Raw genomic sequence first — 72,089 nt, 5'->3', positions numbered from 1 at the left:
AGAACGTTACAGTGACGATCGTGTTCAGGTGTAACGTCGGCCAAGAGAACGTTACAGTGACGGTCGTGTTCAGGTGAAACGTCGGCCAAGAGAACGTTACAGTGACGGTCGTGTTCAGGTGTAACGTCGGCCGCGACAACGGTACAGTGACGGTCGAGTTAGGATGTAACGTAGGCCGAGTGAACGTTACAGTGACGGTCGTGTTCAGGTGTAGAACGTTACAGTGATTGTCTTGTTCGGTTGTAACGTCGGCCAAGAGAACGTTACAGTGATTGTCTTGTTCGGTTGTAACGTCGGCCGCAACAACGTTACAGTGACGGTCGTGTTCAGATGTAACGTTTGTTAGGAGAACGTAACAGTGACGGTCGTGTTCAGGTGTAACGTCGGCCGTAACAACGTTACAGTGACGGTCGTGTTCAGGTGTAACGTCGGCCATGAGAACGTTACAGTGACGGTCGTGTTCAGGTGGAACGTTTGTTAGGAGAACGTAACAGTGATGGTCGTGTTCAGGTGGAACGTCGGCCAAGAGAACGTTACAGTGACGGTCGTGTGTAGGTGGAACGTTTGTTAGGAGAACGTTACAGTGACGGTCGTGTTCAGGTGGAACGTCGGCCAAGAGAACGTTACAGTGGCGGCCGTGTTCGGGTGTAACGTCGGCCAAGAGTTAAGTGACGTTACAGTGACGTTACAGTGACGTGTTCAGGTGTAACGTCGGCCAAGAGAACGTTACAGTGACGGTCGTGTTCCGGTGTAACTTCGGCGTTGAGAACGTTACAGTGACGGTCGTGTTCAGGTGTAACGTTTGTTAAGAGAACGTTACAGTGACGGTCGTGTTCAGGTGTAACGTCGGCCAAGAGAACGTTACAGTGACGGTCGTGTTCAGGTGTAACGTCGGCCCTGAGAAAGTTACAGTGACGGTCGTGTTCAGGTGTAACGTCGTGACGGTCGTGTTCAGGTGTAACGTCGGCCGTAACAACGTTACAGTGACGGTCGTGTTCAGGTGAAACGGCGGCCGGGAGAACGTTACAGTGACGGTCGTGTTCAGGTGTAACGTTGGCCAAGAGAACGTTACAGTGACGGTCGTGTTCAGGTGTAACTTCGGCCTTGAGAACGTTACAGTGACGGTCGTGTTCAGGTGTAACGTCGGCCGTGAGAACGTTACAGTGACGGTCGTGTTCAGGTGTAACGTTGGCCGCAAGAACGTTACAGTGACGGTCGTGTTCAGGTGTAACGTCGGCCGCAACAACGTTACAGTGACGGTCGTGTTCAGATGTAACGTTGGCCAAGAGAACGTTACAGTGATTGTCTTGTTCAGGTGAAATGTCGGCCGTGAGAACGTTACAGTGACGGTCGTGTTCAGGTGTAACGTTGGCCAAGAGAACGTTACAGTGACGGTCGTGTTCTGGTGATACGTCGGCCAAGAGAACGTTACAGTGATTGTCTTGTTCAGGTGTAACGTCGGCCAAGAGAACGTTACAGTGACGGTCGTGTTCGGGTGTAACGTCGGCCAAGAGAACGTTACAGTGACAGCCGTGTGTGGGTGTAACGTCGGCCAAGAGAACGTTACAGTGACGGTCGTGTTCAGGTGGAACGTTTGTTAGGAGAACGTTACAGTGGCGGTCGTGTTCAGGTGTAACGTCGGCCGCAACAACGTTACAGTGACGGTCGTGTTCAGGTGTAACTTCGGCCTTGAGAACGTTACAGTGACGGTCGTGTTCAGGTGTAACGTCGGCCGTGAGAACGTTACAGTGACGGTCGTGTTCAGTTGTAACGTCGGCCAAGAGAACGTTACAGTGATTGTCTTGTTCAGGTGAAATGTCGGCCGTGAGAACGTTACAGTGACGGTCGTGTTCAGGTGTAACGTTGGCCAAGAGAACGTTACAGTGACGGTCTTGTTCAGGTGTAACGCCGGCCGTGAGAACGTTACAGTGACGGTCGTGTTTAGGTGAAATGTCGGCCAAGAGAACGTTACAGTGATTGTCTTGTTCGGTTGTAACGTCGGCCAAGAGAACGTTACAGTGACGGTCGTGTTCAGGTGGAACGTTTGTTAGGAGAACGTTACAGTGACGGTCGTGTTCAGGTGTAACGTCGGCCCAGAGAACGTTACAGTGACGGTCGTGTTCAGGTGTAACGTCGGCCAAGAGAACGTTACAGTGACGGTCGTGTTCAGGTGTAACTTCGGCCTTGAGAACGTTACAGTGACGGTCGTGTTCAGGTGTAATGTCGGCCGTGAGAACGTTACAGTGACGGTCGTGTTCAGGTGTAATGTCGGCCGTGAGAACGTTACAGTGGCGGTCGTGTTCAGGTGTAACGTCGGCCAAGAGAACGTTACAGTGGCGGCCGTGTTCGGGTGTAACGTCGACCAAGAGAACATTACAGTGACGGTCGTGTTCAGGTGTAACGTCGGCCGTAACAACGTTACAGTGACGGTCGTGTTCAGGTGAACGTCGGCCAAGAGAACGTTACAGTGACGGTCGGTTCAGGTGTGTTCAGTGACGGTGTGTTCACGTGTAACGGCCGTGAGAACGTTACAGTGACGGTCGTGTTCAGGTGTAACGTGACGGCCAAGGTGAGAGAACGTTACAGTGACGGTCGTGTTCAGGTGGAACGTTTGTTAGGAGAACGTTACAGTGACGGTCGTGTTCAGGTGGAACGTTTGTTAGGAGAACGTTACAGTGGCGGTCGTGTTCAGGTGTAACGTCGGCCGCAACAACGTTACAGTGACGGTCGTGTTCAGATGTAACGTTGGCCAAGAGAACGTTACAGTGACGGTCATGTTCTGGTTCAGGTGTAACGTTCGGTGAAACGGCTGCCGTGAGAACGTTACAGTGACGGTCGTGTTCAGGTGTAACGTTGGCCAAGAGAACGTTACAGTGACGGTCGTGTTCTGGTGATACGTCGGCCAAGAGAACGTTACAGTGATTGTCTTGTTCAGGTGTAACGTTGGCCAAGAGAACGTTACAGTGGCGGTCGTGTTTAGGTGAAATGTCGGCCAAGAGAACGTTACAGTGACGATCGTGTTCAGGTGTAACGTCGGCCAAGAGAACGTTACAGTGACGGTCATGTTCAGGTGAAATGTCGGCCAAGAGAACGTTACAGTCACAGTCGTGTTCGGGTGTAACGTCGGCCATGAGAACGTTACAGTGACGGTTGTGTTCGGGTGTAACGTCAGCCAAGAGAACGTTACAGTGACAGCCGTGTGTGGGTGTAACGTCGGCCAAGAGAACGTTACAGTGACGGTCGTGTTCAGGTGGAACGTCGGCCAAGAGAACGTTACAGTGGCGGCCGTGTTCGGGTGTAACGTCGACCAAGAGAACGTTACAGTGACGGTCGTGTTCGGGTGTAACGCCGGCCAAGAGAACGTTACAGTGACGGTCGTGTTCAGGTGTAACGTCGGCCGTAACAACGTTACAGTGACGGTCGTGTTCAGGTGAAACGGCGGCCGGGAGAACGTTACAGTGACGGTCGTGTTCAGGTGGAACGTTTGTTAGGAGAACGTTACAGTGACGGTCGTGTTCAGGTGGAACGTTTGTTAGGAGAACGTAACAGTGATGGTCGTGTTCAGGTGAAATGTCGGCCGTGAGAACGTTACAGTGACGGTCGTGTTCAGATGTAACGTTGGCCAAGAGAACGTTACAGTGATTGTCTTGTTCAGGTGAAACGGCGGCCCGGAGAACGTTACTTTGACGGTCGTGTTCGGGTGTAACGTCGGCCAAGAGAACGTTACAGTGACGGTCGTGTTCAGGTGGAACGTTTGTTAGGAGAACGTTACAGTGACGGTCGTGTTCAGGTGGAACGTTTGTTAGGAGAACGTTACAGTGACGGTCGTGTTCAGGTGGAACGTTTGTTAGGAGAACGTTACAGTGATGGTCGTGTTCAGGTGTAACGTCGGCCGTGACAATGTTACAGTGACCGTCATGTTCAGGTGTAATGTCGGCCGTGAGAACGTTACAGTGACGGTCGTGTTCAGGTGTAACGTCGGCCAAGAGAACGTTACAGTGACGGTCGTGTTCTGGTGTAACGTCGGCCGTGACAATGTTACAGTGACGGTCATGTTCAGGTGTAATGTCGGCCGTAAGAACGTTACAGTGACGGTCGTGTTCTGGTGATACGTCGGCCAAGAGAACGTTACAGTGACGGTCTTGTTCAGGTGTAATGTCGACCAAGAGAACGTGACAGTGACGGTCGTGTTCAGATGTAACTTTGGCCAAGAGAACGTTACAGTGACGGTCATGTTCTGGTGATACGTCGGCCAAGAGAACGTTACAGTGACGGTCGTGTTCAGGTGTAACGTCGGCCAAGAGAACGTTACAGTGACGGTCGTGTTCAGATGTAACGTTGGCCAAGAGAACGTAACAGTGATTGTCTTGTTCAGGTGAAACGGCGGCCGGGAGAACGTTACAGTGACGGTCGTGTTCGGGTGTAACGTCGGCCAAGAGAACGTTACAGTGACGGTCGTGTTGAGGTGGAACGTTTGTTAGGAGAACGTTACAGTGACGGTCGTGTTCAGGTGTAACGTCGGCCAAGAGAACGTTACAGTGACGGTCGTGTTCTGGTGATACGTCGGCCAAGAGAACGTTACAGTGACGGTCGTGTTCGGGTGTAACGTCGGCCAAGAGAACGTTACAGTGACGGTCGTGTTCGGGTGTCATATCGACCATGAGAATGTTACAGTCACGGCCGTGTTCGATGTAACGTTGGCCGGGAGAACGTTACAGTGACTGTCGTGTTCAGGTGAAACGTCGGCCAAGAGAACGTGTGACGGTCGTGTTCGATGTAACGTTGGCCGGGAGAACTTTGCAGTGATAATTTTGTTTGGGTAATTTAATCAGTTCAATGCGTCGTAGATGTATGATTTTCATCAAGGCGAATAGCAGACAAACACAGTATTGTATTTGTGACACTGGATTTGCACTCCTGTTTCTGTTGCTATAAATTTCGATCCCGATTAACCAATCATTTTATTCAATGAGCGATTATAAAGACAATGCAGTACAAAGCATGCTTTTGAGAAAAAAATATCGCTCTTCCATCAGCTTGTTGCGATGGTTTAATGGTTAGGCAGTTTCAGAATTTCTTAGCATGGGATTTGCTGCCGTAGACGTAGATCGTGAGTTCGAGGCCCGGACAGGGCACGGATAAAAATGTGCTGTTTCTTGTTTCGTCAATTGTGTTATGTCCAATGTTTTTGTGATATATAGTTATATATAATAAAATTGAAATTCTAATAAAATGAAAATAATGTCTCATTTAATACAGCGTAAGCACTTTCTAACACACCACACACACTCACACATACACACCCACACACCACACATACACGCTCACCCTCATACGTCACACACACCACACACCACACACACACACACACACAAATACACACACACACACACACACACACCCTCACGCACACACACCACACACACACCACACAACACACACTCACCCTCAAACATCACACACACCCTCACACACCACACCACACCCACACCCTCAAACATCACACACACACACACACACACACACACACACACACACACACACACACACACACACACACACACACACACACACACACACACACACACACACACACACACACACACACACACACACACACACACACACACACACACACACACACACACACACACACTCACACACACATATGTAGATAAGTAATCTTCTTTTTATCGATCTGATCGTAAATGGTTAAAGGGCTGGTCTCTGCTGAAATGGTTGTGCCCTTGGGCAAGTCAGTTTGCCGGAATTGCTCTGGACGGCATGCGGAGAGCCTCCCGCATGATATTCAGTGAGTCAACCACTAGCTACGGAAAGATATTCCGCCTCCAAACGACAAGGCTGTCCACAGGACGATAAACCCAGCAAACGATTATGAATTTCTCTGTTACCACTTGTGGCAGGACTCTAAGGATTGTCGTAACGAAGAAAATGTATTCAGAAGACAAATAATCCATATCAAACTTTTACTTCGTTTGGACTCTTGGTGCGATCTTTGTGAAGAAAAATAGCAAACAACTAAAAAGTATTGATATATAATTATTATGCTTTAATGAGGAAAATTGCCATCCATATGACAAGACAAGATTACACTATGATTAACCAGTTGGTATTTGATAAATGGTTTTAATACAGTAAAAAAAAAATTATATTTCAACACAGAAGACATGTCACAATCAATATTTGTTCCTAGGAGATCCGCGATATTTCCGCGTTGGTATATGTCTGTCCATAGATTCCCGGCGCCTACGACCAACAACAGGGACCTGACCTCCAAAAGACGTCGTGGTTGCTGTCATTCCATACAAATCTTAAAGATATAAAAAAAAAATCATTAAAAGCATTGTTAGTATTGGCCAAAGCATCACTCTCAAATTTCCATGTACAGTCAGAATGTTTCAAAATGTTTTCAAATTTTCTCATATAATTGGATGGTGCCTTAAATTTGCCTTTTATCTTAAACTTTCAATTAACTTCCCGTTTACGTATATTCCTAACGTTTATTTACTGTTACTAATTTGTGTTAACTCGATTAGACAGCTGCTAAATCTGTTTCAAATTACATAAGGAAATGTGTAGGGAAAAAGACATCTCGAGGTCTTTTTATATGGCGTGGTATACTAACAGATAATAAGTGTCTGGATATTTCTTATAATAGATAATACAAGTTAGGATATTTCTTTTAATAAAGAAAAGGAGTCCGGATTTTCAATAGATAATGATTGTCTGGATATTTCTTTTGTTGTGAGCCTCATATCTAAGGGTTTGACTTTTGGCGGACATATTGCTTTTTTTAGCACATTTCCCTTCAGTATCTATACACACTTGCCAGCGATATCCAAGTGCCTTAATGTTACTATTAAAGAAGTCCTTTTCTTGACCGTCCAAAAAGTCCTCCACTGCTTGTATGACGTCATCATGTTACCGAAAGTGGGTACTGGAATTTTTTTTAAATGGTTGTTTACGTTATAAACTAGAATTGAACGTGTAGTAAAACCTTCAAAATAGTAAAATAGGGGGAAAAAATCAACTTTAGTCGACTTAACTATACTTACTGGTAATGGTCTGCTGGGGGGTAGCAGATGTCATAGATTTACTGGCATAGAGATTCTCTCGGTAAGATGTTGGCGGGAAGTTGTGACAAACCGGAAACCCTGCCGGAGGGGACGGATGTAAAGGATACGAGCTATTTATCAACATTCTCATACCCAGTGTTGCATGGTATTGAATATGACAGTGCATGATCCAAACCCCGGGATTATCGGCCTTGATCCTTATTACAGCATAGCCTCCACTTGGGATGATGAGTGTATCCTTCCGAGGGGGATTTTTCAGTTCCATGCCTGGCACGTTGTTTCCGCGCCAGTTCGGATCACGCCAAGTAGCGTTATTACAGTAGCTGATATCATCTCCACCACCTCTACAGTCGATATCGGTGTTTGGAGAAATGTATTTGGCGGTCGTTGCGTTGTAGGTAGCGTATCCCATTTTAAGTACGTAGAAGGAGTAACCATGCAGATGAACAGGATGAGCGTCACCCGTTCCTATTCCCATATTCAACAAGACAAGTTGCACGACGTCGTTGTGTTTAGTTGTTAATGAATGAGTACACTTGCATGTCTTGTCCTCGCCGCAGTCTTCTTTGTCGCAAGATGTCTCGATTTCGAAGGGCTGTGTCAGAGCAGAAACACTGGGATCCTCGAACTCGATTCCATTGATTGACGATATTTCAGTTGGTAGAGCGTAATTAAGAAAATGCTCTTTAAATGTATCAGCAGATGTTGGTTCAGGCGCAGGATCATCGTTCACTGCTGACCTGAGATGATCAAACCTCAGACAGTCAGTGTAATCACCAAATGGATAATTTGTAAAAGGACAGTTGACAACAAGACATCTGTTTGTCGGCGTACAATGTCTCCTGGTAGTGCTAGGTTCTACTAGTGGTGCCCCCTGGTATCGAAGAATAGCTTCTACTCGATGCAATTTAGTTTCAAGTGTTTCTGCCCGTATCCAGTAGTTTGAAACGCTTTGATTGGCTGTAAGGATAAAGTCGTATCTTTCTCCGGGATTTATTATAAACGATTCCGCCTCGACAGGTTTGACATCATAACCATCTGATGCAACAAGTGTTAAAGGATGATCGTCCACTGATACTCTAATGGGATATATGGCTCCTACATTGATAACCCGAAACCTCAACGCCTCTCCTTGAATCACAGAAAATACCGACAAGGGAGCTCCGTTGTTCTCGCCTGTCGTCGTGTTTTTGTAGTACCGCCCTCTACCGTTTATAAGAACAGAGGTAGCATAGAAAGGATCAAAGAAACCGCCATCAACTGACTGTCTTACATCCTCAGGAACTCGGTTCCAGAAATCACCGTACTGAAGCTTAAGGTGATCCATGTCGGCGCCCCAGAAGTGGTTCCAATCTTGAACTGTCATAATGTGCTCTTTCATCGTCTGATCCCGCTCTCTTATAACCAAAGCTCCATTGATACCCTTGGTCCGCTGATTACCTACATGAGAATGATACCAGTAAGTCCCGGATTGGTCAAGTGTGAAGTCATACGTGAACTTCTGTCCGGCGAGGATTGGACACTGTGTAACAAATGGTACACCATCCATCCACGGTGTTCCTCTTTGGTGAAGACCATGCCAGTGGATGGTAACGGTATCTGAGTAAAGCTTATTGAGGACGTGGATGATCAAGCGCTGTCCCTTGTACACAATGATCGGAGGACCAGAAAGAGTTCCATTTGCAACGACCACCAGTCTGTTTTCCTCCCAGCCATCAGCCGTCATAACCTCATCTGTGGGAATGGGTGTGGCTTTAGAAGGATCGACTACGTCATATTTGTAAATTTTGCCGTTATAAGGATACACTTGCTCTTCGACGTCATGCATCATTGTCAATTTCTTTTCAATCACCAAGCTTGTTTCACACACAGAAGCTGTTTTATCACACTCGAAACCGAGGCTCGAGGTGATTGACATGCCAAGGATAGCGATAATTATGAAGAGAACCTGTAAGATAACAATTGCATAAAATAACTAGTCCTTAACGTTTCAAAGATTCAAATTTGGTACTAATCTATTGACTGTGAAAAATGGATACCCGAACCTAGCTATAAACCCTCTCAAAGTAAGAAAACCATTTATACTTTTGATACTTCAAGAAACGACAAAATCAATCAGATTTTTTAAAAACAAACTGTTTTACTTTAAATTAATCAAACAAAGAAAGACACTTATCTACTTACCGTTTATTTGGTTAATTGACTCACATAGGCAGTCTGTTATTAATATATGTTTATTTTCTTCTTTTTCACAATTTTTAATCTAGAATATTTACATATATCTTTATCTATTTGCGTTATTTTCATAGATAATTTACTACCGCATTCTTAGGAAGGTTTTAGACAAATCAAGTCGATAAGTAAATCAGGATTTTTTTCTCTTTCCAAAAGTCACAATAAAAAATCCATGAGATCAACAACAAGATATATCATGTGAACAAAAGCATAATCAGAATTTAAACAAAATTAAAAGGAAACTGTTGCAATATGAACAGAAGAAAGATTTGGAAAAAGGATGATAAGACCAGGTGTTTCGGAAGAGTAAGCGTTTTCTTAGACGACACACACCTTGTAAACCTTAGTCAATCCACGTAAGTAATGTCATGTTCTCAAATGAGAACAAGGTACACAACAACGGAACCAACAGGCAAAGTAACCAATATCAAACACGTCCAGCGTCATGTCGCACAAAAATATAATATTTCTCAATGAGATTATTATGACAACCATAAAACCTGCTCATAATTGTCATCAACCTGCATCGTTTGATCCCTGTGACAAATTTTAAATGGAATCATTACACCGGGACAAATTGTGAAATCAAACAGAATGCAATGACGTATTATCTTGATTAACGTCTTATTCAGCACATTTACAAATCAAAGCAGGTTATGGATAGTATGTGTAAATATATCTGGATCTACTGTAGATAGCCATGTTTGTTTCTGGGTGCTTCAGGCCAACCCAAATACCATAAAAATTCTTTCGTTGCCAGGATACTGTAATCATTTACGTAAAAGTTGTTGAACTCGTTAACCTCAACCCGATGAACTTTTGTCATATGTCTACAATATCATACAGCGAATATGAGGATAGTATTTTAAAACATTCTATTCCAGCAGCCGCAACCCTAATTTTAGACTATAGAACAAACTTCATTTTTTGTCTCATATCGGATTACACCCTTAATCTACCTGCAACGAGAATTTGTGAATGAAGTCGGTTCTAAATTTAGGAATACAGTGTTTATCATTTCGTAAATTAAGGTCTAGAGTAATATGGTGGGTTTCTTCGTTGCCGAACCAGAAGATGTACTGGAGAATATGGTGTACTTCTTATACTTTCCAAAGGATTAACGATGTCATAGGCTGTGAATAAGAACTTTTGTTCATATCCTGTTATTAATTTGTTTTCCAGTTTGACAAATATGCGGTTTTCGGTTATACTTTCTAAATGCGTTGTAGTAAGTTTTGTAAACAATAGTTGTTGCCCACGGACATGTTTTTTATGAGGATTACAGCAAAGAAATAAATCAAACTATGGCGTTATTTCATTTTTACACACTATTGTTACGTCACGAAGGAAATAAAAATCAGCAAGAGGATTTTTTTTTTTTTTTAGAAAATATTTGCAATTTGCAATGAAAGCATCGAGAAACAGTCATTGAAAATTTCATGCTTTTACAAACTTTTCGTGAATTTTAAATAAAGTGAGTTCAGTTTAGCTGTTCCGAAACCGCAATAAACGCCAATTTAGTGACTTGATAACGCAATAAAAAAACTAAACACAAAAACTACTATGTTATCTACGAGAAGATTTGCGAAAATGAGTTCCATAAATCCAGTATCAAATCAAAACGAAGAGACCTTTCTCTCTAAACCTTGAGCTTCCCGTAGAGTTCTAAGTGCTTAATTTCTAACCAAGCTACTGATATTTTCCTAATCATCAGAACATGATATCCCTGGCTTTGTCAGTCATAACTGATCATTTCTACACAGCGTATTGTTGTATTGTGTTTTGATGAAGTAAGCGTTAATGACATCAGAACGTATTTAACAAATCGCAGACATGAACGTTTAAAAGAATTCCTTGAAGATCAAATAAATCACGGACTAGTATTTCGCCTTTATAAATATCTGGTCTTTAATAATAATGACTTAGTCGTAACTAATATCTTTTAGATTTAATGTACTTGAAGTATGGTTATCTTAAACAGAAATAAACTATAACTTACCATCTTTGCTGAAGGTGTCCTCAATTTGAGTGTCCTTTTTGTCCCGCTATGGTGAAATAAAACGCTGTCTTATGCCAGATTTGATCAACTTAGCTACTTATATAGAGCTATCTGTACCGGGTCAACTTAAAGGAAGGTAGGCGTCCTGATGAATATTGACAATGCGTCACTATTGGTACGTTAAATAACACGTGTTTACGCAACATGTGAACTCTTCACACCAGTTGATAACATCTGTAGACTACGAGCAAATTTGAAAATACACAGACTATGTTTAATAAAATGCCACTTTATTATATATTGTCATATATTTGATCATTATATGCATAAATGAAATTGTAAATATCTCCCAGTATCAATAATAAGACATAAGGATGGAAAACATAAGGATGTCAATGATGACAACATTAAAAATGTTACAAATAAATATACATCATGCCTTTCATGTCTAAAGCCAATAACTTTGTCAAGACACTTTTGATTTCCGTCGCTGTTAACAAACACGTTCTTTTTATTGTAACCAGTATCAATTGATTACAAATATTATTTGATTATTTTTACCTATTTCGAAATTGTATTGAAAGATACTATTCACTTCTGTGTCCTCTGTACAATCATCACCGCCACTACTTTCACAAACAAATATTCATATTTCAAAATATACCAATTGTCTGTTATATTTTCTGTAAACTTAATTTATTTAACAACAATTGAGAAACAGGCTATCAATATAAACGATCACTCTTGTTGGTCTGCATGGAAACGCGTTTAGAGTCTTACTGCTGGAAGAAACCGGAGCACCCGGGGAGAAAACCCACGTGGTTGGGCAGGTGAGCACATATCTTTTCACGTCCGTTCCGGGAATCGAACCCCGGGCTACTAGGTGAAAGGCGAGTGCAGTACCACTGTGACATCAGACCATCCAATGGTGATAATACTGATGAGATAGCTAGCTGTATGCTTATGGAGTATTACATTTCCTGCTTAGCGAAGTTACGTTAGGTGACATCGCAACGTCCAATATATTGTACAGTGTATATTTCCCAACATTTTCTTTCTTGACATTTGAGGTCAATGTTCATAAAAGACAATCTGGAGTCTGTTTCTACGAATAGATGACTATCAATGTGTTCTGGTATTAATGTCTGTGTTTAAGCATTTAGAGGAAGATCTGTTGTAGACTTTTATAGTTTAGAGGGAATTTCCTACTTTTCAGTGTCAATGGTAATTAAACGGGCGTGCGATAATGAAATGTAATCCTTAAATCCAATGTTGTGCAATATCCAAGACAGCTGTACTTGCAAGAAGATAGCATGAGATCACAGATTTCAAGAGTTGGCTAAAACTTTCTTGCGTCTTCGAATATTGTTCTTACAGAATGGCGTCATTTTAACCCAGTTTTGTCTCTTAAACGAGATTTTTAGGATATTAAACAAAAAATGAATAAATAAATTATCATTAAAAATAGTAATTATCTGAAATATATGTATGAAAGTAAATACATATATATATATATCAACACTGATATAAGATGTTACGTCTCCACATCTATTGATTGGTGAGTGGTGGGTCATCATAATAAAATCTCGTTTGATATTATCTTTTCTCAAATCTCTGTCATAGTTATACATAAGCTCATTTACATTTCACTCCCTTAGCAAAAAACTACATGCAAACCTTTTAAGAGACGGTCCCTTCGTAGTCTTAAAGTGAATTTGAACTTTGATTATGATTTTGATAGTTTTCGTAATTATTAAATTTTGAGCAATATTGAATTATTACCAAGCTACAACAACGTGCATTGTATAACAATACAAAACAAGTACTAATTGTAATGGGGACCATTACAAATGTCCCCCAAACGACCCCATCAGCAGTAAATTATCACAATAATCAGACCTGAAGTCTTGCCAAACATGGACTACGCCATTTTGCTCCTATAGCGCCACTTAATACATATATACAAATTTTCACGAAAATCGGACAATATCTAAAATTTGGCCAAATTTTTACCACAGATGACCGATTGGAAAAAATTCAAGTGGCCTGCACGAGATATTTCATTCAAGCATAAAATATTAAGCTAAAATATGACTACACGTATGCATATTTATCTCCCCAATGTATTGCATAATTCCGAAAAATATCCCTAATATAAAGCCAACATGTATAGCAGTCATGTTTACATACCAGCATTTCTATTGAAAGGAGGAATGTGCTTAGATTAAAAGTAAACCAAGTACAAAGTTTGATGTCAGCTGTAGAAAGCATCGCTCTTTTCTTTATCATAAATATAGCTTTGACATATATATACATATACAGTCATTATTTAGAACATTAATAGACAATAGGCAAAAGGAGAAGAAAAACTAAAAGGGAAAAAAATGTTGTGAGAATAACAAAGTAATCACATCCGACTCCTTGTGAAAATGCAGATATCTGATGTCTAGATTTCTGTATAAGGCTTAGTTTAAATGGAAAATTCTATGAGAAAACGGTAATGATTTTGGCAAAAGATGACCATTTTATTAAGGAATCGAATCCAAAGATAAAGGCGGAGCATTTAATTTTAAGTAGGAATGATCAAAATTAAAGAAATGCTACCTGATGACTTTTTATGAAGCCATAGCTGATTACAGCCAGCGGTTTAATTAAGAGACATAAGAAAATTGTTTGAGGAAGAAATTGAATTATTTAGTTTTGTACTTACCACGAGCTGTTATTATGGTAACCTAGAACACATATAAGCAAAATAATTACTCATTCAAGTAGAGAACAACACTAGATTCTGTTGATTTGTAATATAGTAGACCTGTTGTCGGTGGTACCAACAGTAATACGCAATGTCACAATCAATTTCTCGTTATAATTCAAAATCTCTTTGTAATTCTATTAAAAAAGAAAAAAAATAACTTTATTTAACTGTTTACCGAGAAATATCGTTTGTAATTCCAAATTACTTAATCGTAACTTTGTATGAAACGGTTCTCAATCACCTAGGCTTGATAGCTAATAAGCATTGGTTCTAAGTATTAATTCCAAGGGTTATGGAAATTATTCTTGAAAGGAATGCTCTCTATTTTCAATATGTAAACTATGACCAAAAGAGAGATACGGCCACGAGAACCAAATCGCACCAATATATGCAACATAAGATGTTATGACATCTAGGGAAACAACTGAATGATGTGTAACTGAAAAAGCTATTCCTTGAAATAACTTCTTTTTTGAAGATTGCTTTACACGTTGTGCCCTTGAAATGTTTTTTTTTATATTTGAACTTTACAATGATCTAAATACGTTACATCCTTCAATCTTGTAAACTTCAATAGCTAGTGTTTGTTTGCTAACCATCTAAGATATGTTAGTCAAATAACAGATGATACACATTCACAGATTAAAATAAGATACCAACAGACTTGCACACTTAATTTTGCTCTAACTATCCCAAACATAGCAAGGTTAACGTTTAATCTGGTATCCAGCATAGTAGTCCACTATTCAAAGTTTCCGTGATTGTAATTGTCTTAGTTGATATTACGAGATAAAGCAAACTTGATACCTATAATTATATAAATATATAACTGCTTTAATCATACCAGACGGATCACGTTAAATAGGAGTTGATCAATTTTGAATTATTGAATAAAGCTGAACAGAAGTTATCAGAAAAGTTTTACCTTTATCTATATATATATAGATATTTCCTCATTTATTTTATTTTCTTGGTATTATCTTAGAAGAAAGTTGTGACGAATGGACCCAGTAAAGGGAGAGAAATCTCACATATAATTTCGAAACGCATACATTAATGTATTCCTTTTTTGGGGGCTTTGAGATTTTCTGTAATTTTAGGAGAGTTTTTCAAATATTCTTAAAAGCTACATAAACTTAAATAAGGCTATAGGATTCAAGTAAGCAATCCCTCTTGTTACCTATTTGCACATGACGTTCTTGATGAATTATCAGACCTTAGAAAATCACAAAATTTATTTATCTTTGGGGTTATCTACATTGAAGTGTGCTTTTCACCTATAAGGGTTTTGTATAAACCTTCCAATATGTAGTTTTAAACAATAACTGTAAGAAACAAATAACTGAAGTATTTTCGACCTGTTAAGGTTATCATTATTGTAGATTGCAAGAAGTCGTCAACTGACTGACAAACTCGTAACATAAGGGTTCAAAAGATACAGGTTGATGAACATTGTGAGGAAGTTTTATGGTCGCCATAGTAACCTCATTGAGAAATATTCTTTTTCTTTGTGCGACATGAAGCTGGACGTATTTGATGCTCGTAAGTTTGCCTGTTGGTTCTACTGTTGTATACCTTGTTCTAATTTGAAAATGTGACATTACTTAATTGGTTTGACCAAGGTTTACATGGCGGGTGTCGTCGATGAAGCAGAAGACGCTTACTCTTCCGGAACACCTGGTCTTATTCTCCTTGGTTTTTTTTCATGAGTCTCCGTGTAAATTATTCTTTTGTTCATAGTTATATGGAATTTGAGTTTGAATTATGATTATGTTGCCGTGTTGATATTTTCTTGAATTTTTTCTATAATGGCTTGTTGTCGATTACAAGTACAACGTAACAATAAATAAAGTGAAATACAAGAATGAAGTTAGCAATATCAAAAAAGGATCTGTCCTTCCTTGGCTCGTAGGCTGTGGAAGCCGCGACTGATGGAACTCAAGTACTTAATATTGTGCTTACACCATAACATAATAAGTTGCATAAATTTTTAATATCAAATGTATGTATTCTGCAACCAGGCATACAAGGAAAACTGCAACCTTTGTGACATCTCAGATCCGTCTACCTACTACACTGCTTGCTGACAGTTGGTCCAGTTTACCATGATCGAGATAAAACGTGAATAACACGATTCAAATATGACCAAGTGACGAAATTATTTATAGGAATCAAAATTAATACAAACAAATAATGTTTTGTTCTGTAGCTGTCACGTTTACCATATGATAATTATCAGTAATAATTACTTAAGTTAACTTTTTTGACCCATCAAACAACTTGTGACTTTCTGCAGGTTACATGTATTCCAGACTGGCACGTCAAACCGCCATTCATCCAATTGTCCATTTCACCATTTCCTTTTTGTACCGATTGGATTTTTTTTTCTTACTTTACGAAGTTGTTCTACATTGTATCGATGATAATGTGTCATAATTCAGCCTGATTTTTTACTTTTTTTTTATAAAGAAAAAATCCAACGGATTGACCACTTGTATACTGCTCATTAATCATATGGGCAGTTTTGTAAACATTTGGCGGTGACCGTTATTAGGTGTAATGGACTGAAGAGGACACAAACCTTACCTATCCAGATGACATGAGTGGCATAGGCACGTTCTGGTTATATGAAAGCTGTCATTATTTAGCTGTAAATAGGTAGATGCTCTGTATTTTTTATAGCGTTTTCATGAATTTGAACACATTAGGCAGCGTTTTTTTTCACCGGATTTGTATTCAATAAAAAATCGTGAAAGTTTTTGTATTTCTAGGTACATGCATTTCAGCTTTAAAGATTTCATCGTTGTACATTCATTTCATTATTTTTTATATGTATGTAATCTATACTAATGAAAGAAGGAATCGGTGTTTTATGTTACCTTTTGTACCAAATGTTTTCTCTGCCATGTTTTATATTACCAATGCTTTAAATCTATAGCTCAGAGGAAGAAGCACATCCAGTTTCACATGTTTCCTACTGTGTATTTCCGCCATTCGAAGCGTGGATAACATCTACGACACATAGTACTGAAGAAATTACTTGAAAGAAAATGCTTGAAGATTGTTATATCGCATACTTGACGAGGTAATGAGTTCTACGTCGCAGGAGAGTTTGGTTTCTGACGCAGATGTCGCTCATTTTCATCCCCGATTTTCCTGATTGGAGACCAATCTAGAGACACAGCAGGAAAAGGTAGAACGGTGACGTTCCGCCGCTGAAGATATGCCCCAAAAACAATAGGGTGGCCATGCGTTGCTCTACTGAAAAAAATGTTACGCTGACTACTACGTATAAATGATGCCATTTAATTTCGTCACGGTAGCACATACCGGCCAACTTGCCTTTCAAAGGGGTCCCTTCCATGCGTTGTAGTACCACTACAGACCATAATACTCCCTCCGCCGAACTGACGACGCTGCATTACACAAATGTCACTTAAACGCTCTCCCGTCTGACGGTGCAATACACCTGAACACGAGCAGCATTGCCATCAAGGTAAAATCTGGACTCATCAGTGAATAGCACTTCAGACCAGTCCATATTGGTTAACTGCATATGTGTCCTGCACCTTGCTAAGCTAAGGATTTTGGTCTTTCACAATATGTTTATTACGGTCCTAAAAAGCAATTTCCAGCTTCTAGTATGTCAATAGTAAAGGAAAAGTGCATACTTTTTCACTCATATATGGCATGTTCCAGACAAAATTATCTACTACTCATTGGTAAGAACATTTGGTATTAACAGATCCAGTGTGTAAAAACACTACAAATTGCTGTAACTTATCAAACTTGTTCTATATTTAATCATTTGTAATATTTTGTTTCGATTTCATTTTTGCATATTTCAATTTTTCAATGCTCTGACAACCGAAATGTTAAGAAAGACTAACTTCTAAAACGTTTTTTTCAATCAATTGTATAAATGACAGACAGGTGAATAGCACATTTCCATACAAAGTTAGCATCGGATACAGTAAAATAATACATTCAGCTGCAACATTCAACTGTTTCGTCCATCTAGGACTCGTCATTGATGCTTTGAAAAATCAACAACACATTTTTGGTTGAGGAAAAGAAAATTGATCGAATGATATGTCAATATTGAATTTTCAGATACACGTATAGAATAATTCCAAATAACGTGCGGTATATTGTACACATGTTTAAATTAAAACGTGGCAGGCAAGTTTTTGGAAAAACTTAGTTATCAATAGTCCACCAGCAGATATACACCTCATTATGAACAGCGCTGATTATTAGTGAATGTTTGGAAAACGTAACTTTTGTTTTTATGTGTAACATCCTGTTGGTTAAACTCGATATCCAGGTATGTTAAATGGGTTGTAATGCATATGAAGAGGTCTGGAGAGATGGAGAGACAGATCACTAGTATGTAGGTAAGTGATGCCTTAGGGGTCAGATATCGTAACAAACACGATATTCGCACATGAATATGTATAGATATATTTATGGATGTGGTCATTTAAGTGGAAATTGATAACAACGTAAGGAAAAAAAGATAAAATTAAATAAATCATATTGTATACTACGGAAAAAGGTAAGATTAGTTATTTATTTAATGAGTTTGTCGACTCGACCATATACCCTTCATATACATTCTTAAAGTGGACGGATTTGAGCTTACGTTCCCTCCAGCCAATTATTGTACAACAGGTGACCAACCTTGCGGTTAACGTACAGCGCATGTGTATTGGTGTTCAGCTCAACACCCCTTTCATAACATCTACTTGGTGCAAGGCAGAAGGATTTGGGATCAAGTGATTAAAGAAAAAGGTAGGTCTCGTTTATATAAGCTAACCATCAGTATTTGACCCATAATTTTTTATTATCTATTACTTCTGTCACGGACTTAAATACACATCGAAGTCCGTGCTTCTGTTAACATGCTCCTTATTAAGATGCTGCCGGTTCGGCAGTGTATATCATAATAGACAGCATGCTTACAGCAATCATTTCGCTATCATTGTGAGGACGAGTAGATCAGTAGATTCAGTATATGATGTGACCATACAAGTGTACCAGAGAGAGAGAGAGAGAGAGAGAGAGAGAGAGAGAGAGAGAGAGAGAGAGAGAGAGAGAGAGAGAGAGAGAGAGAGAGAGAGAGAGAGAGAGAGAGAGAGAGAGAGAGAGAGAGAGAGAGAGAGAGAGAGAGAGAGAGAGAGAGAGAGAGAGAGAGAGAGAGAGAGAGAGAGAGAGAGAGAGAGAGAGAGAGAGAGAGAGAGAGAGAGAGAGAGAGAGAGAGAGAGAGAGAGAGAGAGAGAGAGAGAGAGAGAGAGAGAGAGAGAGAGAGAGAGAGAGAGAGAGAGAGAGAGAGAGAGAGAGAGAGAGAGAGAGAGAGAGAGAGAGAGAGAGAGAGAGAGAGAGAGAGAGAGAGAGAGAGAGAGAGAGAGAGAGAGAGAGAGAGAGAGAGAGAGAGAGAGAGAGAGAGAGAGAGAGAGAGAGAGAGAGAGAGAGAGAGAGAGAGAGAGAGAGAGAGAGAGAGAGAGAGAGAGAGAGAGAGAGAGAGAGAGAGAGAGAGAGAGAGAGAGAGAGAGAGAGAGAGAGAGAGAGAGAGAGAGAGAGAGAGAGAGAGAGAGAGAGAGAGAGAGAGAGAGAGAGAGAGAGAGAGAGAGAGAGAGAGAGAGAGAGAGAGAGAGAGAGAGAGAGAGAGAGAGAGAGAGAGAGAGAGAGAGAGAGAGAGAGAGAGAGAGAGAGAGAGAGAGAGAGAGAGAGAGAGAGAGAGAGAGAGAGAGAGAGAGAGAGAGAGAGAGAGAGAGAGAGAGAGAGAGAGAGAGAGAGAGAGAGAGAGAGAGAGAGAGAGAGAGAGAGAGAGAGAGATCATTCGTTTTAAAAAGCAGTGTAATAAATTGTTCATTTAATGTTTGAGGAAACTTTTTAAACATCTTTTCATACGATAAGATTTATTAACTAAAAGTGAATTTTTAAGTTGTGATAACAAAAAAATCAGCAGATGGTTGCAAAAAAAAAACGTTGCTTGTCCGTCAGTGTCATGAATCAGATTCTAGCCTACAGATTCTAATGATGTGTTCTTGACCTGATAAAATGAAATGTCAACTCTTCTACACAATTATTCATATCGTATATATCGTTTAGAATACGACGGTGATTATTTCTTTATATATTCAAGTTTCAATTCGATATAAGATATGCTTATCAGATACCCAAATAAACAGATGTAAGTTGTTTACAAACATGACGAGAAAACCTTTGCCAGTCCATGTCTTTGTTTTTCACACTTGAATGGAGCAATGAGTGTTCCCAATGATCAAGATGGATGTGATGTTGATCATCTATTTTCCAGTTGTTAATTTTCATCATCAGGAAAATACGTTCGCAATATATTTGTATATAGACGTACAGAAATATATGTATAAAATCGCGTATGTTTTTAAAATAGGTTGGTTACCCTTCAAGAAACCCATACTGGTGAAATATAAAAATGCCTGTTTATGTCACTGTAATGATTTGAAGTACACGTATAGGTTGCATTTTACCTTTTACCTTTTACCTTTTTTTGGTGTATGATTTGGCAGACGAAATATAGTTTTTGTCTTGAGAGTTACATCATTCACTTGTAGAAACATTTTCATCGATAAAGTTTAGCTGAAATGTTATCACGAACGTGACAATGCTTTGTTTGGATTGACCAATATTTACATGGCGGGTGACGACGGTAAAGTAGAAGACGCATGTTCTTCTGGACCGACTGGTACTTGTTTTGGAGTCACTGTGTTAATCTTTCTTTTGCTCATATTTTGCCCTAGTTTTTACTGAATTTGAGTTTGGTTTATGTTTGTGTTTACATATGGATATTTTCTTGTCGTTTTCCTTGTTAATTTCACTCCATTACTCATTCTTCCCTGGTGTTCTGGCCAGTGTCAAACCAGACATTAATTATTGTATATCAAGTGTTACGGTATATAACATATCTGATAAGAAAAGGCTATGGGATCTGTCATACGATACCTCGAATGTTTTAAATTTTTTGGAAAGGAAATGTAAAGGTCAGGAAAAGGGTCTTGATTTATGATAAAGATCTGTGACTTTAAACAGCATTGTGTTTTTGTCATTCTGTTCATACTTGAATATAACACCCACTTTTATCTCTGTTGAATTTTCTTTTTGCAATTACATTGTTGTGTTTTCTTGTATTTGTCTTTCATATATTGTATCGTTGTATTTGTCACTGTATGCATAACAATTTTGTTGTAAACAACCAAGTTCTTTTGTGTTAAAGTAAGAATAGTTAAATTGCATTCTATTTTAAGCACTGGTGTTGCCTATGTATGCTTTCGTGAATCAAAACAAGCTATAATTTTATGAACAGGAAGTAGTTAAGCCGCCATCTTGATGAACAAGAAATAATCATATAAAAATCATAACGAAGGAAAACTTCGGCAGGAGAAATATTATTTTGAATTAAGACATCGTGATTTTATATTAAGCTGAGCTGATTTTAAAATTTAAATATTCATACCAAGACTTATCCTTGCTTGGCTTTCTTTCCGATTTCTAAACTAGAGATAAACGAATTTATGTATAGTGTAGCGGTACATGGAAAATCTGACAAGAAAAAGCTATTAAGCTTGTCATAGGATATCCCGAATCAGGCCCTGTTCTGGAGGATATTTAACAAAATGTCCAGTGCATAAATAAAGAAAAGATTGATATATTTTAAAGATCTGTGACTTTGAACTTTATATTTTATATAGTTCTTGCTTTTTATCACTAGTGTATTTTACCTTTGTTTTTATCACTGTGTGTAGTTGGTTCTTGAGTTTACCACTGATGTGTTTTCTCCTTGCATAAAGTACTGCTCTTTTTTGTCCTTTTTCATTGGTAGATTTTCTTGTATTTTTCAATGGTATGTTGGCGTCTCGTAAATGTTTTGATTTTTGCCCGTTCACATATTTGAGGGTTACTCGACTATATGGTATTGCAGTTTATCCGTACATGTAAATACTTTCCACTGCAATTATGAATCAAAAGTGGTTTTACTGGTTCGGAAGATAGGGAACAATAATTGTAAGTCTGATAACAACAAAGTGATGAATAATATTTCAGTCTGCATGACACACATATTGACTGACTGTAATCGTTACACGCATCCTTTTGACGTCCGTAGATGGCCTAACTTTATTATCGGGTGCGTTTTACTATTGGACATGAAGGTTATGATAGTTTATAACCCAGTCTTCGATTAAGTAACACTATGAAAATATCACTGAAAATACCAGTTTTCAATGCAAATGTCGGGGGGAAAATTATGTTTGAAAAGGCGTTTTATACACAACAGGTTATATACACTAGACTAGATTTTTCCTTTTGTAAATATAAACCTTGTCATAATCCGGTGTCTCCTTTTGAGTTTGGTGACGTATGTCACTAAGCGATACACCCAACCTAACGGTGACCCGGATTTGAACTGGGGATATCCCGTACTCTAACAAAAACGCGTTTGCTTTGCCTGAAGCATTGATTGCCCATATATTACTAGTAAACCATACACGTTCTCATTACTGTATTTAAAAATGGCATGTTAAAATTGTCAAATGCTGAAAGATGGCAAGCTTCTGGAATGTTTCGAGGTGGTGTGATATAAGGTCTTTTCGAAGATTCCATTGGTTTGATGAAAGCCATTTGCTTGAATTAATCTGTTTCTAATAACACTCTTTGTAACTACCTGAGTGTAATAAAAGTATAAAATATTTAAATTAAACAAATTAATAATTTTAACTTGTTACTAACTCCTACTCAACTGACGAAGAAAATCATTTCTATTTAAAAATGTAATAAATATATATATATCATATGATAGAAACGACTTTGCTGGTCTGTCATTGTTTGTAACTGTTGCCTGTAATAGTGTTTACTTTTCTTTTACAGATGAAGATATTTGCCTGTTCCACACTTGCTCTGTTAATGACATTGGTCACTTCTAGCCTGGAATACGAGTGTGATAAGTCAGCCACATTATGCGAGACGACACTGGTGATTAGGCACAGACTGACCATGATGCACCCGACTGAACAGCAAGTATATCCAGCCAATGGTAAACTCTACAAGTATGACGACTCGACGCAATCTATCGAGATCCCAGTGGATGAGGTTATGACTGCGGATGGTTGGGAGGACAACAGACTAGTTGTTGTGGCTAACGAAAGCCTCCCTGGTCCACCAATTATAGTTTACGAGGGGCAGAGACTTAAAGTTCACGTCATCAACAAAATGGCTTCTGATACTGTGACAATACACTGGCATGGTATCCCACAAAAGCGGAGTCCGTGGATGGACGGCGTCCCATTCGTGACACAATGCCCAATTCTTTCTGGGCAGACGTTCACTTATGATTTTATTGCAGAACCCAAAGGAACCTATTGGTATCATTCTCATGTTGGTGATCAGCGAGCCAAAGGAATGAACGGTGCGTTCATCATCAGAGAACATACATCAACGATCAGGGAACAGATCATGACGGTGCAAGACTGGAATCACAACTGGGGAGCCGACATGGATCATCAGAAGTTGTTGCTTGGAACATTCGTGAATCGTGTCCCTGAACCATTGAGGAATTCTGTAGACGGGGGTCTTTTCGACCCATTTTATGTCACTTCCGTTCTCATCAATGGCAGAAGCCGTTATTACGACCAGAATGGTCAACATAACGGGGCTCCTTTATCTGTGTTTTCTGTGGAAAAGGACATGATCTACAGATTTAGAGTTATCCATGTTGGAGCGCTATATCCCATAAGAATATCTATCGACAATCATCCATTGACCCTTGTCGCTTCTGACGGATACGATTTCCAACCGGTCGTGGCGGAATCTTTCATTATTAATCCGGGTGAAAGATATGACTTCAATATCAATACCGATCAAGTTACTGGAAACTACTGGGTACGGGCTGAAACCTTAGAGGTAAACGCACACAAATCAGAGGCTGTGTTGCGCTACAATGGCGCGGATGCGACTCGATATCCTTCTACGGTGAGAAAAACATGTACCCCAGTTGACCGGTGTTTAGTTGTCAATTGTCCTTTTACAACCTACCCTGAAGACTTTAACACGGATTGTTTACGATTTGATCATCTGAGGTCGGCAGTTAACGACGATCCTGCTCCCGAACCGACGTCAATTGATGTGTTTAAAGAACATTTTTTGAACTTTGGTCTTCCTGAGGAAGTAGCATCAGTAAACGGAAGAGAATTTAAGGTTCCAACAGTGTCTGCTCTAACACAGCCATTAGAGATAACGACGACATGTGATAACGAGGATTGTGGTGAGGAGAAAACATGTTCATGTACATATTCACTAAGTACCAACCACAACGATGTAGTACAACTTGTGCTGATGAATATGGGAACAGGAACAGGTGATGCACATCCGGTTCATCTCCATGGTCACTCTTTCTACGTACTAAAAATGGGTTATGCAACATACAATATGACTACATCAGAGTACATCTCTCAAAACACAGACATTGATTGTCGTGGAAGTGGAGATATGACAACAAGTTTCTGTAACGACGCTACTTGGAGAAATCCAAGCTGGCTTGGAAATAACGTTCCTGGATTAACTTTGATCAATCCTCCGCGTAAAGATACACTAATAATACCCAGCGGTGGATATGCTGTTATAAGAATCAAGGCCGATAACCCAGGTGTATGGATGTTTCATTGTCACATCCAAGTGCATGGAGTTTGGGGGATGAGAATGCTTCTGAACAGTTCTTACAACATGCATCCTGCGCCACCAAACGCATTTCCGGTATGTCATGACTATCCTTCCTCTTTCCGTGAACGGTATCAGGACCAACATAGGTTTACACCGACCCGCTTTGATAAAGAAGGTATGTAGAACACTTCGTTGTATTGGTACAATATACTTATCGAAGATCTTAATAGCAAACCTTCTGTAAGCACTCGTTAAGACAGCATATATATTTGCGACATAATAATTGTATGCATTGCATATCCTAAAATACTTGTATACTAGTAACTATATTCTAAAATAAACATCAAGCAACTGTATATACTATAAAGTCTATACCTTATGTTTATTCCTTTGTTTGATAAGGTACATTCCGTCCGGTCACGAGAATTCTGAATTTCTGAAAAATTTATTATTCACAACCGATGCATTAAATTAAATCATATTGAATTTTTTTTACTAACCACTTTTTAACTTTACCAAAGCGTTAAGCAACTAAGGCCTGAAACACATTTTGTTTTAATTATTGACCAAACGTAGACCAGATTTAAGATTCAACTGAAAACTAAATGATGTTATTTTTACAGTACATTCAACTGCAGATCATACAGTATGGGGTGAACATTTAACTCTCAATCTCAGTATTGTAATATCAATTTCAAATTCAATCTTCAATTAATTTTTCCTGACAATAATTTATTTCCTCTACATTTCTGTTTCCAGGCGGTGGGTACGGGATGAAGACATTCTGGGTTACGTTCTCAGTAATGGCCGTCATTATTCTACTGTTGATTGCCTATAACCTTCACGTGCGAAAACAAGCCAAACACTACAAACAAAAGTTGGAAGCTTCTACACAACCAACGAAAAACGGAAAGGAAAATCAAGTCTTTTCAAAAATATAAAATGTGTCAACAGAATTCATTGGTATATATATTCCTGGATGTAAATAAAAGTTCACAAGGATACTTAATATATACACAACGCCATGTACTTTCATTCTATGTAATGCAAATTGCGCGAGCATTATCAAAATGCAAGAAAAAGTCACTTTTACTATTTGCAATTCAATATTATGTGAAACATCCGGTATGTTTAAAGATTGGAGATTGATTTGCTTGAGATTATTTTACTCCATAGTATATTTTGGTATGAGATTTTTTTTCGGATGTGTCAGTGTTTCGTAAGAAGCAACAATACAAACGTTGCCCGCTGGAGGCACACATAAGATAAGCGAGTCCTTCCTGGAAATCTTTTACAAATTATTACCCTTTGTAGCAATTATGTGGGATGAAAAACAAATGGTATGTCAGAGCCTTACAGTATTGTCTTAAGGAGGGTTCGCGAACACGTGTTGACATAGAAAGCAATATTCTCGAAAATATGATATTCTCATCCAGATCGTGGAAACTTTATTCTTGACTTCAATATATGTAAAAATCATGAAAGTATAGACTCGCGAGGACAGCCGGGTATGTGTCATCCATGAAATAATGATAATTGAATGATACATACTAAACAATAAAAAACATAATAATAAAATATCCGGACAAAAAATGTATTGCCATCTTATTGATAACAGACCATTGACCCAATTTTGATATGTTATGTTATATTTTATTTTAAACGAAATTAACCGCACAAATTTGGTGTATAGTGAAGATACCATTTCTACCCGAACACATGTGATTGTCGTTGGTTGAATATGAATCGAGATGCCAACCCTGTTTCAGTACAATTTTTGAATGCTTTCTAAACGTGGTCTGGGAACAAAGATTTCATCCCAAAATTTGATTTTAATGCAGTGAAAAGAAATGTTTCATTTTAAAAGTAATGAACGTTTTCGACGACACAATGTTATGAAAATGTCTTCATACAACAGTAGATTATGTGGTTATCCTAATATTTTATCATAGCGACAAAGGTATGTACTATGATAGAAAATTAGAAAATAAAGAGAGAGAGAGAGAGAGAGAGAGAGAGAGAGAGAGAGAGAGAGAGAGAGAGGGGGAGGGGAGAGACAGACAGAGAGACAGAGAGAGACTGACAGACAGACAGAGAGAGAGAGGGAAACAGACAGACAGACAGAGAAAGAGAGAGAGAGTAGCCGATTCACAATAGTCAAGCTTGATGTCATTTTAACTTGACGTCATAGTTATTGTGATATCTTTATCGATACAGTAATATATTCAACTTTATACTTGTATATAAATTACAACAATTTTTTTTTCTATAGAAAACTGAACTTGTATCATTCACATGTAAATGTATCGAAGTTTATCTGCGTCTGCTTTGCATTCGTGCAAAATGAAATTTTACTACACGCTTGAAATACATATCATTCTTACAGAAAAACACTACTAATGTATGAGATATCCTTTGTAAATTGAAATTTTGTAGACAATAAATGATAATCAACACTTTCTAAAGTAATGTTATGGACTTCAGTAATGTACGGCATTCGTTACAAACTCGCTCACCCATAATGCAACTTTTATTTCATCTCTTGATATATACATCAAAATCTCTATTGAACTTGATACTTAGGGTGCTTTCGTCTCGACAGGTATGTAACTTTCACAACCAGAGCTATCAAATACAAACGTTTACATGACGTAAGTCTAAGATTTTACCGAATCACCTGTCCGCTTTATCTATTATTAGTAAAATAGAAGGTGATCATTGTATATGGCAAATTTAAACGCTTCTGTGGACAGCTAAAATTTTGCTGTTGCATGGCCTCTGAGGTTCTGCTGTCAACTTATATTTTCCTGGGTACACATAAACCATTGGACATATAATACAAATTCTTCTTTGCGCATTTCCAAAGTCTGGTAAATATTTTGTTTTCTTTGGATCAAGATATTTCAAAATACAACAAGGTTCATTATATAAAACTTGAAAGGTTACTTCGTGCAAAATATGAAACAAATGCACACAGATTAGAACAAAAATGTCACGAGAATGGTTGACAGGAAAGAAATGTTGATAATATTCCCATGTATAAGTAGTTATATAATTTTCTTTATTGCCAGTTAAAACAAGAAAATAGCCACCAGCAATAACAATGAATAATATATAAAAAAATGAATGAAACAAAATAAAAAGAACAAAAAATATTACATTAAAAAAAAACAAAAATCAAAATACAAGAAAATTTGAATTTCAGATAAACTTAATTACAAAGAACAGGTTATCAATGACCGTATCATAATTATTTTGTTATATCTTACTTACTATAAGAGAAACAGTAGGAAAATGAACGTAAAACAATCGCCTAGAAACCAGAAAGGAAAAGTGAGGGAGCCAGCAGTCAAGCAGATGACTGTATATATTGAGCTATGTCTACGCAAATCGTTTACTATCAACAATAAATTCTCAACTAACTTACAGTTTTATTTTCTTTTTATAGCAAAAGAATTGTTACCATACAAAAGTATTTTATAATATCAGTAAAGCATAGTAAATGTCTAAATTTTGTATTTCTTTGAACGTTATAAACAAAGGACAATACAGTAACATAGAAAAAGGGTTTGTCGATTTGTTGAACTGAGGAATTTATATCTTTGTGTTAATATACATGTTGGTTTGTTCTCCACAGGTGAAATGGATAAGTAGGTGAAATTTTGTAAACAAAAGCACAATTAAAGAATTGTATTCAAACGTAGTAATTAATTGTCATTATTGATTGGTAAGTGTCTATCCAATGAGTAAAAAGGTGTCTATTCATTCATTTACAACCTGACAAATATAAAAATTCCGAATAGTATTGAAACGTATATATATATGTATTGTAAAATCACTGTCTAAAAAAAATGAAAAATATGTAAAGTTAAAATGTAATATGTCATCAATAGCTTTGACATGTAAATGGATAATTAGATTTATTAAAATGATTATGAAATTATCTTACAATTTTTATGTGGTAATATGGTATTGTAGTTATAAAATACAATATTGAGAAATTATGGCTACTTTTACAGTCAACACTGTCATTTAATAGTTATGATAGGAAATTCATTCGCTGTTGAAAAATAAAAAAAAAAAAAAGGGGGGGGGGGGAAACATTTACATTTGAAATTCTTACTACAATTCAAAACCTAAACATCGCAGTTGTAGCGATTTATCAGACAGTAAAATTACTGTCGCCGGATAATGCTACTTGTTAAAGAATGCTATCCATATGCTTTTTGTAAATTTTGTAAAACAAAATATCAACTGTTGCTATGAGATGTATCTTTTTATCAATTATTTCTGTAATTTTGAATTATTGTGAATGATTCATTCGTAGAATAGAATAAATATTTACATGAACAAAATTGATAAATCACAACACGAAATTTGTGTGACTTCATATTAGTATAATTTGTAGCTATCTTTTATCTGTGTTACCTCCCTTCCTTTGTTAAGTGTAATTCTACTTCATAAACCTCGTAATGTACATTAAGATAAACATAATAACATAATATTAAGGCGCACTTTAATTCAAAATGTTACATATCATAAGAAAATAACATCTGAATTGTCCCTATTTATGTTAACGAAACATTTCTGTTTATGCACGATAAAAAGTCAACGTAGAAAAATGAAAGGAAACGATTATACAAATGATGTTAATAAATATAAAATCCATTTAATATAGGGACTACAAAATTAGTATATAAAAATATAAATGTACAAAATAAAAAAAAATAACTCGTCTCAGAAAGTTCCGTTTAATCTCCACATTTAGTCTACTTTTTTTTTTTATTCGAATAATTCTATAATGTTTTTATACCTTTGCTGAAGTTCCCTGTTACTGTTCGAGAAGAATTCATTGATTATCAGCATAAACACCCAAGGTTATATATCATTACAATGTGTATGTCTTCGTTAACATATAGGAATCTAAATTTTACGATTCCAAACATTGATATTTATCAATGTTTTGGACATCTCACGTTGGAAATCTATTTCAGGTTTTAAAAATGAACTTTTCCCTCATTACAATCTTTATGACATCAAATGGACTTTAAATGAAGATTTTTCTGGAATTAATAATCGATTCTTTAAAAAAAAAAGGTTAGTCTCTTTTTATTTGATAATGTATAAAATTTAAAAAAAAAACGTATTTCAAAAGGCTTGCAGTAGTGATATCCTAATATTGAAGTAAGGAAAATAAATTGATCCTAAGAATATATACCTTTGATTGTACCGTTATGTTCAAACAAACGAAATGAAGTATTAGTACAATTTATGACAATCAGGATTTAATTGAATATTTAATTAATAGCGCTATCTAATCGTTCAAGAGATCAAAAGTGCAACAATTCTGACTTTGATATATTTGTAGACTAAAACAGATTTCTGTATTACGTCTTGATGACCTGGAATTTTGTGATATTGACCTCAAACGAAATTATATTAATTTTTCACCAATTACGGAACAGGTAACATCTACTAATATTAGTTGCTTCTGTTAGCCCTGATGTAAGGCATGGAGAACGATATTAATATGGATGGAATGAGATCGGTCAGAGAAAGTCCATGAAGTGAAGAAGATGACCTATCGAGGACTGTAACTTGTCTTGGTGAAAAACGAGCGTGGTCCTCCCTCCACTACCCGTTTTTTTTGCTTAGGGAAACGAAACTTAGACATCAGTGACATAACAAACGTTACGAATTCATCTTCAAAAATACTTCTGAGAGACGTTGAAACTGTCTCCTTTGTGTCGAGAAAGATTTGATTTTTAAAAAGGACAGAAAGAGCAAGCGAGAGAGATTTGATTTCAAAAAAATCAAAAAAACATTTATACAAGAGATAATTCTGAATTTGACATCGGTATACTGATGTAACTTCTGACTCTCCATACCCTGTCTGTTACATCGGGATACTAATGTAACTTCTGACTCTCCATACCCTGTCTTCTGACTCTCCATACCCTGTCTGTTACATCGGGATACTGATGTAACTTCTGACTCTCCATACCTTGTCTGTTACATCGGTATACTGATGTAACTTCTGACTCTCCATACCCTGTCTGTTACATCGGGATACTGATGTAACTTCTGACTCTCCACACTCTGTCTGTTACATCGGTATACCGATGTAACTTCTGACTCTCCACACCTCGTCTGTTACATCGGGATACTGATGTCTGATGGAATGTATTTAGATCTTCGCCAACGATATTCAATCATTTTGAGGTCATACAAGGTCAAGGTCATAAAAACCCTCACACTTCACAGTACTTTAAGAGATTTATACTTGTGTGACGGATTTAACTTTTTCTTCACCTTGTATAACGCGTGGGAAATCTTTTTACTACATTGCTGTTGATCCTTCCGTCATTTCCATACCAGGTCTCGGTCCATTGATCTGTCCCTGACTTCGTCTTCTTAGATATACAATGTAAGCCATCGCCAGTAAAATCGCCACCAGCATAACCGGGAACATGACCCAAAACGCCACCTTGTACTGGTCTGCAAATAGGAATAAAAAAAAAAGAGAATTAATTAATGAATAAAACACATTTACATTTTTGAAAATAAGGCAATATAATATCTTCAAATGTCATTAAATAAAAGATAAATACCGAAACCATTTGTCGTATCGAACATTAATTTCTCCCATTGGTACCAACGAGTAATATATCTTACAATAATGCTTTAGAAATAAAATAGTTGTGACTTAATTCTACCAACCGTTTTCCACAGTCCCTCCAACATCTACTAAAGGAAGTGTTGTAGCATTCATAACAGTTGCATTTCCTGTTTGGTAAGCCGAAGGGAAACTCCTGCATTGTGGAAAACCTGAAGGCGGGTGATTCTGAGACGACAAGGCGAAGGAATCGTTGAAAACTAACCCCATTCCATCCTGGAAGTGGTTAGCTATGTGACAATGCATCAACCACACACCCCAGTTACCGGCCTTTATTCTTATCACTGCATATGATCCGCTTGGAATCAACAAGGTATCCTTGCGTGGTGCATATTTCAGTTCCATTCCAGGCACATTACCACCTAACCAACTAGGATCGCTCCACGTTGCGTTGTTACAGAAGCTTTGGTCTGGACCCCCCACACCTTGACAGTTAATATCGGTGTTTTGTGAGATGAAATCACCCGTTGTTTCGTTATACGTTGCGTATCCCACCTTGACAACGTAGAATGAATACCCATGAAGATGTATGGGATGTGCTTCACCTTTTCCCTTCCCCATATTTAGTAAAACAAGTTGCACGATTTCAGATTGATTGATTGAAATTGAATGCATACATTTACAGAGTCTATCTTCGCCACACCCAGCATCGTCACACGTGACGTCAATTTCTTGGGGTTGTGTCAGAGCGGACACTGTTGGAAGCTTGAATTGTATGCCATTTACCGAAGCTGGGGTGCTGTTTCTTCCAGGGAATCCGAAGTTAAGGAAGAATTCTTTAAACACAGAATCAGTTTCATTGGAAGAAGGAGCAGGGTCGTTTCCTGACCTGCGCATCTCAGCAAAGTATTTGCAGGCGATATAATCCTGCTCTGGAAAATACAAAAAGGGGCAGTTCATGACTATGCAGCTAGAAACCGATGTGCAGATTTTCCTTGAGGTCACGGGGTCAGTCAATGGCGCATTGTTATATCTCAAAATAGCTTCAGCTTTATGAGCATTGTCTAGCGTAACAGCGCGTATCCAGTAATTGTCAATGGACTGATTTGCTGTTACGATGAAATCAAACCGTTCCCCTGGACTGAAAATGAACGATTCCGCATCGACAGGGTCGAAATATTTTCCATCCGAGGCTATCAGTGTAATGGTGTGGTTGTCAATAGATACCCGAAACGTATAACCAGCGCCAACATTTATCACTCTGAACCGGTACTGTTTCCCTTGTTCAACAGAAAATGTTTCAAGCGGAGCCTCATTTACGGAATTATTGGTGTAGTATCTTCCTCTACCGTTTATAAGAACTGAAGTCAGTTTGAAGTTGGCTACGAAGTCCTGATTAGCACCCCAGTCATGGTTCCAATCCTGCACAGTCATGATGTGTTCTTCCATTGCATCGACAGCTCGAAACGGCTGATTTCGTTGTCGTATTATGAGAGGTCCGTTAAGGCCCGTAATTCGCTGCATACCAACATGTGAATGAAACCAGTAAGACCCAACTGGATTAGCAATGAAGTCATATGTAAACGATTGTCCTTGTAAAATCGGACATTGTGTGATAAATCCGACTCCGTCCATCCAGGGAGTATTCTCCTGTAGAAGTCCGTGCCAGTGAATTGTAACTGTATCGGAAAAAAGATTGTTGGTGACTTTAATTATCAACCTCTGACCCTCGTACACAATAATTTGAGTATTGGATAGACTCGAATTGGCGACAATCACAAGTTGTTTTTCTTTCCATCCGTCGGTTGTAATGACATCGTTTATAGAAACTTCGTCGATACCATTCGTACCATTATAACTTTCGTACAGTTTCCCGCCAAGTGCACAAACTGGTTTTCCTGACGTAAGAGAGGTCATAGTTAGCTGATGATCAATGACAAGACTGGTTTTACAAACTTCTGCTTTTATGTCACATTCGAAACATGTGATTTCACAAACATGAATGGAATATACAAGCACAAAAAGTTTATAGATACTGAGATATTCCATATTGAACACTCTTCAAAAGAAAAAGTTTTTTCGTCACATATGATCCGAGGTTAGAAATAAAAGCGAATGGATAACCTTAGGGGTTATGTTGTCAACATTTTTTTCCCACAAAGTTAGAAAAATTGAGCCGAAATAATTAAATTAAAGTTTCCAGGTACGTATTTGAAAAATAAAATTAGAATTTTCACAACACCCGAATTTGCTGGAAGCAGTATAGCCTTAGCAATACAGAGGCCGATTCTACCCGTATAACATGATGACCGCCTCTTTTATACCTAGGTCAGGTTTTTCCTGGTAATTATTTGTTTTTCTAGGTGCCAACATGTCCTTGTTTTCGGTTTGCTGCAACATTCAGTCAACTTGGTCATGCGCAAACTCCATTCTTTGAAAGAGTCATTGTATAGATATCCGGGTGAAGATATTTCGTGGCTGGATCCGGGACCTTTTCCAAAATTAGGCAAAACACGTCATAGTTCAATAGGTTTATACACAGGTATATATTTAGACATTCCAATAAAATTAGAAACATTTCTTCAATGTTGGTTGAATTTTTAAAAATTTTACTCTTATCACTTTTGTTTCGTGTTTGTTAGAACATCCGCCCAGTTAAAGCTGAATATTAACTATTTCTATGCTACCTTTCAAGATCACGTTTTAAGACATTCATGCGTAAATTGAAAGAGAATGTGTTAAAGTTAAAGCTTCCGGCTATTTTATATATAATCTTATGTCATTCATTTATCAAATTTGTAATAAAAGGTCGAAAGATACAAAAAGTATGGCGATTTCTTCATAACTATAACAAAGAATTGTTTTCTACATTCTATTGTATAGATGTACATTAATCAATACTGTATTGGTGATGTCACATTTTTGCTTACTTACATTTATTTTACATTGCTTTGTTTTACATGTATGAATTATGTCATTCTATGAATTATACGATATAAACCATGACTTGGCTTATAATGAAGAGCACTCCTTCCACATTCCACATTCCACATTCAATAAACAAGTCATGATTTAACGATAATAAGAGGTGTGATGAACGTAATTTAGATGTGGTTCACTAAGCAACATTTGCTCAAAGTTTGGTTAGAGCCACCACTGCTTCGCGGAAAAATTAAATGATCACCGGAAAAAACAAGGACTTTCAATGCAACATTAATAGTCTATTTATATCAATTTGACCCGTCTCAAGTCTACAACTGGAAATTTAAAACAATGTTCCCAATTTTGTTTTTATTTAGATTTAAAAGATTTCAAACAAACACTCTAACCAGGATTGGGTATCACAATGCATGTAATCATTATTTTTTTTACATAAGCAAATTCAAACTGGCGTCTCATCTGCGCATGACAGTACCCCTGGAAAGAATGCACCGCACAACAGGTTGGCGGCCATGTATTGAGGCATTTGAATGTAACTAACCGACATCGAAGTTTCAACATTACCACAAGTCCTTACAGAAAAAAGAATCGTGTATGTCAAAGATATATATATATATATATATATATATATATACACGCCTTTTCACATCCCTAGTGTTAGCTTACTGGAACATGTTAGAAATGTGCATACTTGGATCCGGATTCAGTTGCATAAAAAATTAAAATCTACTCAAATTTATTCTGGTTAAAATATTTAAATTAAAACGTTTCAGAGAGACTTACTTTCGAGTGTTGACAGAAATAGACAAACTCATTTTGTGAAACCTCCTATTTGGTAGACATTTCCCCGACTTTGTACATATCATCTCTGGTTTGAAAAGATTCTATATACAATTATATTGATATTATTGATATTTCAGATGAAAATGGTTGCTGTTGATATTGATATTTGAGATGACAATGGTGGCTATTTATGTTGATATTTGGGATGACAATGGTGGCTGTTTATATTGATATTTGAGATGACAATGGTGGCTATTTATGTTGATATTTGGGATGACAATGGTGGCTGTTTATATTGATATTTGGGATGACAATGGTGGCTGTTGATATTGATATCTGAGATGACAATGGTGGCTGTTTATATTGATATTTGGGATGAAAATGGTGGCTGTTTATATTGATATCTGAGATGAAAATGGTAGCTGCTTATATTGATATTTGGGATGACAATGGTTGTTGTTTATATTGATATTTTGGATGACAATGGTGGCTGTTTATATTGATATTTGGGATGACAATGGTGGCTGTTTATATTGATATTTTGGATGACAATGGTGGCTGTTTATATTGATATTTGAGATGACAATGGTGACTGTTTATATTGATATTTGGGATGACAAAGGTAACTGTTGATATTGATATCTGAGATAACAATGGTGGCTGTTTATATTGATATTTGGGATGACAATGGTGGCTGTTGATATTGATATTGGGATGACAATGGTGTCTGTTAATATTGATATTTGGGATGACAATGGTGGCTGTTTATATTGATATCTGAGATAACAATGGTGTCTGTTATTATTGATATTTGAGATGACAATGGTGGCTGTTTATATTGATATTCGAGATGACAATAGTGGCTGTTGATATTGATATTTGAAATGACGATGGCGGCTGTTTATATTGATATTTGGGATGTCAATGGTGTCTGTTTATATTGATATTTAGGATGACAATGGTTGCTGTTTATATTGATATTTGGGATGACAATGGTGGTTGTTTATATTGATATTTAGGATGACAATGGTGGCTGTTTATATTAATATTCGAGATGACAATGGTGGCTGTATATATTGATATTTGAGATGACAATGGTGGCTGTTTATATTGATATTTGGGATGACAAAGGTAACTGTTGATATTGATATTTGGGATGACAATGGTGGCTGTTTATGTTCATATTTAGGATGACAATGGTGGCTGTTTACACTGATATTTGGGATGACAATGGTGGCTGTTTATATTGATATCTGAGATAAAAATGGAGGTTGTTATATTGATATCTGAGATAACAATGGTGTCTGTTAATATTGATATTTGAGATGACAATAATGACTGTTTATATTGATATTTGAGATGACAATAATGACTGTTTATATTGAATTTAATGAATTTGTTACAATCTTATCACAAATTATGATATTTAGATTCAAATTTTGAAATTAATCACATTGTGTTCATCAAAAATTTTAGTATTGAAGAACAGATATACCTATCAAAATAGAGATTGTACTTTATGATCACAAGGACATAGAGACCTACAGTAGTTTGATGATCTCTGGAGTAATCACAACTATTTCTGCCAAGTAGGCAGACAAAATTCTTGATTCTATAATGAACGTAATACAAACTTATTTTATAATTGTATTTGATGATTTATTATCGGGAGACATCAAATATATTCTTACATAGTGTATCACCATATAATAATTCTTAATCAAACAGCCTCTATCATGTTTCAATAAATTAAATTATCCTGTCAACTTTACTTACTATGAATCCATTATCTAATCATATTCATAGTGTTAGTTCACAAACATATTATCAACATCATTTTTATATATGTATATAAAATCTTGAACTATCATAATATTTTCTTCTGTAATATCTATTTCATAGCTCCATCAGTACAACATCTAAGGTTGGTAAATCATTGACTGAGAAAAATCGAGATTCACCAACTTTGCTGTATATATACAAAATCTCACATAACAGTAACAGTGTTTTCTTCTATAGAATTAATATACAGACCAGTGATTACTTTATCTCTCTAGGAGTTCTCTATACGATTACCAAACTTCATGGTATCAGTTTTCCCACTAAATGTAGTAGCATTCAATTTATGGATTCATAATTACAATATCAACTGCCGCTACTTCTAATATTCTGAATTGGGTGATATTAGAATTACTACATCAGGCAAGTAACAGCATTTACTGGTCAAAACACTGGTCACACAAAGCATTAATATTCAAAAATAGATTATTACAAAAGATAAGTAACTGGGTAAAAGAGACTGGGTACTAGCTCATGACCATATATAGATAAGTACATGACTCTATAAGCATGATAAGCTCATGACCATATATAGATAAGTACATGACCATATATAGATAAGTACATGACCATATATAGATAAGTACATGACCATATATAGATCAGTACATTCACATTCAAGACATATACACTTACTAGGAATGATCAATTTGAGGTGAAAAGCACGAAATATTTATTGACTTATCATATACTATAGTGTACAATAGATTTAAGATTTCATTCTATTGATAACGGCAAGTATCAATACAGAAAATGAAGGCATGTTCAAGAAGGTAAAAATAAATTCAGCTACATTCTATCAAACCAATTACAATAAATGATGTTCACTATTGCAGTGGCAATTATTAGACAATAAATGTCACTTTCCACACTACCGTTACCGACTTGTTTCTCAAATGTAATTTGACTGATGGTAACAGTGTGAAAAATCCTGTTAAGATTTACAACTCTTAATAATGTACCATTTCTTACATGTACTTGTACTATAGCTTAGCTATTGTAGGTAGTATGACATGAGCCTGCTATGCAGTGTCATTCATATTGCCTATGAACGCCAACAGTCATACTGAGAGTGTCTACTGGTATATACACTTGAACAATTAACCAGGATATAGTATATTTAAACAGAAGTATAAATATTGTATGCTAACCAACTTTTCCAATAAGTGCTACTTACTATGCTTTCTTACCATATCCAAGTTCATATTTGACACTTTACACATAACATATGCAATATTTTTCTCGTTGAATGATTTTGGTTTCTTCAGATGTAGAAATATTTGTTTACTGTCTGACACTAACATAATGGTGCAATTTACTTCTGAACTATTTTAAAACCCATTCCAAAATTTACAATTTTTTGAAGTCAGTTTACTTTCCAATATCACTGATCTCTGGGAACATCTTTGAAAAGTGATTAGAGAACTGCGCAAAGATACTAGTTTCACTTTCCTTAATCAAAACAAACTTGATGGCATTAACTAAATGTGATAGCAATTTTCTAACAAATATCTCAGAATTGGATGTTATAATTCGAGTTAATGTTTACAGAATGAACATATTTTTCCCAATACAATAATGATTGATTGTAATTGAGTTTCTACTTTTTAAGGTAAGGAAATCGGAGAAAGAATTTTTCTTTTAAGTGAGGATGTAGTATGTTAGACGACAAAGAAGTTGTGATGAGTTGAATCATTTTTAAGTGAGGTATGTTAGACGACAAAGAAGTTGTGATGAGTTGAATCATTTTTAAGTGAGGTATGTTAGACGACAAAGAAGTTGTGATGAGTTGAATCATTTTTAAGTGAGGTATGTTAGACGACAAAGAAGTTGTGATGAGTTGGATCATTTTTAAGTGAGGTATGTTAGACGACAAAGAAGTTGTGATGAGTTGAATCATTTTTAAATGAGGTTGTAGTATGTTAGACGACAAAGAAGTTGTGATGAGTTGGATCATTTTTAAATGAGGTTGTAGTATGTTAGACGACAAAGAAGTTGTGAAGAGTTGGATCATTTTTAAGTGAGGTTGTGGTATGTTAGACGACAAAGAAGTTGTGAAGAGTTGGATCAATGAAGTTTTTATGGTATTAGTATTCCATCACCTTTAACCCCAGATATCCACTGTCCTGTAATATATCAGCTTTACTTCAATTAGTGACAATCTGTCCAAACGGTTCAAACAATAAACCATATTAATTTTGCTGACATAACATCCATAATGCGATGCACTATATTGCGTTCACTACAATTTTACAACTGGATATTCAAAGAGAAATAACACCAAAATGACACGTATATATATAAAATCAATGTACTCGGGAATACTATGATGGTAACAATAGGCCACGACTTGTGATACAAGGATCTTACCAACTGAGGTAATTCTTAGAGATCTAAACGGTTGGATAGAATGGGATAGGGAGGGGGTTCAGGGTTGATCTATAGGAACACTTACAGCATCTCCATGTAACATATTATAGTTAGTCCAGGGGGCTATAGATCACCTGTGACTCAACGCTAAGGGCGAGCTTAATTATTACAAGACAATGAAAAATGCTGTTTCAATACTAGTAAAGCAGTTTTGGTAATTCCTCTGAAAAGTAATAGATATACGTGGGCTTATTACCAGAAGTGGGCTTATTACCAGCCATGGACTTATTACCAGACATGAGCTTATTACCAGACAAGTACTTATTACCAAACATGCACTTATTACCAGACATGGGTTTATTACCAGACATGAGTTTATTACCAGACAAATACTTATTACCAGACATGCACTTATTACCAGACATGGGTTTATTACCAGACATGGTCTTATTGCCAGACATATACTTATTACCAGACATGGGCTTATTACCAGATATGGGCTTATTACCAGATAAATACTTATTACCAGACATGGGCTTATTACCAGATATGGACTTATTACCAGACATGCACTTTTTACCAGACATGGGTTTATTACCAGACATGGTCTTATTGCCAGACATGGACTTATTACCAGACAAGTACTTATTACCAGACATAGACTTATTACCAGACATGGGTTTATTACCAGACATGGTCTTATTGCCAGACATGGACTTATTACCAGACAAGTACTTATTACCATACATGTACTTATTACCAGACATGCACTTATTACCAGACATGGGTTTATTACCAGACATGGTCTTATTGCCAGACATGGACTTATTACCAGACAAGTACTTATTACCAGACATGTACTTATTACCAGACATGGGCTTATTACCAGATATGGGCTTATTGCTATTCCTTTAACTGGTACTTAAGTACATTATTCTTTCTGTATATCACTAAATGTTAAATGCCGTTGAACGTGACCTTTTTCTAAAGGTGATGTCTCGTTCCTTCATCAATTTTTATTCACATTGCACTATTTTGAAAACAATCGTACCAAGGTAAATTCTAGAAGATTCTTAAAGCCACTGGTAAATTCCAAAAATGTTGTGCTTTTGTCTCGAAAGTGCTCATTATTTTCAAGTTCAACTAGTACTATTATATCAAATTTTATTAACAAAATGTAAAAATTAATACCTGCATAAGAATATGTCATTAAAATATCTACACGGATGTAGATGTCCTTGTTTTAAATATCATGCAGTTAAAGTAACCTCTAAAATATTCTTTAAAGAAAAAAAATGCATACCATTAAATATTTCTGGAAAAATCAGTTGAAAAAGAAGGCACAATGGTTTTGGGAGTCGTGATTTAAAGGGTTCTGTTTGAAATCAAAGCAAATCTTACGATTATGAAAACCCCTAATCATGAACTTGCATCATGCTTTCTCATGTATATTTTTTGTACAAACAAAAATCTCAGGCAGGTACATGCCTACTAGTATAAGACACTTTTTAAGATATGTCTATCGATAAAAATATTACTTGTGTTGAAAATGTGAAAATGAACATCTCTTGATGGGCCTGTCAGGAAATATGCCATAACCAAGTGTAATAAAGGGTTAGTAAGACAAAGATGTGACAAGTTTGTGGGAAAATGTCCTGTAAATCTGCCATCCATTGACAATGAGGTAACAAAGTCCTTAAGTCAATCACATTAAGCTCTCTTCAGTTGTCCCTGCTACGGTTTTACACCTTCCTGTGTGTTAAGATCCCGACATCTCCGATCCAAACTTGTGTCTATGTGCTGCTCGCTTAGCTTCAGCTACAATCTGTACCAAAAAAGAGTAATTATTAATTCCACATTACATATAACTTTTTTTTAAAATTACAATAAAAAAAAAACTGTAAAGATAAATGTTTTTGTCAATAAAGTTCATTAATTAAGTGAATTCTTACACAGTAAAAAGAGGAACTGATTATCAAAACAAAAAACACATTGTTTGAATTGTATTTATTTGAATTTCTATTTTCATCTTGCTTTCAGATCAATTTCTTTTTGAATATTTTTGAAAGTATTGCTTTAAATCTTAACTCCTCCCGACAGCTGAAGTCATTAAGCCACATCTTTCAAGGTTTCTATTAATTAATTAAATGAAAAAAAAAAAAAAAAAAATAGCTACTTAATCAAAGTTAATAAAATTAATTGAAGTTCTCAAAACAACAAAACTGATATCCCATTAAAGATTAGTTCTAGGAAAATCAAAGTCGATATCCAGCTAACTCATATTCTGAGCCTTAAAGTAGAACCCTTGCCTCAAAATGGAACCCTGCATACAAATCACAATGAAATGTACACGGTGATGATTCAATAACTTTTTACAGATCTGCATGCTTTTATCAAAACATTAAACTGTATATTCCATGAATTCCCTCACACATGTTCTGAAATTTATCTTAATTTTTTTTTGTTTACATGTACACAATACTATAAGGTCTATTGCATTAACCCTGCATGGTCTTAGGCCTCAAATATCAAAGATTTCTTTATCCACCAACATTTAAAACATTTACATTATTTTACGATTATTCATTAATTCAAAGGTGGAATATGAGTTGGAAGCTGTATCTGTGAGACAACATCAAAAGTTCTATGCTCTGAATTGAATGACTAATGACCTAGGTACTTTAAGTCTATATGTATCACGTGGGAACATATGTATCACATACATGTCCATATAGATGTCCTCAGGGAGATACAAGCACGGGGAATTCCGATGAAACCTAATTGTCCAGAATACACCTAGGAGACATATCTTTTAGTAGGAAAAATTATGATATCCAGACAGTGATTCAGTAAATGGCGTTAAAAAAATGAATTACAACCGACATTTCACATGCCTCTTGTAAGGCTGATAGAATTATAGGTAAGTTACGGTCTCTGTCAGAATAGGGTCCATGTTAATTTGAGTCACACAGACGATTGTTTTCGTGATTTGGTTAACAAATTGATGGATGTGACACTGGTACATAGGGACAAACATTTATCTAATTACAGCAGTTCTGAGAATGTAAATGAGTCTCTGTAACCCAAAATGAATTTGGAGACCATCTCCGCATACCGATGATGGCAAACATTAGCGCCTCCATTAGTCCAGTACTAGATATATTCATTAGCTTTGTTTCTTCCAGCAGGATAAATATGATGTAAGTCAAAGACAAAAGTGACTAAATGGCGTACTGACTTGAAGTTATATATCTGAGATGAAAGTAAGATATTCATCTCAAGAGATTTACAGATACAGAGGTCAAAGATTGTATAAAAGACATACACATGGGTAGCACAAAAGTTTAAGCAGATATCTTTAGTGTCCATTTTTGTCAAAATGACTTCCAACTAATCTAAAAAAATTTGATTAATAATTTTGAAGCTTTTCCCTTAAATAATGATTTCCTTGATAGATGTCAACTGGTTTTGAGGGTTTCTATGAGTCCTAAAGGTCGATTAAATCTAAGGGATATTTCTATAGTCTTATTCATAAATATTCAATTTCATTGTGTGATACTAAGGTTAGATTTGTTTGATGTTTGTGCAGTGGTTTCATTGTTACTACCTTGATTCTCACTTAGAGGATATGACATTTTTATATCTGGAATGATCAAGATTTGCATGATAGGTGTACTTGCTGAGGCTGGTGAGATGCTTACTCTTCCTTGTGCTATTTCAAGTGTCTACATTAAAATTGTTCCTTTATATGTATTTTCGTCTTGTTTTATATCAACTTTTTGTTGAAAATTACGATTTTCCTTTGACGTCCATAATCTCGTTTACATTCATTCATGTTGCATTGTTATAACAGTCAGCCACAGTTGTAGTAGGCATTTGCAGTGCATAGTTAACACTTAGCTTGAACAACTTAACTTTACTGACACTCAGTGTTATACAGAGAATAAATCTATACTCCAGAATTGATGGAAACAGTATACACTAAGTTTAAACAAGAAAGGGGAGCTTAATTAACACAAAGTGCAACAAAATGAAGACGTGAAACTGAAATTTGAACTTGTTGTTCATGACTGTTAGACTAAACAGTATTACGTTTAAAGAGATTTTTGCAAAACTACACAAAAGTATCAAAATAGGGACTGATTGGCGAATGGACAAAGCAAACCATTGCTCTCTTGGGTATAGAGAGTGAGACAAATTATTTAGTCAGAAACATATCCGTTACGTGAAATCAATGCAAAGAGTAAACATAACAGATCTGTATATTGCACAATTCGTTTCTAAAGTAGACGTTGCGGGGTTTTGGCATAAACATGATTAATTCTCACTGCATTCATAATACACAGAGTAAGCACATTCTACATCGCTGTCCAAGCCTCCAGGGTTAAATAAAAGTGATCTGGAAATGATCAGTGGTACATAGAGAGATCATTTTTCTGTCGGTTAAGGTAGAATTGATCAGTACTTAAACATTTAAACATTGTCAGACCTCATTGAAGTCCTCGTGTTGCTTACATTCTCTATAGATTCTTGACAATCTTCCATGAATAACAAATTCGCTTAACAAATTGAGGGTTAAAAAGATTCAGCACTGACAAATGTAGAAGAAAAAACCTTAGGACTGGAGTTCAGGTATCAAGTGCCAATTTTTTTCCACACATTGATTGTAATGTTTGATCTATAACATCTCTACTTAATTACACAGAATAACACAGAAAAACACAGAATTACACAGAATTTTATTATTTTGCATCAGGATAAGAAAACTCGTATTTTAATCCAGTTATTTAGTGAAATCTTCAGCAATTTACAAAAAAAAAACAAAAAAAATAGATACATAAAAAACAAAAAAATTAAGACATTGATCTATTAAAAAAAAAAAAAAAAAATTCCATCAACACAAATTATGTATTTGGTTCTGATATGTCCCCTCATTTATTTACAGGTCATGCACACAAGATGTATAATGGTTCTGATATGTCCCCTCATTTATTTACAGGTCATGAACACAAGATGTATAATGGTTCTGATATGTCCCCTCATTTATTGACAGGTCATGAACACAAAATATATAATATTTGGTTCTGATATGTCCCCTCATTTATTAAAAGGCCATGAACACAAGATGTATAATGGTTCTGATATGTCCCCTCATTTATTGACAGGTCATGAACACAAGATATATAATATTTGGTTCTGATATGTCCCCTCATTTATTGACAGGCCATGAACACAAGATGTATAATGGTTCTGATATGTCCCCTCATTTATTGACAGGTCATGAACACAAGATGTATAATGGTTCTGATAAGTCCCCCCATCTATTCACAGGTCATGAACACAAGATATATAACATTTGGTTCTGATATGTCCCCCCCCCATCTACTGACAGGCCATGAACACAAGATGTATAATGGTTCTGATATGTTCCCCCATCTACTGACAGGCCATGAACACAAGATGTATAATGGTTCTGATATGTCCCCCCATCTATTGACAGGCTATGAACACAAGATATATAATATTTGGTTCTTATATATTTAACAAAAAATACCAAACAGGAGATTCTCCTGGAATTAAAACATAATGAAATTTAACTGTAAAGATGTCAAAACATTAGGGAATCTACATTTTTCAACTTCAGGTTAAACATAGTACTAAACACTTCTAGAAAGTATGATTCTTTAGGTAACATAATAATAATTTTATAACTGAGTTTAACAAATTTCAAATGACATGATACAAAAAGCAGAAATTTGCTGCAATGAAAATATAGTCAAATATGACTGATAAGTCAGGAAAAAAAGTTTATTGTTTAACAATTTAATAAGACTGATACAGTTCTCATATCAAAGAAGACAAGCGGTGCCGTTTTCTCGGCAGTACATGATAACATTACAAGTAGGTAATCTGTATACATGAGATGATTCTGAAATATCTCAGAGAAACGACCTCAGAATGATGTCGCCGGAGAACCTTACAATGTGCTATAAAAATAATCTATACATAAATGACAATATTTGAACGCATATTTCATTCTTCCTCGTCCTATCTAAACATTAAAGCCGTCTAGATCTCATCAAGCAAAACTAATTACAAATTATAGACATTATCTTCCGTATCTGGTTTTTTTCACTAAACAGACTGCTACATTAATTGAATTATTCGAACATCATTCAATTTTAGATGCATTTATATATTACATACAAATTACCTATCAAATATCTACATTTCACCCGATGCGGTACAAACCATTCAAGCTTATCTTACATTTCATATGATATACAGCATCGTAATTCTGAAACAGTGTAGACAGAGCAAATATAACCTTTTCCATGCTCTCTGAAATTCAATTGTGGATAATGAAAATCTGCATTGTATTCTCTGCCTTAGGAAACAGACAGAGTTCTCTCCTGGCAACATGTAGAGAAATATGGAAAAGATTGCAATATTTCAGACATCTATACTTGACGATTCATTAATCTTGTTTTCATTTTATTTTTTACTTTCATCCTCCTTTGCTATATCATTCACCTTTCTTATCTACAACAGTAGAATTAACATTCTCAAACGTAACAAGAGAACCCTTGGTGCCGTCCATTGTTTGGTATTTATTCTGTCTTAAAAAGTAGAATATTTTTCCTTCTTTTCTTTGTTTGTGCTTGTTATTAAATGAAATCTAAAATTCCTCTGAAGAAATACTGATACATGTATTAATCTTTAACAGTCAAATCCAAGATGGTCACCAGTCGGCCATTTTGTTTTTCTGATCAGTTCAAAAACCAAAAAGGCACAACAACTGTAGACCAAGGCAAACTTGTAGATGAAATTTAAGACATATCAAGAATTTTTCAAAATATAACAAAAACAAATTTGCATTGCCACGATCAAAGATAGTCACATTTCAGCCATTTTGTTTTCTGATCTGTCCTAACAACAATTAATGACCAAGAGGAACTTTTAAATGAAATTTCTGTAACAGTCATCTCAGAAAACAAATTAATAAACTTTTAGAATCAAAATCAAAGATGGCCAGATTGTTGCCTTCAAGTTATCAGATATTCTGTTTTTCTGAAACAATCATAAGAGTACAACAATGGACCAAAGAAATCTAAAATTAAATTAAATCAATTTCAAAATTGGACAATTATTGCACAATTAAGGACAAAGGGGAACCGGCATATGCATTCTGAAAATGGTCTGTGGACACCATACTACAGACAATGGGTGATTTGAACAGTCCATCATCATCATCATTATCATCATTATCACCATCATCACCACCATCATCACCACCATCATCATCACCATCATCACCATCATCATCACCACCTTCATCATCACCTTCATCACCACCATCATCATCACCATCATCACCACCTTCATCATCACCTTCATCACCACCATCATCATCACCTTCATCACCACACCACCATCATCATCACCACCTTCCTCACCACCTTCATCACCACCATCATCATCACCACCACCATCATCATGTGATGGGCTAAAAATGTCAACAAAACAGCTGGTTTATTTCACTACCTGGTCAACGTCTAATTCAATCCACAAAGATAGATTATTTCATAAATATTTTAAACTTAGACTTAAATCATTATCCATGAATGTTGAATATTGTATGACTTACAATATAAATTTACTGTTGAATACAGTACATGACTTATAGTATAATTTTACTGTTGAATATTGTATGACTTATAGTATAATTTTACTGTTGAACATTGTATGACATAGTATAATTTTACTGTTGAATATTGTATGATTTATAGTATAATTTTACTGTTGAATATTGTATGACATAGTATAATTTTACTGTTGATAGTATATGACTAACAGTATAATTCTACTGTTGAATATAGTATGACTTATAGTATAATTTTACTGTTGAATATTGTATGACTTATAGTATAATTTTACTGTTGAATATTGTATGAGATAGTATAATTTTACTGTTGAATATTGTATGACTTATAGTATAATTTTACTGTTGAATATTGTATGACTAATAGTATAATTTTACTGTTGAATATTGTATGACTTATAGTATAATTTTACTGTTGAATATGGTATGATTAATAGTATAATTTTACTGTTGAATATGGTATGACTTATAGTATAATTTTACTGTTGAATATTGTATGACTTATAGTACAATTTTACTGTTGAATGTTGTATGACTTATAGTATAATTTTACTGTTGAATATTGTATGACTTATAGTATAATTTTACTGTTGAATATTGTATGACTTATAGTATAATTTTACTGTTGAATGTTGTATGACTTATAGTATAATTTTACAGTTGACTATTGTATGACTTATAGTATTATTTTACTGTTGAATATTGTATGACTTATAATACAATTTTACTGTTGAATATTGTATGACATAGTATAATTTTACTGTTGAATATTGTATGACTTATAGTATAATTTTACTGTTGAACATTGTATGACTTACAGTACAATTTTACTGTTGAACATTGTATGACATAGTATAATTTTACTGTTGAATGTTGTATGACTTATAGTATAATTTTACAGTTGACTATTGTATGACTTATAGTATTATTTTACTGTTGAATATTGTATGACTTATAATACAATTTTACTGTTGAATATTGTATGACATAGTATAATTTTACTGTTGAACATTGTATGACATAGTATAATTTTACTGTTGAATATTGTATGACATAGTATAATTTTACTGTTGAATATTGTATGACTTATAGTACAATTTTACTGTTGAATATTGTATGACATAGTATAATTTTACTGTTGAATATTGTATGACTTACAGTACAATTTTACTGTTGAACATTGTATGACATAGTATAATTTTACTGTTGATCATTGTATGACTTACAGTACAATTTTACTGTTGAACATTGTATGACATAGTATAATTTTACTGTTGAATATTGTATGACTTATAGTATAATTTTACTGTTGAATATTGTATGACATAGTATAATTTTACTGTTGAATATTGTATGACTTATAGTACAATTTTACTGTTGAATATTGTATGACTTATAGTACAATTTTACTGTTGAATATTGTATGACTTATAGTACAATTTTACTGTTGAATATTGTATGACTAATAGTATTATTTTACTGTTGAATATTGTATGACTTATAGTACAATTTTACTGTTGAATATTGTATGACTTATAGTACAATTTTACTGTTGAATATTGTATGACTTATAGTACAATTTTACTGTTGAATATTGTATGACTAATAGTATTATTTTACGGTTGAATATTGTATGACTTATAGTACAATTTTACTGTTGAATATTGTATGACTAATAGTATTATTTTACTGTTGAATATTGTATGACTTATAGTATAATTTTACTGTTGAATATTGTATGACTTATAGTATTATTTTACTGTTGAATATTGTATGACTTATAGTATAATTTTACTGTTGAATATTGTATGACTTATAGTACAATTTTACTGTTGAATATTGTATGACTAATAGTATTATTTTACGGTTGAATATTGTATGACTTATAGTACAATTTTACTGTTGAATATTGTATGACTAATAGTATTATTTTACTGTTGAATATTGTATGACTTATAGTATAATTTTACTGTTGAATATTGTATGACTTATAGTATTATTTTACTGTTGAATATTGTATGACTTATAGTATAATTTTACTGTTGAATATTGTATGACTTATAGTACAATTTTACTGTTGAATATTGTATGACTAATAGTATTATTTTACTGTTGAATATTGTATGACTTATAGTATAATTTTACTGTTGAATATTGTATGACTTATAGTATAATTTTACTGTTGAATATTGTATGACATAGTATAATTTTACTGTTGAACATTGTATGATAGTATTACTGTTGAACATTTATGACATAGTATAATTTTACTGTTGAATATTGTATGACATAGTATAATTTTTACTGTTGAATATTGTATGACTTACAGTATAATTTTACGGTTGAATATTGTATGACTTATAGTACAATTTTACGGTTGAATATTGTATGACTTATAGCACAATTTTACGGTTGAATATTGTATGACATAGTATAATTTTACTGTTGAATATTGTATGACTTATAGTATAATTTTACAGTTGAATATTGTATGACTTATAGTATAATTTTACAGTTGAATATGGTATGACTAATAGTTTAATTTTACTGTTGAATATGGTATGACAGTATAATTTTACTGTTGAATATTGTATGACTTACAGTATAATTTTACGGTTGAATATTGTATGACTTATAGTACAATTTTACGGTTGAATATTGTATGACATAGTATTATTTTACGGTTGAATATTGTATGACTTATAGTATAATTTTACTGTTGAATATTGTATGACATAGTATAATTTTACTTTTGAATATTGTATGACTTATAGTATAATTTTACTGTTGAATATTGTATGACATAGTATAATTTTACTGTTGAATATTGTTTGACTAATAGTATTATTTTACTGTTGAATATTGTATGACTTATAGTATAATTTTACTGTTGAATATTGTATGACATAGTATAATTTTACTGTTGAATATTGTATGACATAGTATCATTTTACTGTTGAATATTGTATGACTTATAGTATAATTTTACTGTTGAATATTGTATGACATAGTATGATTTTACTGTTGAATATTGTTTGACTAATAGTATTATTTTACTGTTGAATATTGTATGACTTATAGTATAATTTTACTGTTGAATATTGTATGACATAGTATAATTTTACTGTTGAATATTGTATGACATAGTATCATTTTACTGTTGAATATTGTATGACATAGTATCATTTTACTGTTGAATATTGTATGACATAGTATAATTTTACTGTTGAATTTTGTATGACTTATAGTATAATTTTACTGTTGAATATTGTATGACATAGTATAATTTTACTGTTGAATATTGTATGACTTATAGTATAATTTTACTGTTGAACATTGTATGACTTACAGTACAATTTTACTGTTGAACATTGTATGACTTATAATTTTACTGTATAATTTTACTGTTGAACATTGTATGACATAGTATAATTTTACTGTTGAATATAGTATTGACTTATAGTATAATTTTACTGTTGAACATTGTATGACTTATAGTATAATTTTACTGTTGAACATTGTATGACATAGTATAATTTTACTGTTGAATATTGTATGACTTATAGTACAATTTTACTATTGAATATTGTATGACATAGTATAATTTTACTGTTGAATATTGTATGACTTATAGTACAATTTTACTATTGAATATTGTATGACATAGTATAATTTTACTGTTGAATATTGTATGGCTAATAGTATAATTTTACAATTTAATATGGTAAAGGACATTGTCTAGTTTTATAAGTATGGACATTGCTTGTCAAATCAAAGAAGAAACAGCCTTTACAGGGCATCATCACAAACATATAATGCATGAGGTGATTTTCTCTGTGGAAGGTAATTATTCTTCATGATGTATTGAGCTTGGACCAATGTAATATGATTCAGACAATATCAATACAAGTCCATACGCTGGTTGCTATTGCAAGAAATGAAAGGTTAATTTGATACTGTACAGGAAAGATGAGGGTTTATACATCATGTAAAAATACTTAAACACATCAATTATTGCTCAGTGTACAGAAAGTACCCTCCACCTTCTCAGAACAAGTTCTATCTTACTCCTGCAAGCCTCATGTATACAGCACCTATTGCTTAATATCATTTCTTTTTGAAATTAGGAATTTATTTACAAAAATGAAAAAAAAATTATGAAGAAATATAAAGTAGAAGTGTAAAAGCCATTTTCAGACCACTTCCAATCTTATTTCATATAGCTTAAACTCCAAGTACCCTGCACATAAGAAAATACACATCTTGGCAGAATATTACTTTACATCAAAAACATGGCCATCCATGCCTGTCACAACTTTTCTCAGACATAAATTTGGGAGACAATGGAAACACAAATACCAGAAATTTTTGCCTCTAATAATGGAATTTGTGTACAGCACATTTATCATCATTTTACTTTGAAATTTTTACAAATCGTGTTTGTTTTACGAGTCCAAGAACGCTCAGCTTTATTTCCTATGCACAAAAGCATTTGAAAGTTTCAGTAACAAGCTAGTTTTCCAGTTAGTCTAACTTAAACCGCGGAATATGCCGGACCGCAATCTGCAAAATGACATTAGTGTGTACCTGAGAAGAGAGATCACTGACCTCTAATTAGCCATTGAAAAGCTTCCAATGTTTTCAGGACAATAAAACAAGATAGCAATGCAGCCGATTGTTTCATCATTCAATGATGTGTTGTTCATATCAATCAATTAACACTGGCTTGGATAAGATAATCAAAGTCAGTGATCAGATATATGACCTGGTCGTCTGGGTTTCTTTGGCAGATCGAGTGGTAGTCCACATATACTTTCTAAATGTTATTTTATATCCTATTTTGGCCAATCCAGAAAATCGGCCAATGCAGAAAAGATTGCATCATAACTTTGCGAAATGGCCGAACTGCATCCAACTTGTTGGCCAGAGATTCCAATCTATCTATAATTTGATTCTGTAGTTTACTTTCACTGTGGAAAATATAAACAATTTCGGATATTTTGTAAAAAAAATATGTCTTTTCCTTGAACAGGGACATATGCTAGAGAGAGAAAAGAATTTGCCCAGAAAAGACTTCTCTCGTGCTAGATTTCATGTTTGTATATTGAGTTGTGAACTCAACAAAGGCCCTTCTCCATCACAGTTGCTATCTTATCTTATCTACCTGTGCACATAGCGTAGTAAGTGTGGACTTTGCAAAGACCAGTCTGACCAGAACCATTTTGTCTGACACTGAGAAGCGAATTTCATTTTGAGACAAAATTGATACTAATCAATTCAGTTGACATTTCACAAATCTTCCACAAGTCAATCAGAAGATTACTCCGCTTTCAAATAACATTTATCTAAAGATGGTTTTCTTCATATTTTGGGCCATCCCCGAAACTCCAGGGGTTACAATCACTTTTGCTCTCTGCCCCCCTGCACAAGCAAAGTAATTTGATTGGTTCTAGAAGAAAAAATCTGACCAATCACAGGCTGATATACTCCTTTAGAAGATTACAAAGGAGCGACACCCAACTTCAAAGCCATTACAATATACCTTTATGTGACCTCGAGATTTGCTAAATATACAATGTACATCAAAGGATCAAACAAGTTTTTCATATTGTCCACAACGTGTCGCACAGGGAACCTTCAATTTTGCCATGACATGTTCCAAAGGTGCAGAGAATGAAAGAGATCGAAATCCCTGAAGTATCAAAGATGACTTTGGGCTGAAAGTGGCAAAAATTATTGGGCAATATTTCATCGGTAGGTTTTTTTTTTTTACAAATATCAAAGTTTAGCAGAAAAATCAGAAAAGTTAGCACAATCAATTTGAAAATGTTTGTGTTTAAAAGATTAGTCATGTACTTTTACAGAAGGATGGTGTTTAAACACAGCAAGAATATACCTTCACTAAAATTTCCTTGTGACTTTACAAAGAGATATAGACATATTCCCTGGCATTATACATTCCTGCTATGAGCAGTCAAATCAAATTATCTTCTGTGCAAGACACAATTTATGTAGAAGTTTGAAGCCAACCCACCTGAACTTGGTGTGAATATGTTGGAGATTCTGGTGGCCAAGACATTGGTAGTGTGTCTTGTGAAATTTATTTCCAATTTGAATGATAGATCACATGATCGCTATATAAAAATAAACTCTTACAAATCTTGTGTGGAAAGTTAGTGCACTGTAACAAAACAGAATATTTCGAATGACCTAACAAAATTTACTGACAGATACACTATGCATAACCAGTGGGATTGCCATTTCTAAATTGTATCGGCCCCAATTTCTTTACAATACTGTATAAGAAAAGTCTGTGTGATGTTACTCGTGTCGTCAGTAGCTACTCAAAGTGGGATACCCAAAACAAAATGACACTTCAGAACCGCGTGTGGGCACCTCTTGTACAAATTCCTGCACAGATTCTCCTATGCATTGAATTCATGAGAACATTAATTTGGTTTAATAAAAATTAGAACTCTCTGTTCTAAGAGAATCAACAAAAATTTTCCGAAAAGCAAACATTTTGGTAATTTTCAATATTGAAATACCACAGAAAAAATTAGTACTGGACATGTGATGTTATAAACAGCGAAAAACTCCTGCACGACCATCTTTTGTCATGAGGTTAAAAAATTACCTGCATTATCATGATGTAGTATATGTCTAACTACATGCCGGTAGCTATCACTTTTCCTTAATAACATCATACAGACTCCAGTGGGAAGAATTACACAGAACAAATATAGATAATTTATCTTGTCTATGTTACATTTAATTTATGTGTAAGGTTATATCACTTTTGTGCAGATCAATGAAATTTCCGCAAAAGGAAACGACGTTTATCTTTTGTTGGAACCTTAACATGATCTATTCCAACTGTCACTTGTGTATTCCTTAAAAGTAGTAAATTTATCAACGTGTTTTCTTCTGCAAGACACAGCAAAACTGCACAGAATTTTAAAAAAATTGTTCATTCTTATCGTCTGAAGCCATTTAAATGCATTCCATATTTATTCTACTAAATGCCACAGGAGTGTGAAATTTTAAGAGGGTGATCCAAACCCACAAATTTTTCAGAGTGTAGGTTGTTAGGTACATCAATAGTTACGATATAAGAACAAACTACATGCGTATATAAAACATTGAAAAAAATTTAACTTTGACACTTTAGTAGGAAACTGAATTAAAAGTGTATTTAAACATTATTGTCATTTGCGCTAATACATATGAACAAACATACTTGTGTATGAAACGACACGAGGTTGAGTGTGTACAATTATATAACAATGGTGAAATCAATGTGGTTTTCATGATTGTTCAAACCCATATTAAATACCATCCATTTTTCTATTCAGATATTACACTGTTTTGACTCATCACCATATTTGATGTTAAAAATTACAATGTGCCTTTCGTAACTTAAAGTGACCGTATAAGTAAACATGCCACAGCACTGTGGACAAGAAACGTGAGCAAGGCTTTAAATACCAAAATAAAGAAAAGCTAAAAACACGCACAAAACACCCAAGCATACTGAGAGAGGTGGATAACCTCTTTGCTATATAATGTTTAAAATAATAAATGAAATGATTGCATGGCCGACAGGAGAGACACATTTTGTAGTCCTACCTAATCATTTAGTTTTGTATTTTTTGTTTCAACACCATTGTGTATGTCAATTGTTTATTTTCATTTCAATCAAAAAGAAAATGTTTCTATCAAAATTGTGATAATCCGACTCAGACACTTTAATTACACGCCATTAAGATGCAACTTGTATCAGTCAGATGAACAAGAGGCTCATGGGCCTTAACAGTCATCTGACATAAAATACAAGATTTGAAATTTTGAACTTAAGAAGAAGTCGAAAATGTGTTTTCAAGATGGCCGCCATGTTGGATTTCAGACCAACCCAAAATTAACAAACTTTGGTCAGGATCATGTCACGATCATTTCAGGTAAGTTTCAGCTCAATGAGACATGTAGAATTTAAGAAGAAGTTGAAAACGTTTAGGACGGACGACGCCGCACAAAAGGCGATGGCAATAGGTCATCACATCCTTCGGTCAGATGACCTAAAAATGCAGGTCAACTCTATTTTATCTTTTAATTACAAATTTGTATATTCTAGAGCTCAATTTCAAATACATGGGTATATATTTCCTCACATGGTTAGTCATGCAAGGAAAATACACTAAAACAAGAATATCAGTGAAACAGATTAATATTCCCCGAAAAAAAATTTAATGACCAGGAAATCTTAACGAAGGGCAATAACTCTGTATATAAGGGGTTGCAGGCCCTTAATTTAGTACACTGCACATTGTCTTAGTATGATCAATGTATACACCAAGTTTTTATTGTCCTAGTTTAAATGCAAGCAAAGTTATGCTCTGGAAACAGAATTGGAACAAAGGTCAATAACTCTGTTAATATAATCTATCTAACGCATGACACAGTTGTAGATTTCATGTGTCTACATATTCCAAAGCTGTAGATTTCATATGTTTCATACATTATACAGCTGTATAAAGATGGCTTTCATTGCAAAAAGCTGTTTGTTCTGCAAAATTTTTGTTTAAAAAGCCATGTTAATCCTCCCCCCCACCCCCCCCCAAATTCTCAGTCCCCCCCCCCCCCCAAAATTCTCAGTCCCAACCCCCTCCAACCCCTCCACACATATCTTGTCGGTAAATGATGATTCTCTGGTTTGAAACTAAAATGTCAATTCCAGAGTTAACAAAAAACCTCATCAACTTATCAGATAAAGGACGGTGGTAACACGAAAAATTTCTCAGAAAAAACAATACTTGTATGTTTGTTAACAGGGTGATTGGACAGTCTGTTCTTCATTATTAACTTCCTGTAGCAGAGATCCTATCTAGTCCAGGTTGGTAGTCACGGCTCCTGTCATTGTTTTCTGGCCGTCACTGATCACGCCGTCGTTGTCACGTAGTTTATTGTTCATAACTCAAAACTACGGGCACATTATCTCATTACTCATTACTGTTATCTAAACGTCAAACTAACCTTCATATGTAACCACATAAGTGGAGTAAATCACAAACTGTGGGCATCTTGGTTTTGAATCTTCATGCCTTTTCGTCTACATGTTAACTGTGTGTAGTCTCTCTGTTTAATCACCACTGTCTGTCTCCCGTAACTAACTTAGCAAAACATTCATGTTTTCTTGTCGTATCTGTTCTGTTCATTTTTATTACTTGTGTAAGCAAAAAAATGTAAAAAAAACATTCATGTGATATTCAGCACCTTCCCTTTCCTATGTAATGCTGAGTTCAATTGAATTCTACAACATTACTTAGAATGTCTTCCTCAAAAGACAGAATAAACTTATAGAATATGAAGTAACATTGTTCAGAAAGGTATCGCAAAAAAAAAAAGTGATTTTAATCATGGTGGGGAATTGTGTGGTCTAAAGTTTGTGAATATCATGAATGAAAATGGCAGCTGCCACAGCAGAATGTTTGAAAGGAGGTAATTACTGAAAATGTTTTAACACAGGCATTTTATAGTTACAAGCATATGCTATGTTATATGCCAGACATATCCGCATATGCTATGTTATATGCCAGACATATCCGCATATGCTATGTTATATGCCAGACATATCTGCATATGCTATGTTATATGCCAGACATATCTGCATATGCTATGTTATATGCCAGACATATCCACATATGCTATGTTATATGCCAGACATATCCACATATGCTTTGTTATATGCCAGACATATCCACATATGCTATGTTATATGCCAGACATATCTCCATATGCTATGTTATATGCCAGACATATCAATACTTTATTTGTGCTGAAACAATCAGTACTTTTCGGTCACATTCTTACCAAAGTTTCTAATCAGATCAATTTTCCATGAAAAGGGAGTTGAGAATTATGAACAAATACTATTTCTGCGGTTTTCTATGCCCAGAAACAACGATAACTATAAAACTGATATTTACAGAAAGAGTCTAGAATTGATTGTACTAGGAACCATCCTGTTAAACAATATTGTTTTCACGATCAGTTTTTAAAATTTTTTTTAGTGACAAGACAAGACACACTATATTTAATTGATAAGTAAACATACCACTGGTTAAGTCATGAAGACAAGTGCAAAAAAATTACCTCAACAAAGATTATCAGCACCTTGACCGGCGTTTCAAATGACCACGGTGATTACGATATCACTCACCTGATTATCTATGTAGTTATCACATCCGTAGCACCAGACAGAGAGGTCAGAAAAACTCAGAGTGACCAAGTGCTGCTCTGTTACACCATGAATTACCATGTGTTCATTGACATATCTGCTACAGTAAACCTGTAACGATAAATATTTTTCTTTCAAATGGCTCAAAATTTTATGTCTTGTAATTATACATACTTTCTGGCTTCTTCAATCCATGAGTGAGATGTAACATGGTGCTTCCTGAAAGGGCACCTTGCACTCAGAAAACCTCTATAAATCAATATCAACAATCAATATTAATATCAATATCAATTTTATTTATTTTCTTTGTCGACTGAGAATTATGTAAAAGTGATGTTGAATATCTTAAGAACTTAAACCAACATTCCATAAAATACACACAAACCATTGGTTTTGAAAATTTCCAAGAAACCAAAACGACGAATTAAGTAAAAGTTTATTTTCCAGTTTAATACTTTGTAATTATGCTAAACAGGAAGTTTACAACCAACTTCCTGGTATTACCTTGTAACAGACGAGGCACACCCAGTTTTCTCCCTCATTTCCACAGTCCTGACAAGGGGCCCTTGTGTCTAGAAACCTCTGTGATAGGGGCTGTACTGTTTCTAGGTGAGGACACCAGGAGAGTGGCTGAACTGCAAACATCTGCTGATGACCCTGATATCAAATACACTAGTTTTTTTTACTATTTCTGATTTCAAAAAGCGATTTCACTCATATGTATATGATTCACATCAAAATTGAAGAGGTCGGCCATCTTATTATATATTTAATTATTGTTCTCATCAAGACACTATAAACAAAGTACATGCTGCAAAATTGAATAACACAGAAAAAGTCTATGAACATACTATCACAATTAACATAATTTTACAATCCTGCTCCAGTTTTTTTTATCTTCTGCAATGGCATAATAAAGGTTATCATTTAGCATAAACCTGAGTAAACTTTCCAGGATTTGGTGGTAGGATTTTACCTCAAATTGAAGTTACATGAAATGGTATAAGATACACACCATGTCCTCCAGCATTTGGGCTATAGAAAGAGCTTGTAATAGATTATCAGCCCCGCCCACTGCACCCATCATGTCGTCTATAGGAGCTCCTGCTTGTCCTCCTCCACACACATTTACTCTTGCTCCACCCACAGCTTCTCCAGCTCCAACCACATCTCCTCTAGCTCCACCCACAGCTTCTCCAGTGCCCACCACATCTACTCTAGCTCCACCCACAGCTTCTCCAATTCCACCCACATCTGACCTAGCTCCACCCACATTCCCTCTAGCTCCGCCCTCCGCTCCTCCAGCTCCACCCTCCTCCTCCATTAGATCAGATGATTTAGAAGATGTGGGTGTGGTATCTGGGACAGACTGTTTATTCTCTGTTATGGATACACCCACAGCTTTAGACTCTGACTGACTTGATACCTTGGCCTCTTCTCCTGCTCTGTCAAATACTACAACAAAGAAATAGAGACCAGTCTGTACGGTCTGATGTAATAAACTCGTCCAATGAAAGGCCATAATAGTGGACATATAACCTGACAAAATAAATAGAGAATACTGTGTTTTAAAATATAAGTTGTATTTTGATGACGGTGAAGAAAGACAAAAGTGGCGAGACTGTCCTGAATTTTGCCTGACTACAGATGCGTGGAAAAATAGATCCAAACTTCATTGGATATAACAGCGATTTTACGGATATTCATAAATTAACTTGTTCATTACAACAGGATGAATTGCTTATTTCAACAACTTTTTGTATTTTGAAATGGATTTTTTAAGTAAAATTTAGAAAGTAATTTTGTCAAATTACTAAATGGCAGCTGCTAAAATACAGTTGTTTTCAGTATTTTTTTTTCACTTGAATTCCAACAGCCATGTGAAGTGATCTGTGACTGATATTCAAAAACTGACCAAAGAACCAATACTGATACTCCTGAGTCAACTTCAAGCAGACATCAATATTTAAGTTCCAGTAAAATAACACAGAATCTTATTGTGAATTGAAAACTAATCTTTCAGCTATAGTTACAAAGATAAGAAATCCACGTAGAACTTTTTCTGATGCTTCAGATAATAATTCTACAGATGATAAAGGTGAGAGTTATTTCCCTTTTCAAATCATTCATCTTTAATTTTAATGCTGTGCACATACGCTACTGGTACAGTGTAGCAAATATGTAAATGTGAGACAAAAAGGACAAGTTTTGACATTTCCTTAAAGTAATATTGATATATCAGTATTATTACTTACTCATGCATTCTATTTTGTATTTGTTAATTTAAGTTCAAACTTAAAAAAATATCTGAAATCACATTGGTACTTACACTGAATTCACAAACTTTGACTTCTAAAAAATAGTATTTTTGAAATAGATCTACTTGGTATTTCATATCGTCAAGTCTCAATTTATAACGAGATATTACTAAAATGTGTATAATCATTCCTTGAATCGATTCACTACAGATTTGACATTTCAGCCTACAGAAATAATACCATGCATGACCATCAGATTAGCTATATAGAACTATCTGTAAGTGCTGTGTACATTTTTCGAAGCTGAAAAGAAAGAGATATTGATCTTATCTGTCCAATTTGCCATAATATCTCCCCCCATCTTTCCTGTATTGATTAACTTAACAGTTGTGTATTAAGAAAATTCTCCAGTAGCAATCATAAATACCTGATACGGAAGTCATTTTCTTCGCAAGTTCTTCAATATTCTCTTTGAAATCATCATCTTCTATTTTCCCCTCCTTCTCATCAAGTTTCCTGCAGAATACAATAAAATCATATGTGTTTATTTTTTATTACAGTTGATTAAAACAGTAGCTGATAACACTAGTTGTTACACTGATTCTGAGAACAGGAACTGCCAAAGCTTCCTTTCCATCTCCATGCTACAAATTTTGGTTTCTTACTTTCTAATATCAACTTAACTCACAGAAATTTAACAGAAAAGTTTATCATAACATGATGGTGATAATTTCATCAAGGATAGAAATAACCTACTCCGAAGATTTTTAGAACTTTAGTATCAATATGGCAGTTTGATGTTCTTAATGTAAGGCTAAAATCTGGTATAAAACTGATCAAAGGGCAGTAACTCTATTTATGATGGGGTATACCATGGGTATATAATTTCATATTCAAAACTGCCACAAGAAATTTGCATTATACACAAGACATATGTTTTGGATAAGGTTGTGTATGATGAATAAAATTTGTTTAGACTTTGGTGAAAAACACATTTTAAAAAATCTATTTATAAAGTTAAGCAGTAAAACCAGTCACTTTATAACAGACTTTGCAGTGTCTGTGGATGCTATAGAAAATATATAGATATAGATATGACAAATTTACATGTCGTTGATAAACTCAACAATTATTCCTTATAAACAGGGTACCTGCAGAAGTTTGTACCCAAGACAGTTTTATATCAGGCATGTATGTTAGGTTGTTGACGAGGTAACTGTCAGTACCAGCTAGCAGGGGAATCAAACTTTCGTTTTATTTTATTGCATGATATAGAGACAACCTTAAGAGCAGAGTTGGAACGAGAATGTCTTAGCCTTGACATTACTGACTTGAAGTCACCTGACACCACATCAGTTACACTATATCATTCAGCCATTTTGATATCACTGTTGCTTTCTGGGTAATGGACCAGAAATTAGAACACCATATCTCAAGTCTATTACAAATATAGACTAATATCAACCCAATGATTGGAACGCTGTTGGGAAAAGATCTGTCCCAGGTCTGAAGTTGGTCATTTTTACACCTGAAGGAGCATATTACTTCCGCATCTGTCCTTACACCCAACAAGGATTCCGTGGTTAAATACTCCCAGTACAGACATTATGATTCATCCATTAGGGCCTAAATGAGAGTGTAGGGGCTTCTTATGTCAAATCAATATGATATGGGGTGTCTTTCTATATTTTCAATCATTTATTTTTTGGACAGGAACACAGCTGCCAACATATATGTAAATAAATCAGACATATCTCTTTTCTGACTCTAACGGCGTTTTAATCTGGATTCACTGCTGAAAAAACAAGGTTCATTTCAATGGTCTGATGGGTACTGTCAAGTTTACTTCCAGATGCCTGTCCTACTTATCTGGTTTAATTTGTTAATTATTATTTTGTTCAAAGAAGATTTCTATTTTTTTTTCAAATATCTACACAAATGATATAAGTATTACAGGTAATTCTTGTAAACAAATAATCATGCCTTTCTTGTCATGACACAAGGTAAACTGTAGTTATGACCAGGCAACATCTGTCAATAGGTTCAGCAAAATTTATTGGTTTACATGTTTCGACATACTAGACTGAAAAATATTTACACTGAAAAAAAATTGAAACTTGACTTTCAACTGATCTAACACTTCTGATCATCAGATGTCAGACTTAAAAAAAAAAAAAAAAAATTTCATTTTTAAAGAAAAAAAAATTTCCTTATCTATATCATTTCAATTTGAATTTTTTACAATAATTTTTATTTTCCATTATACTGTGAATGACCAAATTATTTGCTAACAATATTCATAAGTTTTATTTCTGTTTTATTTCTGCCATCTTCCTGTGTATCAAGATCAAACCAAATCATTTCAACAAATTAATGTTCTTCTGTTCTTAGACACAAAAGATGTCCTTTTGTCTTACTGAAGCTTAGAAATACCAAAGGCATATCAATTCAAAGCTGATTTACACATCAAAAGTTTGACTTAAATTGTTATGCATGTACATCTGCTGCAGTAAACATACAAAACATTAAATCTCAGTGTTAACGTAGGATTAACACATAAAAGCGTTCAAAATTCACATTGGTTTTCTGCTGTTGTCAGAATTGATAGATCACTCCAATCAGCATCAAATGTAATTGAATTAACAGTGACAGAGTTAGGCATGGAATATCATGTCTTTCAGGAAGATCCTTCCAAGGCAATCCTACAGAGATCTCTCCTATATCATCACAGATTTCCGTTTCATCAACAGATGTCCCGGTGGGCATTTGTTTCAAAGCTGAATCTGTGCTAGATGTTGATAGAAAGTGACACTTAACCGAAACTCTACTTTCATTTGAACTGGTGAATTTGTGCAGAACATTATGCGTACATTTGTGGAAGAAATCTAGCCATTCGTAACGGTCTCTTGTTAGTGTTATCTGACTGGATGATCACAGTTGACCATAACGGTCAATACTAGTCAGTGTAAATCACTTTGGCTTAACTGGTCATAAACATTTGTTAATACACTCCCATCATTTGAGCTTGGCTTATCTCATCTTTAATTGTCAACTTCTGCCAGCAATCGCAAATCTATTGTAGGTTTTCAACTAATCATTCTCCTATATCTGGTCATGGACTATTCTCTTTGGTCATTTCATTGACCATAATTCCTTTAAACTAGCTGTTTCTGCAATACTTATGACCAGCTGGTCAGTTTGTGTCCAGTAATCTTCTGACCAGTCGGGGATTTATCTGCTATATTCAGGATTAAGAATGCGACATCTGCCTTAATCAGCCTCACCAACACTGAAAGCAAATCACAATATCTCATGGATGCATGTATAGGCAAGGCAGATTTTGTAACGATCCGATTCAATAATACGAAATGGCACCTTCTTTGCCTTTCCGTTTCCAGCCATTTATAAATCAACGCGGTTTTGATTTAAAATTGCAACGTCAATTTTATCAATGATTTGAGAATTTTATGGAGGGAACAATGTAATATATTCAGTTAACTCAGATTGACAGAAATTTATTTCTCTCAGCCATGATTAAATTTGATTGATTTTCAATAAAATCTTGCATGTAAATGAATCATTCAAGATTTCGTCTCTAAATTTTCATGCAATTCTGATAATTGTCAGTAACGTCCTGTAATAATATGAAATCATGATGAAGCTTGTGATGTAAACTTTGAGCAGGCCATAAATCTGCCATCTTAAGTCTCTGTGAGACTAAGTGAAAGTAAGTACATTGTAGAATATATATATATATAGTCATGCTTGCATGACTCATTGTCAGGGATTGACACTACATTTTGTCCAAGATGATTAAATGCAAAAATAGTTAATAGTTATTCTGTGTAAAAATCTTTCCTTTAAATCACTTGATTTTGCAATGTAGTGTCCCATTTATGAGTTGTTTGAAGTCTTTGATGCATTTGACTCCTATAACCTAGAAAGCTGTGCTAATTGAAAACATTATCTGAAATCAAAGCTTTTGTAGCCTCTAGATGAAATCTTTTAAACTTTTTCTTCGGGGTAAAGAATATTTAATTGGCCCTCATTTCAATATTTGTTTAATTTGCCACCTTAAATTTTTACAAAATTAAACTTGAAATATCATATACATTTGAAGTTCATATTAAAAGTGGGCTAAAGTGATTTATTTTAACAAATTCTACTCTCTTATCTTATCCCAAAAAATGGTCTCTATCGGTGTAATGTTTTAAAAAATATTTCAAGTTACACGGTTTATATCTCTTTAAGGATTTTTCTAAATTTCACGAAAACTATTGCTACATCTCAATGGTTAAACATGACTAGGTAAGTGTGCTTATTTTGATAAAAGAAATGTTGAACATTTTTTCAGTGTAAAAATTTTGGGTAAACTAACCATTTACAGTAAATGGAAAAATAGCTTTTATTAAATATTTTAATCTATGTTTGTAATCTGGACAGCAAATTGGTGAGGTGATGCCAACCTTGACAGCCATAATCAGTGAATTGATGCCAATCTAGACAACCAAATTGGTGAATTGATGCCAATCTGGACAGCCATATTGGAGAATTAATGCCAATCTAGACAGCCATAATGGTGAATTGATGCCAATCTGGACAGACAAATTGGTGAATTGATGCCAATCTAGACAGCCAAATTGGTGAATTGATGCCAATCTGGACAGCCATATTGGAGAATTGATGCCAATCTAGACAGCCATAATAGTGAATTGATGCCAATCTGGACAGACAAATTGGTGAATTGATGCCAATCTAGACAGCCAAATTGGTGAATTGATGCCAATCTAGACAGCCAAACTGGTGAATTGATGCCAATCTGGACAGCCATATTGGAGAATTGATGCCAATCTAGACAGCCATAATGGTGAATTGATGCTAATCTGGACACACAAATTGGTGAATTGATGCCAATATAGACAGCCAAATTGGTGAATTGATGCCAATCTAGACAGCCATAATGGGAATGAGCTGAGCTTTAAAAACATCATAATGACGCAAAAAGACTTTTGAAACAAACCTGTAAAGCTGAAACTCAAATTTGTTTTAACTTTAAAACCACTCAATCCAAAATACGATGGCAATCAGAAACAAGAGAAAGCTTTCCCACCAGGAGACATTAATTTACAAATTACTATAAATGCCATGTCTATGACGCTACGGCCTTCACCTGGGTTGACACATTGAAACAGATTCTAATTCATATCAATCAGACATTGTGTGTACAACCTCGAATTTTATGACTGATGGACAAATTAAAACTACAGATGATGTTTTCCAATTCATTTGGCTTTCTTGTGATGACATGCAATGTTCAGTAGTGACTATAAAGGGAGCTTCATAATAAATCATTTTATTTGTAAAATATCTATGATATATCACAGATGGAATTTATCCTGTTCAAACTGTGTACATAAATACATACATAATGAAAATATCTCTTTTAAAAAGACTTTTGTTTAAACAAACCTGTAAAGCTGAAACTCAAATTTGTTTTAACTTTAAAACCATAATCCAAAATATCATTGTCATTTTTTGTTTTTGTGTGTTTGTTTGTTTGTTTTTTTTTGGGGGGGGGGGGGGGAGATTTGCATTAATTAACAAATTACTATAAATTTTTCCATGTCTATGAAATAACAAAACTATGGCTTTCACCTGTAATTCTTGACACATTTGAAACAGATTCTAATTCATATCAATTAAAACCATCATTGTGTGTACAACCTCTGGAATTCTTATGAAATGGTTACAAATTAAAACTAATGATTTTAGATGTTTTCCAATTCATTTGGCTTTCTTGTGATGACATGCAATGTTCAGTAGTGACTATAAAGGGAGCTTCATAATAAATCATTTTATTTGTAATATTTGTAAAATATCTATGAGATATCACAGATGGAATTTATCCTGTTCAGACTGTGTACATAAATACATACAGTATCAGAAAATATCACTCTTTTAGCAAACATTCATGTTTATACTTCACCATCAGTCCTAGCAAGCACTGAGAACTAATATATATATATATAAACACAAACAGTTACATGTGTTCTAGTCCAATAGATTACTCTTATATAATTTTACAAAGTTTTTGGAACTCTTTCCAAAAGGAGGAAAACAACAAGGAGAGGTGTTATTAGCCTTAAGTATGAGAAAATGAACTGTTCCTATATTATATAAGACAGCTGTAACAGGTTCTGATGCCCAACCCCACTATATATTACTTCATACTATAACATTTTATGAAACTTCAACCAAATCCATCAATCCTTTCTGCAACCCAATCCATCAATCCTTTCTTCAACATCTATTTTTAACAGAAATGACTGTTGTAGTTGACCTATCGACCCCAAACACAATCCCACTCTGTATTACCTCATAACCTAACACTAAATGAAGTTTCAGTCAATCCATCTATCTTTTCTTAAGTTATCATCTGGAAACCAACATCCGGACAGTCAGACAGATGGATGGATAGACAGACAGACAGAGACAAACACTCTATTCTCCTTCAGTTTCACCAGCAAGAAAATTATTCAGATGACTCATGTATAACTGTACACAATATTTCACCATACCTTACCTTCCTGTGTACTGAGTTGGTTATAAATACCGATCAAGTTCTAGAATTCAATTTTTAAAGAATTTCTGCAGTGGTAATCTGATAATTTGATTTTTTTTTTTTTTTACAGAGCTGCAAAATGAAAGCTTATCAAATTGTGTTCATCCCCAGATTTCAATGTCTATCCCCAAAGACTTTTAATCTAGCTATCACCAAGACAGGTATCAAAACAGGTTTTCTTGTGAAGAAGACTTCCAGAAATAAAAGTACATCCTGGAAAGTACATGTATAATGGATTATACCTGTAATCCTTTAATTTTTTTTGGTAAATCCTTTTAGTGAAGTTATCATTCTTGTGATCGTTCAAAATTACCTTGCTGACCTTAAAAGAACAGATTAATATTATAATGACCATGATATAATTCTGTACAGAGATATAGATATAGATTTATGGTGAAATTGCTAAACTGACAGGAATATATGAATATAAATCAGACCATTAGAGACTAAATACAGAGTTGATTATAATAGATGACCTAACAACATATTGGTGTCCTTTTATTTTATCAACAGTCCCCCTGGGGGAAAAAAGCATAAGTGCACAGCATTGATCTGGAAGGCTTGAATATGTATGGAGTTAACACATGACAAATTTGGAGCATTTTAAAACTTCAATTTTCATTTCAATTTCTTTATATTTTCCTATAAATCCTAACCCCTATCTCCTACAAATTGAATTCTTTTGTTAGTTCTTGCAAAAAAAAATAAATAAATAAATAAAAAATGGTATTCATTGAGCTGGAAAGCCTGAATGATATGTAAAACAATTCTTGATATGTTCAACAGATAATTTACTGCTGCTTCGACAGTACCTGAATGAAAGATAGACACACAAGCACGTAGATGAATTTTAAAATTTTAGAAAAGTTTTAGAAAAAATTTTCAGAAAAACTTAACTGTTAATTATCTTCATTGTCCAATATGTCTCTAGGGAAACAATTATGTAGTTTGAAAGAGACACTAAACCTTTGTTATCCAGACTGACACGTGTGATGAACAACTTAAATGACAGGCAACAACCAGCATCACCTACATAGGGCTCATAGGGCACACACTTGTTTGAAAAAGCTTTTCCAAAACTAAAAGAAAATTAATTGTAGATGTTTATAACTGTTTCCCAATTGGGCCCCATCCCTCTATCCCAGACAGTCAAAACTTGCAAACAAAAATCTCTCTCACCCAAGGATGCTTCGGATCAAATTGGAACAGAATCCAGCCATTGAAAATTTCTGAATCATAAATAATTTGCTGTATTTCACTTATCAGGCCCTGCCTCAGGTCACACTAGGATGTTTCTATGGTAATACTTTCCTCATACAACCTATAAACTATCAATACTCTAATATCAGATCACAATCCCGCCTTTATTCGAGACACTCAGAGACAAGTTTATGGCTACACCATTCACAGATTCCAGCTTTATTTGTCTTCCTCGAAATGGAATAAGAAATATATCGTATCATAGTTAAATAACCATTAATATCTGTCACTAGACATGTATTACTATCCACGTTGAAATGAAATATTTATGAAAATAAAGTTAGATATTTATACCTGTGTTTAAAAACAGATAAAATCCATTAAAAAATAATTTTATCATCAAGACAAATACTTTTAATATCATCATTTCTAACAAACAAAGTGATTTTATCTTCCATAATTATTTATATAAAACAGCACAGCAATACATAGCATATGACAATTAAAGAGAACATGCACTACACTGTCTACAACCTGAAGCCAATGCACTGAACTAAGCTTTAAAGTGACACAGACACATGTTATATGGATATATACCCATAATATGCCCTTTTATAACAAACATTTGCTAGATTATATTGTAGATCCATTTGCCAAACTGGAGGCCCAAAATCTCTTATCAAAGCAGACAAGACAGAAGCAATGTTCCTGTCTAGTGTGTTGAGAAAAAGAAAGACAAAGCTTTCTAAGCAAAGCCTTAAGTAAATCAAGATTTATCTCAAATTTAGTGCAGTAGAAGAGGAAGTTGAAATGGATCGTCGTTTTGAAAATTTCTACACATACTCTGATATCTGTAACCTTGGAAAAGGCCATTATTTTGTAGAAAATTTGATTATTCTTCAATACAGAACAAAAATTATCAGTAACTTTCAAATCATCATTACAGACCAAATATTATCAGTCACTTTCATATCATCAGGAGTGTAATCATCATCTCACATTACAGCACTGAAATAGATGTGGGCACAGCCACCAACTCTGACAAAGCAGAGGGCTATATGAAATTGTCAAAATGGCTAATATCAGCCATTAAAAGACATTTCATACTATTCTCTTATGTATCATTACTGTAAACTTGAATGTACATCAAAATTATTATTTGACTAAAACAGTTTATGGTTTTCAAGAAGTCCCAAATTTCAGGAACAAGACATCCAAGTGGGATCTTGGCTCCCACCATATTGCTTCTTTTCCGTCCTTTCTTCCAATTTCACTCTTTAATTATATGAAAAGTGAAAATTCCTCTTGGAGAAAAGCAATCAAAATTTAATTGTCAAATCCAAGATGGTTGCCTGTCATCCATTTTGTTTATCTGATCAGTCTCAAAGTCAAAAGGGACAATAAGGAATCAAAAGGTACTTAGAAATCAAATTGGAGTGAAGAAATAGTGATAAACATTCATTATCAAAAACAAACCCGAGATAGCCATCTGTCAGCCATTTTGTTTTTCTCATCAGACTCGAGAATCAAAAAGTGCACATTTTGGGACCAAAATGTAAAATGTAAAGGATTTCTTTCAGGAACAATGGAATTTGACCCATGCACCAAATTAAATAAAATTGGGTGTTATTCTGACCAAATCCCCTAGAAAGGATAAGAATTTCCTGTCTTCTACCAGAACAATTTGTTGATACCATGATACTATTTTAAGCAGCAAGTTTCATAACGATTTCAAAGTGAACAATAAATAAAACTTAATAGAATTAAGAATTTTTAAAACCTTTAAACTTCCTTTCAAATACTTATACCTTTTTAAATACTATCCATAGAAATATCACAATCTATTAACTAACATCCAGTGCAAGTATATATCCTTTTTTTCGTTATTCTGCCAGCAAATAAACAATCACAGACTAACTTAATATAAATAAACAAATATGAAACATAATATACTAAAAACAAACCTGATGGTGTACATTAATTACACTGATATCTCCTTGTTTTTTAAAAAATTGGTTGAACTTACAGAATTTTCATTGAGAAGTAAAAACAATTTTTTTCTACAATCAATTCAAATCCTACAACTTGATCACCTGTTGATTCTATTTTATTAACATCATAATCAAATGAATTTCCCTTCAATTTATCAAATTAGAAAATTTTAAACTGAATGTCATCTAGTGCAATACAATTAAAAAAAAAAACCCAGAAACAATGAAGGGAAATATCCTGCAATGTCATTACAGGTGTCTGTTCTTGACGTCATGACAATAACATGCTCTCTAGCTATCAGCGGAGAGAAAGAGAAGATGTACACAAAATGTATCTTGTAATTACATAATCCTCTATCATTGTTCAGATACCAGTGGCTCAGCTCCCAATGAGAATCACCATGTGGAAGATTATCTGGTTAAATCCCTTTGTCTGAGACGAGTACAGAAATTATTGGAATCACATCATTTATATTCCTATACTATTGAAATATCACCAAGTGTATTTTAAATATAATATAGTAACACAAACGCAAAGTTGGATTGATGACTTTGTAAAAAGTTGTATAAAAAGTTTCATTTAGATGAAATAAGTCATTTGTGGAGCCATTATGTATATATATATAATATGCCCCCCATCCCTCCTTGAAAAAGGGGGTGGAGGGGGGAGGGGGAGGGGGAAGGGGGAGGGGGAGGGTGGCATCTAAACAATTATGTATAAAAGAATTTATAAGAGTATCAAATAATCTGACAGTTATAACACAGACCAGAAGTTATCATCATTTTACATGTTGCATTAATGTATCCTTAATCACATCACCAAGTGAGGTGTACACCAGTCGCTTCCAGTATCCCTGTGCTAGAAACATTAATCAAGGTGTGATAAGAAGCTGGGAAAATACACAAGATAATACACAACATGTTGGTTTTTACTAAGTGTTATTATCAGAAAGTACAAAACAGCCATTCTTGTTTGTCACTTCCCACCCAGAAACAACATTCAGGTCTGTGGTAACATATTGCCTCTTTGAGGAAATCCAGGATTTCCAAACAGATTAAACAATGTTATCAATTAAAGACATGAAATGTTTATTAACAGAAAAAAAATTCCTCTCCCCTCTAGTCTCCCTGTAATCCCTCTCCTCTCTTGTCTCCCTGTAATCCCTTTCCCGTCTTGTCTCCCTGTAATCCCTCTCCTCTCTAGTCTCCCTGTAATCCCTCTCCTCTCTTGTCTCCCTGTAATCCCTGTCCCCTCTAGTCTCCCTGTAATCCCTGTCCCCTCTAGTCTCCCTGTAATCCCTCTCCTCTCTTGTCTCCCTGTAATCTCTCTCCACACTGTCTCCCTGTAATCCCTCTCCTCTCGTCTCCCTGTAATCCCTCTCCTCTCTTGTCTCCCTGTAATCCCTGTCCCCTCTAGTCTCCCTGTAATCCCTCTCCTCTCGTCTCCCTGTAATCCCTCTCTTCTCTTGTCTCCCTGTAATCCCTCTCCTCTCGTCTCCCTGTAATCCCTCTCTTCTCTTGTCTCCCTGTAATCCCTCTCCCCTCTCCTCTCTAGTCTTCCTGTAATCCCTCTCCTCTCTAGTCTCCCTGTAATCCCTCTCCTCTCTTGTCTCCCTGTAATCCCTTTCCCGTCTTGTCTCCCTGTAATCCCTCTCCTCTCTAGTCTCCCTGTAATCCCTCTCCTCTCTAGTCTCCCTGTAATCCCTCTCCTCTCTTGTCTCCCTGTAATCCCTCTCCTCTCTAGTCTCCCTGTAATCCCTCTCCTCTCTAGTCTCCCTGTAATCCCTCTCCTCTCTAGTCTCCCTGTAATCCCTCTCCTCTCTAGTCTCCCTGTAATCCCTCTCCTCTATAGTCTCCATGTAATCCTGTAATCCCTCTCCTCTCTTGTCTCCCTGTAATCCCTCTCCTCTCTAGTCTTCCTGTAATCCCTCTCCTCTCTCGTCTCCCTGTAATCCCTCTCCTCTCTTGTCTCCCTGTAATCCCTCTCCTCTCTAGTCTTCCTGTAATCCCTCTCCTCTCTAGTCTCCCTGTAATCCCTCTCCTCTCTCGTCTCCCTGTAATCCCTCTCCTCTAGTCTCCCTGTAATCCCTCTCCTCTCTTGTCTACCTGTAATCCCTCTCCTCTGTCCTCTCTAGTCTCCCTGTAATCCCTCTCCTCTCTAGTCTCCCTGTAATCCCTCTCCTCTCTAGTCTCCCTTTAATCCCTCTCCTCTCTAGTCTCCCTGTAATCCCTCTCCTCTCTAGTCTCCCTTTAATCCCTCTCCTCTCTAGTCTCCCTGTAATCCCTCTCCGCTCTTGTCTCCCTGTAATCCCTCTCCTCTTTAGTCTCCCTCTAATCCCTCTCTTATCTAGTCTCCCTGTAATCCCTCTCCTCTCTAGTCTACACAACAGCTCTTTCCTTTTTAGTCTTCCCAGCTCCTCTCCTGTCTCCCAAACCCCTCTCTCCTTTCTTATCTCTAAAACCCCTCTTTCCTCTCTTCTGTCTCTCCTTATTACCACTGGAGGCAAAGGGGATAGATTTAAGAAACAGAATTTTGAGGGGAAGGAATTAAAAATTTATAGGAAACGAAGCACCATAAAGAATGGTAGAAAACCGAAAAAGAAATATTTTAAGGCAAGATATAATAGTTTCAACAGAGTTTTCATTAACGTTATAGGAAAAACGAAAAGACGTAAACTTTCGTTATACGAATAATGTCTTTTTCCATGAGAAACCATTTACAAGACCGTTAAAACGTTCACATTCTACAGGTAGATTACCCTTATAATCCCACTAAGGACCCAAAGTTACGC

The 72,089-nt window shown here is 35.3% G+C and overlaps 5 protein-coding genes across 5 annotated transcripts; 1 reads left to right on the top strand and 4 right to left on the bottom strand.

Moving 5' to 3' along the window:
• Positions 1 to 6,197: 6,197 nt before the first annotated feature.
• On the bottom strand, positions 6,198 to 9,859 carry LOC132558433 (uncharacterized). The gene is made up of 3 exons (XM_060223001.1): positions 9,833 to 9,859; positions 7,077 to 9,045; positions 6,198 to 6,331 (listed from the first exon to the last, which is right to left on the bottom strand). The coding sequence occupies exons 1-3, from the start codon at positions 9,857 to 9,859 to the stop codon at positions 6,198 to 6,200; spliced, it is 2,130 nt and encodes a 709-aa protein (XP_060078984.1).
• Positions 9,860 to 22,993: 13,134 nt separating this feature from the next.
• Positions 22,994 to 25,722, top strand: LOC132558432 (uncharacterized). Its single transcript, XM_060222999.1, has 2 exons — positions 22,994 to 24,956; positions 25,541 to 25,722. The coding sequence occupies exons 1-2, from the start codon at positions 22,994 to 22,996 to the stop codon at positions 25,720 to 25,722; spliced, it is 2,145 nt and encodes a 714-aa protein (XP_060078982.1).
• A 5,322-nt stretch (positions 25,723 to 31,044) lies between these two features.
• LOC132558449 (uncharacterized) lies at positions 31,045 to 33,446 on the bottom strand. The gene is made up of 2 exons (XM_060223021.1): positions 31,502 to 33,446; positions 31,045 to 31,279 (listed from the first exon to the last, which is right to left on the bottom strand). The coding sequence occupies exons 1-2, from the start codon at positions 33,444 to 33,446 to the stop codon at positions 31,122 to 31,124; spliced, it is 2,103 nt and encodes a 700-aa protein (XP_060079004.1). The 3' UTR covers positions 31,045 to 31,121.
• A 3,319-nt stretch (positions 33,447 to 36,765) lies between these two features.
• Positions 36,766 to 61,090, bottom strand: LOC132558431 (histone deacetylase 6-like). Its single transcript, XM_060222998.1, has 6 exons — positions 61,011 to 61,090; positions 59,912 to 60,000; positions 58,242 to 58,681; positions 57,731 to 57,883; positions 57,209 to 57,337; positions 36,766 to 41,154 (listed from the first exon to the last, which is right to left on the bottom strand). Exons 1-6 carry the CDS (start codon positions 61,088 to 61,090, stop codon positions 41,089 to 41,091), a joined length of 957 nt encoding a protein of 318 aa, XP_060078981.1. The 3' UTR covers positions 36,766 to 41,088.
• A 9,262-nt stretch (positions 61,091 to 70,352) lies between these two features.
• On the bottom strand, positions 70,353 to 71,156 carry LOC132558430 (putative uncharacterized protein DDB_G0281733). Its single transcript, XM_060222997.1, has one exon. It carries the CDS (start codon positions 71,154 to 71,156, stop codon positions 70,353 to 70,355), a length of 804 nt encoding a protein of 267 aa, XP_060078980.1.
• Between the last annotated feature and the right edge of the window lie 933 nt (positions 71,157 to 72,089).

This window comes from Ylistrum balloti, unplaced genomic scaffold, assembly GCF_031769215.1.
Source record: "Ylistrum balloti isolate Yb309-2 unplaced genomic scaffold, AGI_CSIRO_Ybal_v1 Utg370790, whole genome shotgun sequence".
Lineage (NCBI taxonomy): Eukaryota > Metazoa > Mollusca > Bivalvia > Pectinida > Pectinidae > Ylistrum > Ylistrum balloti.
This window is presented reverse-complemented; position numbering and strand designations above follow the sequence as displayed.

Coding starts and splice junctions, on each gene's coding strand:
- LOC132558431 (XM_060222998.1), bottom strand. CDS start 61,090: ATGTCTGTACTGGGAGTATTTAACCACGGAATCCTTGTTGGGTGTAAG. Junction 60,001..61,010: donor AGTAATATGCTCCTTCAGGT/GTAAAAATGACC, acceptor TGTATTCTGCAG/GAAACTTGATGAGAAGGAGG. Junction 57,884..58,241: donor CCCAAATGCTGGAGGACATG/GTGTGTATCTTA, acceptor ATTTGATATCAG/GGTCATCAGCAGATGTTTGC.
- LOC132558449 (XM_060223021.1), bottom strand. CDS start 33,446: ATGGAATATCTCAGTATCTATAAACTTTTTGTGCTTGTATATTCCATT. Junction 31,280..31,501: donor TGGAGGGACTGTGGAAAACG/GTTGGTAGAATT, acceptor TCCTATTTGCAG/ACCAGTACAAGGTGGCGTTT.
- LOC132558432 (XM_060222999.1), top strand. CDS start 22,994: ATGAAGATATTTGCCTGTTCCACACTTGCTCTGTTAATGACATTGGTC. Junction 24,957..25,540: donor GACCCGCTTTGATAAAGAAG/GTATGTAGAACA, acceptor TTCTGTTTCCAG/GCGGTGGGTACGGGATGAAG.
- LOC132558430 (XM_060222997.1), bottom strand. CDS start 71,156: ATGGAGACTATAGAGGAGAGGGATTACAGGGAGACTAGAGAGGAGAGG.
- LOC132558433 (XM_060223001.1), bottom strand. CDS start 9,859: ATGCAGGTTGATGACAATTATGAGCAG. Junction 9,046..9,832: donor TTGATGACAATTATGAGCAG/GTTTTATGGTTG, acceptor GTTATCTTACAG/GTTCTCTTCATAATTATCGC. Junction 6,332..7,076: donor CCCCCAGCAGACCATTACCA/GTAAGTATAGTT, acceptor TATATCTTTAAG/ATTTGTATGGAATGACAGCA.